The sequence below is a fragment of the Musca vetustissima genome, unplaced genomic scaffold, assembly GCF_032173495.1.
Source record: "Musca vetustissima isolate MV318-11 ecotype Yass unplaced genomic scaffold, APGP_CSIRO_Mvet_v1 utg37077, whole genome shotgun sequence".
Taxonomy (NCBI): Eukaryota; Metazoa; Arthropoda; class Insecta; order Diptera; family Muscidae; genus Musca; species Musca vetustissima.
This window is the reverse complement of record NW_026887277.1, coordinates 726-72,814: the sequence shown is the minus strand read 5'-3', so window position 1 is coordinate 72,814 and position 72,089 is coordinate 726. Positions and strand designations below refer to the sequence as shown.

The 72,089-nt window shown below is 34.1% G+C and overlaps 1 protein-coding gene across 1 annotated transcript; it reads right to left on the bottom strand.

Annotated features, from left to right (window-relative positions):
• Positions 1-19,087: 19,087 nt before the first annotated feature.
• Positions 19,088-38,256, bottom strand: LOC133334840 (putative cyclin-dependent serine/threonine-protein kinase DDB_G0272797/DDB_G0274007). Its single transcript, XM_061543153.1, has 5 exons — positions 38,161-38,256; positions 29,278-29,375; positions 28,799-29,200; positions 25,052-25,281; positions 19,088-19,160 (listed from the first exon to the last, which is right to left on the bottom strand). The coding sequence occupies exons 1-5, from the start codon at positions 38,234-38,236 to the stop codon at positions 19,088-19,090; spliced, it is 879 nt and encodes a 292-aa protein (XP_061399137.1). The 5' UTR covers positions 38,237-38,256.
• Between the last annotated feature and the right edge of the window lie 33,833 nt (positions 38,257-72,089).

The following is a 72,089-nucleotide window of genomic DNA, read 5'->3' as shown; positions in this document are numbered from 1 at the left end:
TTCCTTGAAACTGAGGTTTTCAAGGTTATAACTCGCGAAATATGAACATATTGCATATAATTTAAATTCATTTCTATAAAAGGAAGTGTTCTTGTCAAAATCTTAAAATATTGATAAAAAACTAAGTTGCGTGGAAGCTGTGATGGTGGTAATGTAAAAAAAAAAATGGGTGAAAATGTGTTGAAGCCAACGAGTTTTGTGTTCCTTCCTGATTTGTGGCTAAATTACACAACGCACGCACATGTAATCAGTGACTAAGTTACAGAATACTCCATGGACAATATGGTTCTAATGTATGATTTTTCGATATAATCACTGCATCCACCCAAAATGGATGCTGACATTATGAAGCCGGAGTTTCAGTGTTTTTTGAATTTTTCTTATAATTAGGACGCGCATCCAGATAATGAACTAAACTAATTATAGGATTGTAGAACTCGTGATTTTGCTTCGTTTAGTGTATATCTCATGAATGTGCTCACCGTAGCATCTTTGCAATTGGGTTCCAAAGACGAAAATTTGGTGCGTAAATTTTTATAAAAAACATATATTTTGAGTCTAAAATTAAGAAAGTCTATTCAAATTCCGTGGAACCCAGCTTAATTTAATTTTTTTTACGAGCCGGATCTAATGAGTCCTTCCATGTTCAATTCCTATGTGCTCGCCAAAAAATATTTTCCAAAATTTTTTATGGAATTTTAAAGAAATTTTGTAATTTCCCACATATAAATTCTTGATCAGAATAAAATTCGATGTCGATATATTCATGGCCGTCTGTTGAAATCACGATATAGACCGCAATATTTATGATAGAGCTCTGAAATTTTGTACAGACATGCTAGTACACATAAGATGTTTGGTATTGCAAATGGGATATACTGGTTCAGGGTTTGGTGTTGCCCCTATATAACGGTACCCCCAATATTCGGTTTTTGTGAATTGTTTATATTGACTTAGGTTTCAGGTTAGTCCCCATATAACGGGTATTTAGAGGTATTTTGGACACGTTTTTCACGCGAATTGGCTGTAATTTGATATTTTTTATTCTCATTGGCTGTCAGATCTTACTACCAAAAAATATCAATATTAATCTCCGTTTTAATATGTGAAGGTAGCCCCACTATTAATATTTTTCTCTCGTATTTTTCGGTATGTTCAAGGTCCTATCATAACATGAGTTTTCTTTTGGGAGCCCCCATTAATTTTAGATATTTTGATTGTCATTCATAGGAGGAGGAGTTCGGCCGGGCCGAACTTAAAATCGTTTTTACTTGTTTTTATTTAATTCGAACCTACACTAATTCCAGAATGTCCCTTTAAAATTTCAAGTGAAAATGTCAACAACTCTTGAAGATATAGCCGATTTATTGTATTCTCGGGCACGATAACTCAATAACTAATAATCCAATCCACTCCAAATTTTTACACCATATTATGTAAATACATAGCTATCGTATGGACGAGGACAAATGTAACCAGTTAGGATCTTAATTATTTTCCAGCTTAGTTCAATCAAATTTATATGTCCTCCATTTTGTCAATTTTTGTGCAATGTTTATAAAGCTAGTTCATACCAGAGCCAAACATGTTTTCGGAAATCATGTCCGCCGTCAACAACAGGGACGTTTCTTTAGTTACAAAAACAACTACAAACAACAAAATTATTTTAATTGACAATTATATGGATGGTAATTTATTCAAGTCGTCAGGTCAGATGCCATTCATCAAAGCTAATATGAATTTCCGAGACATAGCAGCATTCTAGACTTCATCACGAAGTGAACAAGAAATAACAGAGAATTTTAAACAAACTATTCCAGAGTGTTGCTGCAAGACATGCACAACTCAAAAAAGACGATTTAGCAGAAAATGCGTTTTAAGTATTCAATTTACACATAGAACAGAGGAAATTCTACAGTGTCTCAATCAGAGTGTGTAAGAGATATTCATATGGATTACACAACATGAGGTCTATTACAGCGAACAATCATGCAACATTAACTCGGAAATCAGGTTTTTTGAGTTATGCCTGCCTTGCAGCAAATGAGCGATATGTCGGATGATGTTGGAGGAAATTTCCATTTTTTCGTGGTTAATTTCTTGTGTCGATTTGTGACAGCTAAACCCCGCTCCAAGGTGTAAAAAGGACCAGCAGTCGTCGGGAGCTTGAATTTGTGTAATGACTTTAATATCTGTATTAAAAAAGGCGCAAGGGCTATATATTTTCAATTTTCAAAACTGAGGAGAATGCTCGTTGAGCAAAACCTTTGTTGAATGAAATTGTGACCACAAAATCAGACGTGAATCTTCAATTTCACTTGTTATTATTTTGGAATTTTATGAATGATTATGTATTTCTTTACACTTGTTAGCAATATTCTGTGCCTATGAATTATGACGTAATAAATTTGATATTTCATAAAGTCAAAAAAGAAAACCTAGTTGACCAAAGAAATAATGAAATTTTACGGAATATCCTTTGCAAAAACTTTGTCACTGCAGACAAGCCATTCCGATTCTTTGTAGTTGAAACTTTTTTTATGCAGTCCTAAGAAAATATGACTTAAAGTGTCATAGTCATCAATCAAATTTTCTTTACTCGTTGTATATTGTTGGCAATTATGTCTAAGTGTGTCTGTACCAAAAGATTACAGTTTTAAAAGTTTTATTTTTCTTAAAGAAGTTTGTAAAAGAATATTTCATTAGAGAAATGAGTAATACTGGTAATTAAATAATTTCCAGAATGAGTTGGTAACTTTTAAAGAAATATGTAAAAAAAAAACATTTTTTCGGATGCTATACTCTGTGCAACGATGATGAAATATATTTCACCGAAATTTGATTATTTTGAGAATATTTTTTCGAAGAACTATTTTGTAAATTTATTCTAAAAATAGTTTTCCTTATAAATGAAATCTTAAAATAAATCAACAATTTCATTTAAAATTGCAATTTATTTGAATGTCTTCCATATAATCAGTGGCAAAAGTGGTTCACAAACCTACTTTGTCTAATTGCATGCATTCCATTATCTGCAGCTGCCCATACTCGAAACCTCATATTTATTATTACTATAGACTAGGAAAATTTACAACTCTGTAATAGTCATATTTCTGCATACCACCATCGCCATCACACAATTGATTTTTAGGTAAATATTATAAATTTGCAAATGGCCTTCCTTCCTCCCCTCCACTACACACAAGATGTGTGCTGCAGGGTAGCACAGAATAATTTTTTGCCACCATGTCTGGTCCATTCTTCATTTATCATTCATTCGAGAATTTATAATGAATGGTCACATGCATTATGTTCCACTTGAATGGTGATGAGAATGATGATGATGTTGCAAACAGAAGCTGCTGCAGTTGTTGCTGCTGCTACTTCTACTTCATTGTCCCATCTCTTGTATCTCCTTGGGGGGATTTAAAATGCATTCTAAGTAATGACTTCATTTTTAGCTATCAATAATTCATTTATGCTAATTTTACCACTCACTCCACACATACATACACTATCAGAAAAAAGAGAGAGATTGCTGAATTTGATTTAAATTTTGCCGAGGTTAATTTATGTATTTCGGCATATATTTTTTTGTTTGTTAAAAGTGAAAAGTTTAATTGATTTAAATGGCTAATAAATTTCTAAATATATAGATAGAAGACCTTTAAAGTCTTCTATAGACAGAAGACCTTTAAAGTCTTCTATAGACAGAAGACCTTTAAGGTCTTCTATAGACAGAAGACCTTTAAGGTCTTCTATACACAGAAGACCTTTAAGGAAGGTCTTCTATAGACAGAAGACCTTTAAGGAAGGTCTTCTATAGACAGAAGACCTTTAAGGTCTTCTATAGACAGAAGACCTTTAAGGTCTTCTATAGACAGAAGACCTTTAAGGTCTTCTACAGAAGACCTTTAAGGTCTTCTATAGACAGAAGACCTTTAAGGTCTTCTATAGACAGAAGACCTTTAAGGTCTTCTGTTTATAGAAAGACCTTTAACCTTTTTAAGGTCTTCTATATAGACAGAAGACCTTTAAGGTCTTCTATAGACAGAAGACCTTTAAGGTCTTCTATAGACAGAAGACCTTTAAGGTCTTCTATAGACAGAAGACCTTTAAGGTCTTCTATAGACAGAAGACCTTTAAGGTCTTCTATAGACAGAAGACCTTTAAGGTCTTCTATAGACAGAAGACCTTTAAGGTCTTCTATATAAGACCTTTAAGACCTTTAAGGTCTTCTAAGACCTTTAAGGTCTTCTATAGACAGAAGACCTTTAAGGTCTTCTATAGACAGAAGACCTTTAAGGTCTTCTATAGACAGAAGACCTTTAAGGTCTTCTATTTACCCTTTAAGGTCTTCTATAGACAGAAGACCTTTAAGGTCTTCTATAGACCTTTAGGTCTTCTATAAGACCTTTAAGGTCTTCTATAGACAGAAGACCTTTAAGGTCTTCTATATAGACAGAAGACCTTTAAGGTCTTCTATAAGACCTTTAGGTCTTCTAAGACCTTTAAGGTCTTCTATAGACAGAAGACCTTTAAGGTCTTCTTTAAGGTCTATAGACAGAAGACCTTTAAGGTCTTCTATAGACAGAAGACCTTTAAGGTCTTCTATAGACAGAAGACCTTTAAGGTCTTCTATAGACAGAAGACCTTTAAGGTCTTCTATAGACAGAAGACCTTTAAGGTCTTCTATAGACAGAAGACCTTTAAGGTCTTCTATTTAAGGTCTTCTACCTTTAGAAGACCTTCTTCTAAGGACCTTTAAGGTCTTCTATTTAGACAGAAGACCTTTAAGGTCTTCTATAGACAGAAGACCTTTAAGGTCTTCTATAGACAGAAGACCTTTAAGGTCTTCTATAGACAGAAGACCTTTAAGGTCTTCTATAGACAGAAGACCTTTAAGGTCTTCTATAGACAGAAGACCTTTAAGGTCTTCTATCGCCAAAGAAGACCTTTAAGGTCTTCTATAGACAGAAGACCTTTAAGGTCTTCTATAGACAGAAGACCTTTAAGGTCTTCTATAGACAGAAGACCTTTAAGGTCTTCTATAGACAGAAGACCTTTAAGGTCTTCTAAGACCTTTAAGGTCTTCTATAGACAGAAGACCTTTAAGGTCTTATATAGACAGAACACCTTTAAGGTCTTCTATAGACAGAAGACCTTTAAGGTCTTCTATAGACAGAAGACCTTTAAGACCTTTAAGGTCTTCTATTTAAGGTCTTCTATAGAGACAGAAGACCTTTGTAAGGTCTTCTATTAATTCCTTGAAAATTATAATGTTAGTCTGTTTGTTCATGTGTAGAGTTCATACAGAAATGAAAAATAAACACACACATCGACACAAATCATTGATATCAGATAGAGAGAGAGAGAGAGAGAAAAAAAACACAAACTTTTTTGTGCGAAGATATGAAATCAAACATTTCAATAAACATCAAATGAAACAAAAACATGTTCAGTCGTTGTTGTTTTATGTTGTGTTATCCATGTTTTCGTTCAATACATGCTATTGTTGTAGTTTTTATTTTGCATAATTGGTTCATATTTTCCTTTTTGTGAACACTTGTTTCTCAGTTAGAACATGAAAGTACGACTTAACAGCAACTACTTTCATAATTGTTGTAGCTATGTTTGTTCTTTCAGACCATGCTCGACACCAATGGACTATAAGAGCAGACATTAAAGTTTCGAAAAAAGAAATAAACTTTTGCGGCCTCTTGTAACCATTAAGTGATTATTTGCAAAAAGAAATTTTTTTTATCAAAAATTAATATCAATTGGAACGGAAAGATTTTCATGATTCAATATTTACTATTACGGAATGTGTCTAAAATTAAACAAATTAGGCAGATAGATAGATTGAATTGATATTTAGTTGGGCATTAGGGTTTGATTGGCAAATATATTAATATCTAAATTAAAAATGAAATACTTCGTTGAAACTTTGTATAGATGAGCTGTATAGAGTCTTTATAAAATAATCAGTTTTTGTATACTAAAGAATGGTGTCTTTGCAGATTTAAATACTGAAGGGATATTTGCAGACCAGCAGATGAGTTCAACTCGTACTTGAGATAATTCTATTTATAGAGGTCCCCATGGGTATTTTACTCAAAGAAGACCTCATGGGCTTTCTATTTATATAATACATTATGGGTCCTCTTGAAGACTTCGGGGGGTATTCTGGGTATAAACAACACCATACATATTGTATACAGTTTATATAGATAAACTATATGAAGTATATTGCATCAAATATTCTTTGTCAAATACTGGCACTATCAATTTACTTTCCACAACATTTTACTTCTCAGAAGAACTCAACAAAACCTACACATAACTTAAATAAGATATATGAAATATTATACTGGTTTCAGATCTGAATACAAAGCATCGGTTACACCTTGAAAGATTAGTTTCATTTGCGGGTATTTACAAATATCAACAACTCTCCCAGTAGATTGGATCTTGAATTATTCCTACATCCTTGTTAGTATTCAAGGAAGAAATACATTTTCCCTAATACAAAGCGAAATTATTTTAAGTTGTTGTTGGTTAAGGCCAGGGCAATGGTGTTGAATTACCAAAAAGTCGATACTTCTTCCAATGGAAAGTGTTTGATTATCTCGGAAAATTGTAATGCAGTACTACATTTACTGTGTAGAGTATAATTTGAAAGTTGAAAGTTGAATACTGGAGAATGTCTCTGACCAATAAATATGACAATGATCGAAATCATGGAGTGTCATCATTAATGATAATTTCGATTTCTGTCGACATTTGAACTAATTGGATTTAAGTCATATGAGTTAAATTTTGTACACCCGTCGTATTACTTATACGATGAGGATTGCCTTCAAATGGTAACCTATAATTCGCTCTATCACTACATTTTTACCTTGGGTCTTCGGATAATATAACATCAGCTCAAATGCAAAAAGAATGGCATTTAAACCTTTTGACATCGTGGATTATGTATATGAAATTATCAGACAATCCGAATATGTTTTGATTTAGCAAAATTCGTTCTACAGGATTGATGTCATTTTGAACTTCGAGGGCAAGAGCTAATTTGTGTAGAATGTAGAAATAATAATTTGAAATTCGGAGAAGGATAGTGATGGCCAACCGATGCTACTATGGTCTGAGCAAACAACTCAAAAGCAAGGGTACTTACGAAAGATCTATGGGCCGATCTGCGTTGACGGTGAATATCACCGTCGAATGAACCATGAGTTGTACCAGCTATTCTCGGACATCGACATTGTTAGACGTATTGACCTGCAGCGACTACGTTGGCTAGGTCATGTTGTGAGAAAGGATGAAGATGCCCCAGTCCAGAAGACATATAAAAGCGAACCAGCTAATGGCTCACTCAGAATGGGAAGGCTACGAAAAACTGCGCAAAAGACCGACGCGCCTGGAAATCTTTTCTAAGTTCGGCTTATGGAACGAAAGTTCTGTCACAAGCCAGCTAACAACGTAGAAATAATTCATGGCTTATTACCATGGATTATGATCCCTTGAAAATATCTTAATCAACATAATAAAAGGTGGTGGGACTATGTTAAGTTGACTAGTGGGTCTCTTTAGACCATGATCTCATTTCTGGACGTACTTCGCTAAATGCTTTGTCGTTGTTTACAACTATAGTGTGTAGGTCAGTAGCACTTCTACTGGCTAGGTTGGATATTTATTTGCCTATGATTCCTGTGTGGCCGGTATCCATATGATTCGGATTTAATGCATCCCATTACAGTTTTGGATTTAAAAAAAAAAAAAATAGAGCGATGATTATTGGTTAATTTTATTTGGTTTTTCTCATTCGAATTGAACTAACTGATCGTTGTTTTGCAATTTTTCTTTCGGAAATTGCAAAAATACCAACGGCATTCAAAATAATACATGGCTTTGGTATGAAATAAGATTATTAACATCACACAAAAATTAAAATAAAAATGGCGGACATATGAAATTAAATTTTTGAAAAATACCCTAATATTGACCACAAACCGAGTTACTAAATAATCTTGACCGATTTTGACCGCCTTTTGTAAAAACACTGTTTCCAGAAAAACGCGTTTTTTAAGTTTGAGAGTAAGTTTGACGTTGAAATTAAATTTTTGAAAAATACCCTAATATTGACCACAAACCGAGTTACTAAATAATCTTGACCGATTTTGACCGCCTTTTGTAAAAACACTGTTTCCAGAAAAACGCGTTTTTTAAGTTTGAGAGTAAGTTTGACGTTTTTTATGAAACGAGAATGGGGTGGGAAAACCAATATATCGTGGTCTTGGGGCCATCTGAACTCATAAAATGTCCCTTTATCTGTCATCCAAAATTTACACATCGAAATATTTCTTCTAAACATACCAATGAAGTTCGAATATAGGGTTATCATTTTACTACTTTCGTTAGATTTGAAATGTTCACTGTGACGTTTAGAGAAAGCATGGATTAACGTCCAAAAAAGGTTAATGACGACCAATAAAATCACAATGCACAATAGAAAATGAGTATGGATAAACGACAGATCAATTTGGAGAGATTTTTACTAATGTTTTAGGTAAGAATGATACTAACTTTTGAGGAAAAACAAAGTCTAATGGACATTGCTCAGGATATGTAAAACATCGTCGACGATGATCCAGATTATCTCCAAGTTTTTGGTTTTTATTTGTTGGCAAATCTTTTTACAACCAGTGAGCGGTAGCAGTATAGTCGGACGGGGCCGACCATATGACACCCTACACAACTACCACTACCACCCTCTTGGCCGATTAGAGATCAACAGCACATCTTCCTTACATTGACATATTTTCCGAATATCCCAATAATCAGTACAGCCCTTCTAATTACTTGTCCAAATTCCCTTCATCGTGGGTTGTGTTGTGATTTTCAGCTTGTGGCCTATATATTAAATTTAACTTCCACATTCGAGTACATACACCAATATATTTGGATATATTATCAATTTCTCGGGTCTATGTGCTTCAGGAGTAAATATATATGCCATAGAATACAAATTTTGTAAATTTTCACACAAAAGTATAGGTCCATTTGACCCGCTAAAGATTGGCTGATCTTTATCAAAACAGGCATGCTTATTCTTTGGCCCGATCCCGTTCTCCATGCAAAAATTCGCGATGTCTAGGCCATAAGGTTGAGTGTATATAAAATTTTTCATTCTAAAATTTGTTTGCAACACCTCGAAATATTTACCGTAGACCCTACAAAGTATTACGCATGTTTCGGTCCGTCTGTTTAAATCACGTTAGAGATCGCAATATTTAAGATAGAGCTCTTAAGATTTTTGATATTGCAAATGTGATATACCGGTCCACGTTTCAATATTCGGTATTGGTTTTCCAACCGAATTTGCTGTAATTTTTCGGGTTCTCATTGAATAACATATATACGTACCAAAATAATATTAATATTTACCCAAGTTTCAGGGTAGCCCATATAACGATACTCCCCAATACTCGGTATTTTGGAGACGTTTTACAACCGAATTGGCTGTAATTTGGTATATTGGGTTCTCATAACGGTATCACTACATATCCGCCCTAGAAATGATTAGTATTGACCCAAGTCGATATTTTTGAGAATTTTGGTCACGTTTTTTGACCGAATTTTGTAATTTAATAATGAGAAATATTAAATTACAAAATTCGGTCAAATAACGTGACCAAATCACATATGTATTTTTCGGTATATTAAACGTTGTATCATATCATGAGTTGTCATTATTAATTTTAAAATATTTTGATTGTCATCCTCACTATTAACATCGTTACCTCCGAACTTAACATCGTTTTTACTTCTACAAACTTATATTCTTTAGCATGATATTTCGCTTTCTCCTGACTGTAGTTTACCATGACATATCCGCTATATTTAAATTTCAGTCGATTTTAGGTATTCAACGATCGGTTGAGACCAAAAAACAACTCATATATTTTAAATGTTGAAATCCGAATCATAAACAATTTAATTTCCTAATCTCAACATATGTGTACCTCATTTTGTGCCTTAAATCGTGCTGCCCAAAATGTTAATGTGTGTGCAAATATTATAAAAAGTAGTTGCCCATAGCCTCACGATTATCTTTTTTGTTGACCCAAGTAACTACCAACGGTCACGAATTAGTCTTATGTCATTTGATGTCACCTTATGTTGAATTAACACTCTGTTTGGTAACAAATTTCTAAGTAAACGCCTTTTCATTGATACACCTTTTTTTAAAAAAAAAACACCTTCTGCCACAATTTTTTCATTTCGAATAGCATTAATAAATTGTTTGTAATTTTTTTTGTCGGTTAGTAAAGAATATTAATTACCTGAAAAACTGCCAGTTGAGGCTTAAAACACACACACACACACAAACGGAAGGATTCTTAATTAGTTTTCCTTCTCGTCAGTGAGAACTTCTCATTACGTTTACTTTGTTGTTCGTTCTTCTTCAGCGAGCAATTGAAGTTTTTCGATACTGGGGGATTTTCTGCACCACTACTTCGTTTTGTTCTTCTCGTCTTTACACAACCCAAATATCTATAGAGAGTTGACCGACAAGTAATTTGAAGGCCAACATTAATTTGTCAACATAAAACAACGGTAAGAACGGCAACAACACCAACAACGAAAAACACTATAACGGCCATCAAGTGTTGAGGCACCGCCCGCACAACCGGTTCATTTGCAATTGGTCGGCCTATAATTGTGTCGTCGAGCTAACAGAGAGCTATTGGCGACGAGGGCCATCCATCGAGAGGAGCCTATAATCGAAAGTGTCCTTTTTTCAAAGTACCGACCAACAAAAATTGGTTGACAAAATACAGGGCACACTGCTTTTGGCAAGCACCAAAAACTGAAACACGGCAGTGAGTTACACGAAACAGTTGTTGGTTGTCAATACGCCAATGAAAAGATGCTGTAGAACATCTCTTACACTTTTCCGAAAGGAGTAGGCAGGATTTTGTGATTTTTTTTCTTATATGGGCTTGTGTAAATATTTGTTTTATTTTTTTCGTAATGCACAATTTTTAGTATTTAATTTTTAAAAGTAAATACTGTGTATAATTCTTTAAGCTAACACATACGCTTGTAATTATTTTTTATTATATTTATTTTTGTATTATTGCTTTGTTTGTTTTTCTTTTTTCACTTCATTGCTTCCATATATTTTTTGTGTTTCACTTTTTTTGGTAATTTTTTCTAATCACATTTTCACGCTCTTGAATTTTTATATTTATTATTATTTTTTTCCTTATTTTTCGGTTGTTGCTGTGTTTTCTTTCCCGAGTTACGTTGTTGAATGTTGATGCGGACCACATGGTTCTTGATTTTATATATATTATATATGTGTGTGTTTTTCATGTTTTGTTTTGTTTCTTCTGTTTTTGTATCATACAAATGTAGCTGTTTCATTTAAGGCCGAAATGTTGTGCGAGGATAACAGTTTTATGTCCTGCTGCATGTTGTTGAACATACTGTTAAGGACTAAGAGCTTTTTTTAACATAGTGAATAAAGAAATTTGAAAATATTTAAGGCTTCATGTTAGTCCTTATAGAACTTTGGAAGTTATATGTTAAATTTGAACATTGGGACGTATGATGGATTTTATGAACTCGTCACTATACGCCATCCTGGACATTGAATGCAATATAACGTAAACAAATTCAATTAACTGGTCATAATTTTTATACCATTTTGATGATAAAACCAGTGAGCGGAGCAGTATAGTCGGACGGGGCCGACCATATGATACCCTACACAAATTCCACGAAAATATAACATTCTGTGGTTCTATATTCTGAGCTTGGACACTATTTCGCGATATTTGCACCCTCTTGACCGTCTAGAGGTCAACAAATATTACTAATATTCAGTACAGCCCTTCTAATTACTTGTGCAGATTCCCTTCACCGTGGGTTGTTTTGTGACGTTCAGCTTTCAATTGTGCCTATAGATCGACTTGAAAAACACAAAAAATTAAGTTTTCGGTCCACTTCATCCCAAAATTATTATCAGATTATCATCGAAAATTATAGGCGTTGTCCTTGACCATACCTGGATCCTCATGGAAAATTTCAGAGCGATCAGCGCTATATTTACGCCCTCTAGTGTGGTAATGGGTAACTAAATAATATACGTAAGCACCTGTAAATATTTAAGTGCAACTACGACAATATAATTGATATCAATTTAAAGGTCAACCACTCCTCTTGGATATACTATCAACTTCTCGGTTCAATGTCCTTCAGGATTAAATATATACGCCATAGAATACAAATTTTGTCATTTTTCACACAAAAGTCAGGGTCCATTTGACTCGCTAAGTATTGACCGATCTTTATCAAAACAGGCATGCTTATTCTTTGGCCTCACTGGAACATCGGAATCTGAGAATTCCAACGGCGTTAGAAAAGGTACATATCTGGCTCTCTTACAAACTAGGATTATTGACTTCGCTCAATAATCAACAAAATGGCGGACCTTTGAAAACATATTTTTGGAAAATCGAATATTAAAGGTAATGCGCCAAGTTAAAAAATAAGGAAGATCTTGTCCGATTGGATTAATCTTAGTTCATACGATAGCTATACACTCACAACGAAACGTTCCAAAATTTGGAATCGATCGGATTAAACCGATAAAGGAGGGGGAGGGGGGGGGGGGGGGGTCCCATAGAGAAGATCATGGTTTACATAATCGTTCATATTCGCAAGTTGACGAATTTATGAAGAAATTTAAAGAGACTGAATCGGTTAGAAATATTGTAAGGCCTGTGTTTGTTCTGCTAAAATACATTGTTGCCGATTCGATTCCTCGTCCTTCTCACGAATTAGATCTACGCTTTATATTCATGCCTAGTCCATTTCATGCAAAAAATTAAGCCAGCTGCCCATTCACAACGTCCTAGATACGTGGAATGAGTGCTTGAACAACAGGCGGTGGACAGCAATTCTTCGAACAAAAATTTCTGCAGCTATGAAACACATTTCTCACATAAAAAAATCTCATATTTTGGGGGTCCAGAAAAAGTCAGTCTTTGTTGCGCTCTTGGGTCAGTAGGTGTGATTAGACCTTAATTTTACACAGAAGAACGATGAAACGTTATGGTCCTACGATGCTGTTGAAGAATACGACATATGTGGTTTCATCATGACAGTGCCACACAACTCGAGCGAGTAAGGATTTATTGCAAGAGACATTTCCTGACCACGTAATTTGTTGTCGTGGCGATGTCAAAAGCACGACAAGATCGATCAAATCTGAAGGTTTTTGTCACTGGCTCCTTTCGCTGCAGTGGCGTACATCATGAATTCTTGCCTCAAGGTCGTTTGTTTCATAAGCGAGTTAAGTGGCGTTGTCTCAAAGCAAACGGACAGAATAGGGAAAAAAAGAAACATGTTATTAAGAAATTTAAATTAAATAACATGCGACAGATTTGACCTAAACTTTGCCCAGACTAATACATTTGTCAAACCTATGTCCGATCCCATCATATTGGTATCTCCAACACAAAGTGTAAACATTTTGAAGATTTGTTTATCTACTACAAGCGAATGGAATTTTCTATGTGATCTTAACATTAGAAATTGTAATCTTTTTCCAAGGCATAGATCAAGTCCGCATATTGTATTTTACATATTCTTCCAAACGTAGATTATATCCCTTGGAACCTCTTGGGTGGCCCTTATAAAAAAGGTTATAAATGTTCACACCTATAGTTCGAGCTTTGTAAATATTATTAAAAAAATCCGCGCCTATATACGACGTCAATATTGGGACCCAGGCGTATTGGTAAACCTTGGAAACTATTAAAATCAGTGGGCACTTCAAATAGTCGACGATAATTTTCTATATTTTTGGATTTTAAAAACATAGTTTTCATAGGTCCAACATTGAGGTTGATATTTTAAATCATGAATTTTTCACTAGGTCACACATCGATGCTTTTGTGTGAGTTCTTAGACTCATTGACTTTTTCCTCTCCTCAAAATAAGATATTAACAGTTCTTTTTAGCAGACCTTATTTTTCATTTTTTTCATTCATACTTTTTTTTTATTTTCCAATATACTATATTCATATTTTCCATCAATTGAATTGTTTTGCCATTGATGTAAACAATAGAAAGCTATATTATATACATCTGTTTTTAATATTACAACTAAATATATATCGCTATTACAATATGTTTGCAGACGTAACAATAGACTCGAACATAGAATACGTATAATGCACATAATTTTCTATTCTTAATAGAAAATTATGTGCATGTGTTTGTAATTAACTATAAGTTGTATACACAATTGTAAACTGACGACAGGGCAGAGACATTGACAATTCAATCTATGCTAATAAAAGAGTAAGGTGACTGACTGACTTAACGATTCAGACCAAACGGCTGAAGCTAGAATCTTGAAATTTGGGATAAGGGTCTCTCTTGATCCAAAGGTTTTTTTTGGACATTCGAAAAGTACTAAGTACTGTATTTGGCGAAACGGTAGAGCTGAAACTCAAATTTAAAATTACTGTCACTGATGGAGTGTAGAATACATGTAGCAAATTGTTTTTTGGACATTCGAACTATAAGTATCCGCACTACATTTGGTACAATTTCGTAGCATGTCAACGGATAGACCTGTAAGTTTGAAATTTGGAGTGTAAATCAAGGTTGAGAAGTAAGGTCTATATAACGAGGTGGTTGTGGAAGTATATACTCAGTTCTAAATTTGGTATAAATTAGAAATTAATATTACAGTCGGAGTGTAGGATTGGAATATGTATGTAGTTTTTGATATTTGTATGAGTATGAGTGTTATATGAGTACGAAAAATACTACACGGTACTGTATTAGGTACAATTTGAATTTGGGGGAACTGAAAGAGCTTAAACACTGAAATTTAGAAATAAGGTTACTACTGCATTTTGGTACTCTTCTCTATTATATCCACGGGACTATCTGTGACTTATGCTTAGGATCATTATACTGATAAAATCTAAAATGTGGTTTGTTGTCCCCGATGAACCCAACGTTCATATGGTAATACTAAACAGTATTGGAATACGTAGACCCCTGTAAATATTTATGTATATATCCTACATCCGGGCTCTGTCCTTCTGGAATAAATGTTTACGGCATATAATGCAACATTTTGTAATTTTTCACACAAAAGTATTGATCGATTTGACCTGCTCAATATTCTTATTATTTAGCGTATACTCTATGTAAAATTTTGAGACCTATAGATCGACCAGAAAAAAAAACATATAAAAATGTTGACCGATTTTGCCAAACACCATAAATATCTTCTTTAGCCGGAACCAGAACAGCTGTGAACGTTACATTGTTTAAGTGTTAACAAACAGATGGGCGGACACACACATCTAAATTACCTCAGCTAGTCGATATATTAGGTTGGGGGGAAATAAATCCATTATTTTTATATGAACTATAGAACTTTATTTAACATGTTTCGGAATGACCGATTTGGGCCAAATATGCACCGTTTTGTTGTATGATTTGTTGCAATTTTAAAGGTAACTTCACAATGCCTCTCTCATAGAAGTCCTGCTCTTTATTTGCAAAAAACTCTAATAGTCGATTTTCACAATCCTCCCTATATACTGTAAGGCGGATACATTAAAGCTTTCAACCAAGTTCCCGAAGTTTCTGACGAATCACTGTAGGTGTGTGTGGCCTAGCGTTGTCCTTGTGGAACACGACACCTCTCCTTTAGGCCAATTGTGACCGTTTCTGGTCAATTGTAAACGGTTTAAAACGGTTTTATGGTCGAGTTTTAGCTCCTGAGCGATGTTACGACTGCTAACATGCCGGTCAATTTCAATCATTTCTTCGATTTTATCGAAATTTTCGACGACCAGCCTACGTGTGCGAGGTGCATCTTTAACATAAAAAAATTCTGAACGGAATCTACGAAACCAAAATTGCACATAATTGGCTGTTACATTATCGGAACAAAAAACTGCAAAATAATTTTTTTACTGCGAAATTTCACCCTTCAAACGTGCATAAATCTGAAGTTGTTTGATCGATACCTTACGGGAAGTCTATCAGTAAAGCCATCTGCCGAAAAAATAAGAGAGGGATCTGTAATTTTATAAAAATTGAATTCTAATATAAACAAAAATTATTTGAAGATTTTTTTTAAAACATCATTGGTGATAGATTTCAGGCCGCAAATCATCGGTCATTCAGAGGTAATGAATATTGTTCGCTTCATTCATAATTTTTTATTCAAACATGTATTGTATTTGTATTTGGATACTGTTTTGAATACTTTATATATTCTAATTTATTTTTACAACTAATACCAATTTCTCTTTTCTTTTTTGAATTTCTCTTCAGAATATTCGATTTAAACATTTCCCTTAAAATAACATCCTGCTCTTTTGTTCGCCTTATTTTACATCAGAGTTGAACAAAACTAAATTGAGAGTAAGTATGTGAGAGCGTAACTGAGAGATAATCAACAAAATTGACTGACGAAAAGAGACAAAAAGAGAATAAGTGTTTAGCAATCACCGCTATCGTACTATTTTGTGCATTAGTGTTTTACATCAATTTCTCTTTTAAAATTTAAAATTCTCTTTACAAATATGCAAAGCTTTTTTCATTAAGCTCTAAACCTGTCAACATAACAATAAGCTTTTGCCCTTGTCAAGCGTCCGAAACAAGAGCCTGTGACAACATCTTCTTCATTGAGGTCCTTTTGGTCAAATTATGCTTTGCAGAATGTCCAAGCATGCGCAAATCAATTGTTTATTTTTTGGCTGTTATTTTTTCCTGCATCTCTTCTTCTTCTTGTTTCTCTTTTAAATAACATTTGTCAGTGAACAAGAATAAAAACCGACAGAACATAGAGTGAAAACAAAAAAAGAAAATAACCATGAAATGAATGCTAAACGGAAAACAGGAAATGACTGAAGAGACAAAAAGGGGGAAAACAGAAGCTGACAATATTTGTTTTAGTTTTTCCCTGTTTTTCCGTCTTTGTCGGATTTCGTATCACGGCGGATATCGGCTATAAAAGGTGACCTGAAAAACAGACCTAGAGTATGATGACGTTAACGTTGTTGTAATTGTTTATTTTGTTGTTGTTGTTGGAATTTATGTTGCTGTTTTCTGTTGTAGAGCAGGCTATGCTGTGTTTTTCAGACAATTTCCGTTGTTGTGAGCATAGTTGCTGTTGTTTCCCCCTTTGGCGTCATGTGGGGGTGCTGTCTTGTGACGTAGTTAAACTAACAACTATACACACACACAAACTTTTAACACACTTTTTTAGTTCTGTTGTTTGGCCACACATTCAAAATGCATATAATCATCATTAGTACTTGCATTAGAATCATTATCATGATTTTTTATCATCACCGACAACAACAATAAACAATATCATCATGATATGACAGTATCCTTGTTGTTATCAGCAACATTCGTCGCAACATCACCAATGTCATTATAATCCATTTACAATGATGTGCTATGGATACCATATTCTCCATAGTCTGTTTGTCGTAGCACCACAAGTGCATTTAATATTAAATCCTTTTGTGAAGCTACTTAAACATGTTTTTTATTTTATTTTGTTTCTTTAAAGGCCAAAAAGAGGAGTCTTTGAGCATACCTGATACTTTGATACTTTTCTTGTGAATATTCATTGACAAAATAAATTAATTAAATGATCAACTATGGCGTTCACCTAAAAAGGATCAAATGAACAAATTGTCGGTATAGAATATTTTTAATGCAATTTCATGTACATGTTAGAATAAAAATTCTGCATATAACACTGTGTGATAAGTTTTTGGGTTAAAAATGCCTATTTTTTCGAATATTCAACAGTCCTTCTAATTACTTGTCAGGAAACCTTCACGGTGGGTTTGTTGTGATTTTCGGATTGCACTTAACATAAGCAAACACACAAAAAATTAATGTTTTAGAGACGATTTCACTAAAATTTTAATCTGATCATCAGGAAAATTAATAGGCGTTGTTCTTGAATAACTGGAACTTCATGAAAAATTTCAAAGCCATCAGCGCGATTCTCCCTGTGGTAACGGGTTACTAAATAATATCTGCCATACATAAGCACCTGTAAATATTTGACTGTAACTCCCACATCTGAGTAAATACATAAATATTTGTTATCAATTTAAAGGCCAACACATCTATGACAGCTCTTGGACAGGAATGCAACAATTTAACAGACATAATGGTAAAGTCTTTCATCCTCCAGGAGTAAATATATATGGCATAGAATACAAATTTTGTCATTTTTCACACAAAAGTCAGGGTCGATTTGAACAAAAGTGAAGATCTTTATCAAAACATTATACAGATCTCTGGCCTCCAGAAGTCTTCTTCTCCATGCAAAAATTCGCAAAATGTTTGGGAACCGGTACACGCGACACTCTGGACGTCTCAGAAAAACCGACAAAAATGATAGATGTAGGTTTACATCCCCTAAATATTAACCAATCTTTTCCAAAATCATAGCCTGAATCAGCCACATGCTTAGGAATAGGTGGATAAACTGTAGCCTACAAGACATAAATATCAAACAAATAAAGTAGGATAAGGGACACCGCAGAGAGAGAGAGGGAGAGAGATTTTTTCGACATCACAACTGTCAATAGTATCTTAACCCTTTGTGGCCCAATGTTGCCCACAGGCAAGAAAATGTTTTAGAGCTAATATTTAATATACTGCTAGTAATTATATATTAATTAAATGATCAACTTTGCATACGTTCAAGGCCTGATTATGGAAAGGACAAGGAAATTTTTGGTAAAGAAAAACTTATGACTTTTTAATATCGGAACAAAAGAGAAGAATGTGTACAGTACTAATTTGAGCTACGTCCAAGATTATTCTAAAAGGAAAGAATACAACAAATACACGCAATACCTGACGTCTCAAATATAAAGATGTTTCTATCAAAAACCGATACTCAAACCGAAACCATGATCGATGTAGGTTTACTTTAGCTGTATGCATAGATATCGAGGGAGTTTTCAATAATGTCGGCACTGCAACATTTATTCAAACCCTAGAGACCTTTCGAGTTCACCAGGTAATCATAGCCTGAATCAGCTACATGAGTAGGAATAGGTGGATAAACTCTACAAGACATAAATATCAAACAAATAAAGTTGGATAAGAGAGACTTATCACCATCACAACTGTCAATAGTCTCTTAATGACCTCATCTGAGGAGAAATTTAAACTCGTCTGTTATGCACACGACATTATAATACTTCTGACGGGAAATAATCCAAACTTATTGTGTAGGAAGGCTGAAACGGTGTTAAACATCACCAATAATAGGGCGAGGCGGAAGAGCCTTTACGTAAATCCGGCCCAGACGAGACATATCTCCGATTTTATCACCATCACAACTGTGAATAGTCTCTTAAGGACCTCATCTGAGGAGAAATTTAAACTCGTCTGTTATGCACACGACATTATAATACTTCTGGCTGGAAATAATCCAAGCTTTTTGTGTAGGAAGACTGAAACGGTGTTAAACATCACCAATAATAGGGCGAGGCAGAATAGCCTTTACGTAAATCCGGCCTAGACGCAGATATGTCTCTTCACTAGAAAGAGAAAAATATGACAGTATAAAAAACCCCTCTTTCAGAACAAAGTGATAACCATATCAAATAAAGTTAAATATTTGGGGGTCATCCTAGACCGAAAACTTAAACAAAAATACCACATGCTGGAATGGGTAGACAAAATATAGTACATACAACAATCGGATCCCCAATTAGTAGTTTTGTGTCGGACAGAATACCTGAAATAGAATACCTGCATAGAATAGTCACATCATGTGAAACGTGGATACCAGACATGGACTCGCGGGATAGCGGAACACAATAAAATAATACCCCTGGTAATTCTTGTTACACAGCAGAAAGTTGGACTGTAATTTGTCATTGAATAATCTAAAACCGAAGTTTCACTTCACCTTCCAGATCACAATAGTTTTTAGTACAAACTCTGGTCAGGATGAACTAGAATGTATAAACGCCATAAATAATTTTTCGCGGCATGGTCTCGTACGAATCATATGGTTACCAAGTCACGTAGAAATAGTAAGAAACGAGATAGTAAAAAATAATCGCCGACCGAACTGCAATAGATGTAGATAATGCCAAACCTTTGAAGGGAACCCCCCCATTCTCGATTTTAATTTTTCAAGATTTGCAATGGGCTGGTAAATGAATACAAATGCTTGTTAAGGTTTGTAGCTTTGTACATATATATTTGAAGATTAAAAGAGAAGAAAAATAATTTACAAAAAAATTTTGTTATTGTTTTGTTGTTGTTTTTTGTAATTAAAGAAAAGTCCTTATTTTTGATGGCGGGCATGATAACTCCTCACTGGAACATCGGAATCCGAAAATTCCAACGGTGTTAGAAAGAGTACATGTCTGGCTCTCGAATGAACTAGGATTATTGACTTCGCTCTAAAATTAAAAAAATGGTGAACCTTTGAAAAAATATTTTTTGGAAATCGCCGATTTTTTTACCAAAAACCAAGTTAAAAAATAAGGAAGATCTTCACCGATTGGCTTTATCCTAGTTCATACGAGAGTTATACACTCCCAGAGAAACGTTGCAAAATTTGGAACCGATTGGATTATTAGTTTTTTAGTTATCGTGCCCGCCATTCGCAAAAAGATGTTTAGAGAAAAACGCGTTTAAAGTTTGAGAAGCCCTGCAGCCGCCACTTGATGCTGACACAATAAATCGACTGTATCTTCAAGAGTTCTTGAAATTTTCACTTGAAATTTTGTAGAGACATTCTTTAATCAGTGTAGATTCCAATTATATCAACAAACATTTTGACCCCGTGAATGGGGGGGAGTCCCCTTAATGCATCCCGTCTACAACTGAGGTCATGGGCAGTGTAAACCCACGAAATTCTTTGGAAAAAATAAATTCTTGGGGGAAAAAATATTAGGTTGGGGAAAAATAAATCCATTTTTCTTTCGGCAGATGGCTCTACTGATAGATTTCTCGTAAAGTATCGATCAAACAATTTCAGATTCACGCTCGTTGGAAGTTCGAAATTTCACAGTAAACAAAATATTTGGTGCATTCAGTTGTGAGTTACAAGGTTTTTAAAAATGGAAGTGAACAAAGAGGAAATTCGGTACAGTTTCCAGTTGACAAAGGCGATTTTGGTTTCGTAGATTCCGTTCAAAATTTTTTTATGTTAAACATGCACCTCGCACAGGTAGGCCTGTCGTCGAAAATGTCAATAAAATCGGAGAAATGATTGAAGTTGACAGGCATGTTAGCAGTCGTAACATCGCCCAGGAGCTAAAAATCGACCATAAAACTGTTTTAAACCATTTACAATTGACCAGAAACGGTCATAATTGGCCAACAGAAGAGGTGTCGTGTTTTACCAGGACAACGCTAGGCCACACAAATCTACAGTGACTCGTCAGAAACTTGAAAAGCTTGTTTGAGAAGTTTTAATGCATCATCATCTTTTTCTTGCATTGCAAAATTTCTTTAATGATAAACCAGTGAGCGGAGCAGTATAGTCGGACGGGGCCGACCATATGATACCCTACACAACTTCCACGAAAATCTAACTTTCTGGTGTTATATATTCTGATCTTGGCAACATTTCGCGATAATTGCATCCTCTTGACCGACTAGAGGTTAACAAATATTACTAATATTCAGTACAGATTCCCTTCACGGTGGGTTGTGTTGTTATGTTTGGCTTTCAATTGTGGCCTACAGATCGACCCGAAAAAAACAAAAATTAAGTTTTCGGTCCAATTCATCCCAAAATTATTATCTGATCATCACCGAAAATAATAGCCGTTGTAGTTGACCATACCTGGATCCTCATGGAAAGCTTCAAAGCGATCAGCGCTATATATCCGCCCTCTAGTGTGGTAATGGATTACTCAATAATATATGATGATGTGATATGTAAGCACCTGTAAATATTTCAGTGTAACTCCCACATCTGAGTACACACGACCATATAATTGGTATCAATTTAAAGTCAACCACTGCCCTTGAATATACCAACAACTTTTCCGGTCTATGTCCTTCAGGGGTAAATCTATACGCTATAGAATACAAATTTTGTAATTTTTCACACAAAAGTCAGGGTCAATTTGACCCGCTAAATGTTGACCGATCCTTATCAAAACAGGCATCCTTATTCGTTGGCCGGATTCCCTTCTCTATGTAAAAATTAGCGATGTTTGGGTCATAATTGCGGCCTCTAGAGCGACCAGAAAAACCGATAAAAATTAAGTATTTGGTCCATTTCATCCCCTAGATATTAACCGATCTTTACCAAAAACAATAGGGGTCTTCATTGGCCAGAACGCATCCTACATGTAAAATTTCGTGAAGATTGGTCCATAACTGTGGCCTGTATCAACTCAGATAGTCGAGATATGACAACGTGACGTTACAAACTTTTGGGGCTGCATAAAGCTATAATACCCTGACAACATAGTTGTGTAGGGTATAAAAACGAATTAAACGAGGTATCCACATGCATCAGTATAATTGATTTAATAGTCAAAAAATGCAACTTTTCCGAATGATGTCTACCCGCCTAGATCGATCGGTATACCTCCTCGCTTAGATCTGGTCCATACGCACTTGCTCTGCTGAATTCATAATGCAATGATTCAGTAAGTAATTCTGACATGGATTTTCGGACATTCAAAAACAAACGTATTATCCGGATTGGAATGCTCTTCTAATAAAATCCATGATTACGTAATAAACAAATTTGTCATTTATTTCAAAATATGTCTTAGGTTCGGCTATATAGTGGGATTTAAAGCTATACAATGGAATGTAGGACTTTACAAGCATAAGTGTGGTTTGAATTTGGATATCGATGATTGGGCTCATGGGTTGTTTCATCTATGGATTTCCACTAAGTTCTCTGAGGATGTTGGTGTTTGGGTCGTGTTATCTTTTGCCGAGAAATTGATATTGGGAAAAATCGGTTCAGATTTAGATATAGCTGACATATATATCCCTATATATCTTTCGATTTGCACGAAATTTTGTACAGTGTACTGAATTAGGTCTAGAATGATGTGTGTTAAGTTTCGTGAAAATCGTTTCAGATTTAGATATAGCTCCCATATATATTTTCATCCGATTTTATGTAAATGTGGTACCAAAGTCCCTATATATCTTTCGATTTGTACGAAATTTGGCACAACGTACTGAATTAGGTCTAGAATGATGTGTGTTAAGTTTCGTGAAAATCGGTCCAGATTTAGATATGGCTACTATATTTTTTTCTTTCGGTTATATGTAAATTCTGCACTAAAGACCCGCAGTTTGTCCGATTGCCGCACAATTTTGTACAATGAACTGTAGTTAATATAAGTTAATCTCCGCCAAGTAGCATTGAAATCGGTTCAGATTTTTGATATAGCTTAGATATATATTCTTTAAATTGAAGCAACCCTATATCTGACCAAATGAAAAAATTAGTATAGGTTGCAGAATGTCATGTTTATGGATCCATTTCGTGTTAATGGTCCTTCAGTCTGTTAGGATTCATCTGTTGAATATACCCAAAGTGGTGAAGGATATCATATAGTTGGCCCCGCCCGACTTTACTTCTTTCCTTACTGTTTTTTTTTATTGTATGTAGGTGTACGAGTAGATTTTCCCTACTGCATACTCTTAATATATCCCTGAAATTGGGTTTGTTTTTTCGTCCCTTGTCAGGGGGGTGATGGTGCCTTCTGCAATTGGTACAGCACTACGGTTGTTGGTACATTTGGCGCTAATACATTTGAGGATTTCTGTTAATTTGATCATATGGTATCTATTTTACAATTTCTAAACTTGAAATGCCAATTATCTGGGACAGTTTCTGAAAACTATTCCATATTTTACCATCAACTGTATTTTTGTCCTTCAATATTTATTCAGATGAGGCAATCTGCAAATCATATGAATTTTCGAGCCATTTATTATATATGTTGGCCTTGGATATATAAATGGGTTTCTATGAAATTATATGAAAGGATTTTTCAATAACATTACTCCTCTTTTTCAAATAAAATATTTCTGTGGACAGACTCTCTTCCTGTTTCAAACAAAACACTAAAAATACATTTCCACGTAAAAAATTCACTTGAAATCGAAGCCAATTAAACAACGATTTTTTCCCTCAAAAATAATTTCAATGAAATTTTCGATTTTCTGCGCAATAGTTTTGGCTCTTCATCAAATGTTGGACTAATTAAATAACGATGTTAAATGTTTTGTTGTTGCTGTTGTTTTGCTATATATTTTTTGTTTTAATCCCTCTTTTTTCCGCCCGGCTCTTCTATTGCTGCATGTTAGATCAATAAAGTCCATGGACTTGTTAAAAAGCTTTTCAACCTGATTTAATTAAAAAATAAAATAATCCTTGAAGCGTACGAATTCCTGCGAAGGCAAAAAACAAAAACAAAGTACCAGCCGAGCAGCTAGTGAGCCACTAAAACATAGTTACAAACAATGAGAAACATGTTTTAAGCTGGTTGGCTGGCTGATGCTAATGAAGATGACTGGAATGTGTTGTTGTTGCAGCACCACAACAACAGTACTTGCATGGTGTTGTAAGCGGGGGGTTTACAGCCACTGATGCCTTGATAAAAGTGGAAATACTTGCAGAGCGTTATACACCTTGGTTAAATTTTCTATTGTTGTTTAGCACACTCTACCCCGCATTCACTCTCTTTTCCTCTCTCCATGCACTTAAGTTGTGGTAAGGGTTTTTACCTTGATGTTGTTAACTTAAAAAGCAACTGCATTCTTTACCATGTAAATCCTCTAATGAGGTCATCACAGTAATCAAGTTATCGATGCGTAAATTACACAATAGACCTGGCCAGTTAATATTTCCGGAATTATTGCTAAACATTGTTTTTCTTTTTGAAATAGAACCCCTTTTGTATGGCCTTAAATCTATTTCGGAATAACTTAAATTTTAAGTACTCACATAATGCGATGACATGACTCCGCATGCCCATGAGTACATGTCATGGACTGTTCTTCTGATTCGGTGGAGTCATCACGTAATGTGGCAACCCCTAATGGTAGAATAGGGATTATAGCAGCTGTGGCAGCTGCAGCTGTTGCCGGTGGGCCCGCCACCACCGCTGCTGATGGTGTAGGAGGCGGTGGTGGTCCAGTTATTGCCTGTGGCGATGGTGTCGTACTTAGCGGCTTCTGTAAAAAAAACAACAACGCGCACACACATACACTCAATATAATTAAAATTCAATTAACCACGTTTGATTAATTACAATATTCAAAAATAACGTTTAAAAAAGTATGTAATGAGCTTTTTTGAACCTGACATGATTTACAAATACTAATTTACATAATTATACCCTGCAACCCTACTTTGAGTGGGTGAAATCGAAAGGGTGGTAGAGGTTTATTTTTTTATACACAGGGAAATTTATTTCTTCCTCTTCCTTTTTTTATATTCATTCCCCTCTCTAACAATCTTAGGATTTTTCAAAGAATTTTAGGATATTAGGTTGGGGTTTTTTAAGAATTTTTAAGGATAAAGGGCGTAGATTTTTTATAGTATTTTTAAGGATAAACGATAGGGATTTTTAAGGATATATGTCTGTGATTTTTAAAGGATATAAGGCGTGGATTTTTTAAAGGATATAAGGCGTGGATTTTTTAAAGGATATAAGGCGTGGATTTTTAAAGGATATAAGGCGTGGATTTTTTAAAGGATATAAGGCGTGGATTTTTAAAGGATATAAGGCGTGGATTTTTTAAAGGATATAAGGCGTGGATTTTTAAAGGATATAAGGCGTGGATTTTTTAAAGGATATGAGGCGCGGACATTCTTAAATTTTTAAAGGATATAATATAAGGCGCGGATATTCTTAAAGGATATAATATAAGGCGTGGATTTTTAAAGGATATGAGGCGCGGACATTCTTAAATTTTTAAAGGATATAATATAAGGCGCGGATATTCTTAAAGGATATAATATAAGGCGTGGATTTTTAAAGGATATGAGGCGCGGACATTCTTAAATTTTTAAAGGATATAATATAAGGCGCGGATATTCTTAAAGGATATAATATAAGGCGTGGATTTTTAAAGGATATAAGGCGCGGATATTTTTAAAGGATATAATATAAGGCGTGGATTTTTAAAGGATATAAGGCGCGGATATTTTTAAAGGATATAATATAAGGCGTGGATTTTTAAAGGATATAAGGCGCAGATATTTTTAAAGGATATAAGACGCGGATATTTTTAAAGGATATAAGGCGCGGATATTTTTAAAGGATATAAGACGCGGATATTTTTAAAGGATATAAGGCGCGGATATTTTTAAAGGATATAATATAAGGCGCGGATTTTTAAAGGATATAATATAAGGCGCGGATTTTTAAAGGATATAAGGCGCGGATATTTTTAAAGGATATAATATAAGGCGCGGATATTTTTAAAGGATATAATATAAGGCGCGGATATTTTTAAAGGATATAAGGCGTGGATATTTTTAAAGGATATAAGGTGCGGATATTTTTAAAGGATATAAGGCGCGGATATTTTTAAAGGATATAATATAAGGCGCGGATATTTTTAAAGGATATAATATAAGGCGTGGATTTTTAAAGGATATAAGGCGTGGATTTTTAAAGGATATAAGGCGTGGATTTTTAAAGGATATAAGGCGTGAATATTTTAAAGGATGTAAGGCGTGGATTTTTTAAAGGATACAACGCGTGGATTTTTTAAAGGATATAAGGCGTGGATTTTTTAAAGGATATAAGGCGTGGATTTTTTAAAGGATATAAGGCGTGGATTTTTTTAAAGGATATAAGGCGCGGATATTTTTAAAGGATATAATATAAGGCGTGGATTTTTAAAGGATATATGGCGCGGATATTTTTAAAGTATATAAGGCGTGGATTTTTAAAGAATATAAGGCGCGGATATTTTTAAAGGATATAAGGCGCGGATATTTTTAAAGGATATAAGGCGCGGATATTTTTAAAGGATATAAGGCGCAGATATTTTTAAAGGATATAAGGCGCGGATATTTTTAAAGGATATAAGGCGCGGATATTTTTAAAGGATATAAGGCGCGGATATTTTTAAAGGATATAAGTCGCGGATATTTTTAAAGGATATAAGGCGCGGATATTTTTAAAGGATATAAGGCGCGGATATTTTTAAAGGATATAATATAAGGCGTGGATTTTTAAAGGATATAAGGCGCGGATACTTTTAAAGGATATAAGGCGCGGATATTTTTAAAGGATATAAGGCGCGGATATTTTTAAAGGATATAAGGCGCGGATATTTTTAAAGGATATAAGGCGCGGATATTTTTAAAGGATATAAGGCGCAGATATTTTTAAAGGATATAAGGCGTGGATTTTTTTAAAGGATATAAGGCTTGGATTTTTTTAAAGGATATAAGGCGTGGATTTTTTAAAGGATACAACGCGTGGATTTTTTTAAAGGATATAAGGCGTGGATTTTTTTAAAGGATATAACGAGTGGATTGTTTTTAAAGGATATAAGGCGTGGATTTTTTTAAAGGATATAAGGCGTGGATTTTTGTAAAGGATATAAGGCGTGGATTTTTTTAAAGGATATAAGGCGTGGATTTTTTTAAAGGATATAAGGCGTGGATTTTTTTAAAGGATATAAGGCGTGGATTTTTTTAAAGGATATAAGGCGTGGATTTTTTTAAAGGATATAAGGCGTGGATTTTTTAAAGGATCTTTCTAATGGGCTTTTGGATGCTTTAAAGAGGTTTTTAAGGATCTTTTAAATGGAATTTAAGGATTTCAAGGCGTAGGTTTGTTAAAGACATTTTAAGGATCTTTTAAATGGACTTTTAAGGATTTTAAGGCGTGTATTCCTTAAAGAAATTTTAAGGATCTTTTAAGGATTTAAAGGCGTGGATTCCTTAAAGAAATTTTAAGGATCTTTTAAGAAATTTTAAGGATCTTTTAAGGATTCCTTAAAGAAATTTTAAGGATCTTCTAAGGGTTTAAAGGCGTGGATTGCTTAAAAAAATGTTAAGTATCTTTTTAGGATTTAAAGGCGTGTATTCCTTAAAGAAATTTTAATGATTTAAAGGCGTGATTCCTCAAAAAAATTTTAAGGATCTATTAAGGATTTAAAGGCGTGGATTTCTTAAAGAAATTTTAAGGATCTTTTAAGGATTTAAAGTTTTGGATTCCTTAAAGAAATTTTAAGGATCTTTTAAGGATTTAAAGGCGTGGATTCCTTAAAGAAATTTTAAGGATCTTTTAAGGATTTAAAGGCGCGGATTCCTTAAAGAAATTTTAAGGATCTTTTAAGGATTTAAAGGCGTGGATTCCTTAAGAAAATTTAAGGATCTTTTAAGGATTTAAAGGCTTGGATTCCTTAAAGAAATTTTAGGGATCTTTTAAAGGGACTTTTAAGGATTTTAAAGAGTCGATTTGTTAAAGAAATTTTAAGAATCTTTTAAATGGACTTTTAAGGATTTTAAGGCGTGGATTTCTAAACGAAGTTGAAGAGGATTTAAGGATTTATTAGAGAAATGTTAAGAATCTTTTAAATGGACTTTAAAGGATTATAAGGCGTGGGTTTTTTTATGTGTATGGAGGTATATCCTGGATTTTTTTTTTTTTTTTTTGAATTTATATGGACGTAGGTCCTGGATTTTTTAAAGAATGTGTATATGTTATTTCCTATTATTACTCACTTTATAGTCGTGTGTATCGGCCGTGGACAATTGCCGCTTCCTTTCGTAAAGATGTTCACGTTCTATGGAACGACTGCGAAAAGCTGGCGGTAGACCACGTTCTGGTGGTGTGGGTATGATCGGTGTTGGAGCACTGCTACTACCACCGATAAGATGTTGCTTTTCCGGATCTTGTTCCTCCTGCTGTTCTTGTTGATGCTGTTGCTGCTGCTGAGCTAGACTCGAGGTTGTGGGTGGACTTTCACCGCTTTGCTGCTGTTGTTGTTGCTGCTGATGTTGTTGGTCACGCAACTGCTGATGCTGTTGATGTATAATTTTCTGCTCTTCTTTTTTCTTTTCACGTTCCTGCTGCCGTCGTATTTCAAAATCCAATAAACGGGCTTCACGGGCGTCTTTGTCTCTCTGCAAGGAATACAAAATATAATTTTTTTTATAATTGAAGTAGTTGATATTAATTTTATTTTTGTATTGTGATTTACCTTGTAATTTATCGCGTCCTGTTCTTCTTTTTTAGCTTCCCTTTCGCTGCGCTGACGATCGCGCTGTTTCTCTTCGTCCGTTTGCGATGTCTTGCTGTCTGCAAAAATGTAAGTCGAACATTAGTTGATTTTATAAAAACTTATCACGATTTTAAAGTAATTTAGAATTTTTAGTAGAATAAAAAAATGTTAGAAAAAGGCATTACATTTAAATTAATTTCCGATTGTTTTTGTAATTAAAATGTTTATCATGCCATACGAACTCTGGATTAAATATATTTTAGCATTCATTTAGAAAAGGAAAACTATATTTAATTTTGTATTCTATATATTTAAATAATTTTTAGGATGCATAAAATAAATCTTATTTGTATTGCCCTAACCTGAGATGTCATGGTAATATTGAACTTAGTATTAACGAATATAATTCAGAATGACCTTTAGCAAGTGGAGACGCCCAAAAATTGGCCTCTAATGATACACATTTCAGAACTCAACGAAATTGTCACACATAAATCTTTTTATCTTGATGGCGGCATGATAATATATTTTGTGGAATCCGGATAATTCCTGAGAACCTAGCCATGTATGGCATCCCGACTATTGCCTGAAAACATGTAGCTATGCGGTAAAAAATATATTAAAGACCTAGGTATGATTTACATGTCCATAGCGAATTATTTTATTTTTATATCCTTTTTTTTCTTTAAAAAATCTATTAAAATTAAAACCACTTGACATGTCTCATATACAACCAAACCGACTAATTTTTAACTAAATTTACCATTTCCGACATATATATACCCCAAGCATACTCGTATGACAATTATAGTCATTACGCAAAATATTGCATGTCAAATGCATTTGATTGAGTTTAGCAACAATTTATTCACGCATTACCGGTGTGTTGGCATGAAGGCAATCTGCCAGTTTGCCTGGCTGTCCATGTCAAAAGGCACTCACCATTGTGACCTTCCAATTAATCGGTTTTTACAAATGTAGAACACTTATTCTCTTTTATGTCGAACATTAAGTCTAATGCGATAATCCCCTAATTCCCTTTGGAACAAAAAAAACCGAAACAAAAATGTCATACGTAAAATGTTTGTTGTTACTATCATATGCTAGCTGCATTTTATGGCCAAAGGGCATCTGCATTGTGATACCCTACAAAGGGTAGGTCAGTTAGTTTTTTTTTTTACTAAATTTTGGAAGAATGAAATAAAATATATCATAACATCGTTCAATTTTTCAAGGTATAAAATTAATTAGTAAATCACTATTTTAGAAAATTATTTCAAAAATCCAAACAAGCGTCAGTTCAGATTTGAACAATACAGGCTAGGTATTGCAGATAATCGATTTCTCCTTGTTATTGAGCTTTCTTCAAGTTCCCATTTACATAGTCTATTTAACATTTGATGTGCATTTGTAAAATATATATAGTCAAAGTCATTCATATCACAATTTATTCGAGTCTGAAAGTAAGGTATAACCCTAATATAGATTATAATCATTGCCGATCATTTTTAATTATATAAAAACAGTAGTGATGGCGGGTTATTTGGGATATCATTTGTATTTTGTTTTTGCAAAATAGTCAGACTGAATCCCATTATGTTGCTTTATAAAAAACAACTATTTATTAGTGGGGAAAGTCCGCCGAGGGCTATGGCAGGGAAGTCTATAGTTTCGGATCTCGCCACTGATCCTCTTCAGTTTCCTTAGTTTTCTTAATTTCGGTATAATTGAAATATAATTAAACTCAAATATTTAAAATAAACATTCCAATAGCAGTGAAATAGTGTTAGGTTTCGACCAAGAAGAAAATATTATTTTCGAAAGGGAAAAGTATTTGTTAAAACCCAATACTACGATTTTGCGGAATGTCAAATGTACTTCTAAACTTCTAATGGAAAAAGTCTATTTTACTAAAATAATATATTTAAGATGATGGTGGGTACGTAGGTTCTTCTCCTGACTTTCCTTTTCATTGCAAAACATAGATCATCAAGCTCGACTCGAAAGAGTATAAATAACCACTTAAAATTAGTTTCAAATGATCACTGCCCTTACAAGGCAAAATTCAAATAACACAAAATTAATTTCAGCCAAGCACGGCTAGGGCTCGAACCTAGAGAGCAACACAAATGTTAAGACCGCTTAACGTTCTGAGCCATCAACACTTCCAAAATGGTTGCGCAAAAACATGTGTATACCAGGAAGCAATTGTAGGTGTGTGGATTAATTATATCGCTACAACAAAAATCTGCTTTGAAAAGGACTGTTCCTAGAATGAAGACAAATGTCGAACTTTGACAAATTTGAATTTAATTCGCATATGCAAGTTTCGCATCAGGGCGGAATAAATACAAGTTATCAACGTACGACATTTGTAAAGCCACATAGCCCAATATGCCTGATGAGCCGCTTAACCAACGGCGAAACGCGTCGCATAATGGTGGGTACGTAGGTTCTTCTCCTGGCTTTCCTTTTCATTGCAAAACATAGATCATCAAGCTCGACTCGAAAGAGTATAAATAACCACTTAATATTTAAGATGATTTTATATTTTTTCGAAAAAAAGTGTCCATATGGGTATATATTCCTTTCATCCTGAACCTTTGAGAAAAGGTTATATCCGTTTGTTTGTGAAACTTTTTTAATATTGCTATCTACTTACTCCAAAGATTTTTAAAGATCTGATGATTTTGTTGGCCATTATAAAATCCTGATTTTGATTTCCTCCAACCAATCTTTGACATGTTTGTTGTATGTTTGGAGGTTTTTGTCAAGCTGAAACACCCAAATAAGCGGTATATTTTCTTCAGCGGAGGTAACCATTGCGTTTTCCAACACATTTATGTAAACAATCCGATCCATTACTTTGTAAATCTCATAAATATATCGAACTCCATACAAAGAAAAATAGTCCAATACCATAATTGACCATCCCCCATGTTTCCCAGCACCCTTGCAATACTGTGGCAGGAGCTTTTGCTTTTTGGACACTCTCACGGTAATGTTCTTTTGTCTAAGTCTTTAATATTTAACTTTAATTCATCCGAGAGCATAACATTTATCCACTGATCGAATTCCATTTAATATTGCAAAAGGCAATCTGGCTTTCCGATTTTTTCAGAAATAAAAAGGATTTCTAGATAGCTTCTGGGCATTTATGGCGGCTACCATATCTCGTCATCACGCTCGTTTCTAGAGGTTATATCCAACGATAAGCAGTTCACAAATTCCATTGAATCACAGGCAATTGCTGTTTTATCGTAGTACTGTATCAGTTTCTATCTACTTTTATATTTCATCTTGTCAAAGTAAGTCAAAATCGAATTGAATTATAAACCTTGCAATTTTAGTTGCTTTAGTTCTGGCCACCAGTGTATGTCCACATTTTTGATATAACTTCCGAATTTTCCAACCTATTTTTTCGAAATAGGTTGCTGTGTTGGCATAAACTCCATGTAAAGGTTCCGGTATTTTGAAGGTTTTAGTTGAATTTGCAACTGGAGTTTTTGTAATTTGACAATATTATGGGATCTTGTAGAGCGAACATCTCTTAAGGAATTTTATGTTTCACCGATGTTCAACTAATCGATTTTTTGTATTAAAAAGTCTAAAAGCCGAAGTCGACTTCGAGGAAATCACAAAGTCGACTTTTCAAGATAGACTATAAATTTTCTTCATATATACTTGGTTTATTAGAAAAAAGTCAAAATTGCCCTAAAATTACACATTTCAGGTTTTTTTTATTTTAATTGTTCACAACAATTCATATAAAAAAATTAATTTTTAGTCGATGTTGCCATTAATCGGTAAAAGTCAAAAATCTTCCATTTTTAACAGGTTTTACAAAATTGAAAGATCAAAAAATTTACTTTTTAGTCAAAGACAAAAATCGAAAAGCCTAAAAACCAAACACACACAAAATCATCTCGAAACCTAAATGGGTAATATCTCACCCATTTTCATTGACATTGATGAAAACTGCAGCAAAGGCTTTCCAAATTCCGAAAATCGGGTGATACCATTGTGCCGGCAATAAATGTAGTTGTTATACCCTTCACCACACTATGGTACAGGGTATTATGTCTTTGTGCATATGTTTGTAACAGGCAAAAGGAAACGAGATAGACCCATGGTTCCTTTTGAGATTATGCATAGAATCACTTTCTGAGTCGATTTATGCATGTCCGTCAGTCCGTCCATGTATTTTTGTGAACAAAGTACAGGTCGCATTTATGATCCGATTTGGATGAAATTTGACATAGGTCACTTATTTGGCCCAAGGACGAACCCTATTGAAATTGGGAAAAATCGGTTCAGATTTAGATATAGTTCCCATATATATTTTCGTCGTATTAAAGGTAAATGGTGCACCAAAGTCCCTATATATTATTCGATTTGCACGATTTGGCACAGCGTAATGAATAAGGTCTAGAATGATGTGTGCAAAGTTTTGCAAAAATCGGTTCAGATTTAGATATAGCTCCCATATATAGCTTCGCCCTATTTTAGGTAAATAGTCCACTAAAGTCCCTGGAAATCTTTTGATTTGCACGAATTTTGTCATAGCGTACTGAATTAATTATAGAATGGTGTGTGAAAAGTTTTGAGAAAATCGGTCCAGATTTAGATATAGCTTCCATATATAGCTTCGCCCGATTCTAGGTAAATAGTCCAACTAAAGTCCTTGGAAATCTATTGGCATGCACGAAATTTTGCTAGCGTAATGAATAGGGTCTAGAATGATGACTGCCAAGTTTCGTGAAAATCGGTTCAGATTTAGATATGGCTCCCATATATATCTTCGTCCGATTTAAGGTAAATTGTGTACCAAAGTCCCTATATATCTTTCGAGTTGCACGAAATTTGGCACAGCTTACTTAATTAAGTCTAGAATGATGTGTGCAAAGTTTCGTGAAAATCCAATTTTAGGTAATTGGTGCACCATAGTCTCTGAAAATTATTCGATTTGCACAAAATTTTTCATAGCGTACTGAATTAAGCCTAGAATGACGTATATATCTTGAAAACTTAAAAGGTAAGAAAATAAATTGACATAATGTTGTTGTTATTTGTAATTAACGAAAAGTTCTTCTTTTCGACGACGGGCACAATTTCCGATCACTGGAACGTAAGATTCCAATGACATTCGAAAGAGTACATGTCTGGCTCTGGTATGCATTAGGTTTATTAGCATCGCATAAAATTGATTGAACATTTTTCGACCTAAATCGAGTTAGACAATTAAGAAGATCTTCATTGATTACATTTATACCATTTCATATGAGAATTGTACGTAGAGAATGCTCGCCATTCGTGAAAACAGGGTTTCGAGAAGTCGGTATACGTTGGTCTTTCTCACTGAGCTGTTCGTGAAAAAACAGCAATTCAAACCCGTCTTAAAATTTTCTAATACGAATTTGGTCAGATTTTTGAACGTTTTCACTTATTAGCCTTAAATTTGTCATAAGATTTATAGAAATTTCATATATCCCGACCATATGAAACCCTACACAACTACCTGTGCCATATTTCGCGATTTTTAACCTTTTAGAGGTTCTAAAAAACCAGACAGGAAACGAATGGTTCATCTCACGCCTTAAATTTCAAATAATCATTACCGAAAGTTATTGCCGTCGTTCTTGACTATAACCGGAACTTCATGTACAATTTCAAAGCAATAAGAGGACCGCTACCGCGCCCGTTTGAATGTTTATTTGAATATCTAGATCCCTGTATATAATAACGTATAAGTGTTTGCTTCAAAACAATAATTTTTCGGAATTACATCTTTATAAAATAGATGCATGACTTAAAGGAAAAGTAGTCATAGCTGCTACTTTTCCTTTAGGTCATGTATCTATTTTATAAATATGTAATTCCTAGCAAAACCGCTCCCAATGTGAAAGAATATTGAAATTTGTATTATTTCGTTAATTTATTATTTTATTTTCAGTTTGATTTTGTGCATTAATCACACATAAAGATGAATGATGGATAATCTAGAATTTTAAATTAATGCTGTCATCTATCTTAGGCTATAACTTTGATCACAAAAAACAACAACAAAAATTGTTTGTATATTATTTCTCTTCCTTATCCCACATCGGCTACATACATCATGATGAACCCAAACTTCGTAGCACTCGTTACCAAATGTTTCTTTAAGAGGATGTTCTCGGTAAAAACAAAAATATATAATTTTGTTGTTTTTTTATTTAATTCGAATCTACATTAATTCAAGAATGTCCCTAAAAAATTCAAGTGATTCATTGTGTTAGCATCACATGACGGCAAGAGTGCTTCTCAAACTCCATACCAGTTTTCTCCCTACAGTGTTTTTGCGAATGGCGGTCACGATAACTCAAAAACTAATAACCCAAATGTTGATAAGTTTTTCTGTGACTATATAGCTATCGTATCGTTGAAGATCTACCTTATTTATTAACATAGTTTGTGATCAAAAATAGGCGATTTTCCAAAAATATTTTTTGAAAGGTCCGCCATTTTTTTAATTTTTGAGCGAAGTCAATAATCCTAATTCATACTGCGTTGGAATTTTCGAATTCCGATGTTTCAGTTCAGTGACCACCATTAAAAATAAGGACAACAACAAAACAATAACAAAAACATTTTGTAAATTACTTTTCTTCTCTTCTAAGTCTTCAAACTTCAAATCTTGAAAATTTTAAATCGAGACTGTTGTGCTTCTATCTTATTTGCTATAAAAGCTAAGTCTCCACGTCTGTGCTTGATCGTGCTTTTAAAGGCTTGTGCCAAAAAATCATTTTTAATTTCATCGCAAAATATAACGTCGTCCCAATATAAAACCTGGTATGAAACTTTCAAACAATAAAGCGGTTTTGCGTGCTGCTCTTGATGAGTATTTGTTTTTTTAATATAGTCTGTCGAATTATTTCGTGACAAACTTTAACGCCACACTATTTCTTGACCTCCTCGCAGGCGTCCTTTTGAACATTTACGGGCAGTACGTATACTGAATTAAGTCTAGAATGACGTGTGCTAAGTTTAGTGAAAATCAGTTCAGATTTAGATATAGCTCCCATATATAGATTCGCCCGATTTAATGTAAATGGTGTACCAAAGTTCCCATATGTCCTTCGATTTGCACGAAATTTGGCATTGTGTACTGGATTTAGTCTAGAATGATGTGTGTAAAAATTCTTGAAAATCGGTTCAGATTTAGATATAGCTCCCATATATAGTTTCGCCCGATTTTAGGTAAATAGTGCACCAAAGTCCCTAAAAATCATTCGATTTGCACGAATTTTTGCATAGCGAACTGAATTAAGTCTAGAATGACGTGTGCTAAGTTTAGTGAAAATCAGTTCAGATTTCGATATAGCTCCCATATATATTTTCGCCCGATTTTAGGTAAATGGTATGCAAAGTACCTATATATCTTCCGATTTGCACGAAATTTGGCATAGCGTACTGGATTGAGACTAGAATGATGTGTGTAAAATTTCTTGAATATCGGTTCAGATTTATATGTAGCTCTCATATATATATATATATATATATATGTTCGTCTGATTTTCAGTAGGACCCAAAATATGGCCATTAGGAACAATCTAACCTGTGACAAGTTTCGTTGAAATCGGTTGTAACAGACGAATGGGTTGATCTAAGTCGGTTCACATTTAGATAAAGGTCACATATTTTAGTTCATCCAATTTCATGTTAATGGCCCTTCTGTTAGGATGCATTCGTTTAATATACCCATAGTGGTGAAGGGTATCATATAGTCCGACTTTACTACTTCCCTTACTGGTTTTGCTCGTTTTAATACATTGTAAATTATCTTTTGTGTAACATTTCCGATAATTGGATCACACTTTTCTCCAACTACATCGACTGAATTAAATATCAAAAATTATGCAATTAGTGTTTTTTCGAGATTTCACATTTGAAAATGTTTAATAATTATCCATTAAACTCATTGGTGACATATTGTATAATGAACAATTTTAATCCCACTCAGACTTAGTTGTAGATCTACAGAAATTTAAAATTCTGTAGGGTACCACAGCGTCGGCCCAGCTTGACTATACTACCTTGCTTACAGGATTATTTACTGTCACTAGCATTGTTGCCCTCTATACTGATGTGTACCTTTAAATGACACGTTGTACGGTGTAGAGTAACAAAATGTCGGCAATCATTTCTACATCTGTTAAACACAAAATAACCATTTGATATTTGCCGCTAGTATCGGAATTGTTGTTTATAATAAATTAGAAATCGAATACGCTAAATATTTCCTTGTTGTAAACGTTAGGGGAAATAAATTATCGGGAGTTTTTTGTTCATGTAATTTATGTTGTAGCGTAAACATACAATTTTTATACGATTTTGTTGGTTAATAATTTGTATTCATAATTTATGAACTCCAATTCATATATTTGTTATTGGAAAAAAGGGACAGAGGATTGTAGCTTCAAACTTGTTTAGAAATGTTCAAGTTTTTCCCCTTTTTGTTATGGAAAATCATTAAATATTTAGCTAATGTCACAAAAAAAAAAAAATGTCCGAGTGTGTGTGCGAGTAGAATAGGGATTAGAAAATGAAAATTTCCCCCTTCGTTCGATAATTGCCTTTGAACTTATGTGTGACGTAGATGGCCTCCGCGTGGTCGTATTTTTAGCATTTATGTTTACAACAACGACAACAAACAAAAATAGAAAAAACCGCAATAGGCATAACATATCGCATGACACAGTGTTTTTTTTTTTTTTTTTTTGCTTTCTGCTGTTATTAATAAAAATGCGAAGTTCTGTTATGGGACTGGTAAGGGTTCCTTTGTTATTTTTAGTTTTTTCTTTCTTAAATTCCACAACTTACTTGTCTCCTTTCTTTTATTATCATAATTTGGACGGACCATCATTAAATATTTGGATAAATTCCTTGGCGCTGTCATGTTGATCAAATTTTGTTTTTGTTGTTGTAGTTATTCTTTGTTGTTACAAGTTTACGAAAATGGAAAACAAAATCAAATTGCAAACTCTCACGTAAACGACGCACAATTTATAAACAATTTTTTCCAGACGTTTTTTTTTCTAATCAAATTTGTTTTTAATGTAATAGACAATTTGTTATTTTTGTTGTTGTTGTTTTTTTTTCTATGCTACTGTTGTTTTGTTTTGCTTCATCTATTTCTTTTTTTTTTACTTTTTTTGTTAACCAACCAACCGTCTGTCTATTCTGTGGCGTTCTCTAAATACTACTGACCATCTGTTCATTTGCTGTCCATGATAAACATTCCGTTTATATTGGTTGCATACACCCAAGGAAAAATCACTGTCCTATTATGATTACTACTATTTTCATTAGTATTTTTTTGTGAGTTAAATTTTCATTAAACAAATTATTTGAAATAAAAATATGAATATTAGTTGATTGATATGCCCACCCACCCAGATGTCAATAGAAAAATATTAATTCATTTCAACATTATTTTGTTAAATTTAAATTTGATCAGACAGTAAAACAGCAGGAGGAGCAGGAAGACATCGAAAATTTCCGCTAATATCCATACCATATGTTTAAATGTAAACAACTGAATATGCAAATGGGGTTTGCTGTGTTTCTTTAATGTTGAAACATCATGATTTTTGTTTATTTAAAATTTTAATCAAATAATTGTTGACATTTATAATGAATAGGTGTATACGAGCGTGTTTGTGTGTGAATTTGTTATGATTGTACAGTTGAATCCAAATAATGTATATCAATCTAATACCATTGCAAATTTGGAAAATATATATATCCCTACGAACATTCTTGGGGGACAGTGGTAACTTTATGAAATAGGATTATTGACTTCGCTCTAAAATTAACAAAATGGCGGACCTTTGAAAAAATATTTTTCGAAAATCGCCGATTTTTTACCAAAAACCGATTGGCTTTATCCTAGTTCATACGAGAGCTATACACTCACAGGGAAACGTGTACAAATTTGGAATCGATTGGGTCATTAGTTTTTGAGTTATCGTGCCCGCCATTCACAAAAGAAAAAACGCGTTTAAAGTTTGAGAAGCCCTTTAGCCGTCACTTGATGCTGACACAATAAATCGGCTATATCTTCAAGAGTTCTTGAGTTTTTCTCTTGAAATTTGTGGGGACATTCTTGAGTTAGTGTAGATTTGAATTAAATCAAAAAAAATTCTGACCCCGAGAATGGGGGGGGGGGGGTCCCCTTAAGAGAATTTTAATCTAATTATGAGCTCAGCCTTAGGACAAAAATCTGTCTGATCGAAATATTTGTTTTAGACCTTCGGACCAAATCCGTTTCAGACAAATTAGGGTCGATTTGTCTATCTGCCTGACCGGCTGATGCGTCAGCTAGCTTTCGAAGAGAGTAACCGATTGCGAAGACAAATCGTAATATTTCTTCCAATGTTAGTTCAAGTTCAAAGATTAGTCTACTCCTTCTGTTGCCTCCCCCACAAAAGGGGCAAAAATTTGCTGAAAATTTATTTTATAATATCTTTCCGATTTATACCATACTTTGTACAAACTATTATCATTACCAAGCCTAGATCAATTCTGCAAATCAAACTTTTCAATAATTATAAATTTCAATATTAGGCGAAAGGAATGCCTGACTTGTACCAAACCTTGCACAACCTATATATCCGTCGGCCCTCTCCTTTAGAAATCATAGCCTGTGTTTTATTAGAACTTTATTATACCATCCGCTGTAAGATGTTATTCCAATTTGAAAAATTCTATCTCGATTTAGCCTTGACCTTCATATATGTCTATCTCTTGAAATCATGATAGAATTCGCAATATTTCTGTATTTCGAAGATTTTGTTCACGGTTCTCAATCGAATTGGCTGTAAATTTCAATATTAGGCGAAAGTAATGTTCTCAATCGAATTGGCTGTAATTTTGTATTTTGAGTTCGCATTGGGTAACAAACCTTCCTACTAAAAATCATCAATATTGTTTTCATATATTAGGGTAGTTCCATAAAAATGTTGGTATTGTGGGCAGTTTGGACTCGTTATTCAACCAAATTGGCTGCAATTCCATTCTCCATATAAAAATTATCATTTTTTTTTGTCTCAGTCTTCGGTTTTTGTGGGTTTTTGATTTTCCCACATTTATTTCTTACTTATTTACCTACAAGTTCTTGATTTTCTTTATTTGAACAATCATATAGATATTTAAATATTCGGTTGGACTTGTTTTGCAGTAACAACACTTGTTTGATATATTCTATTTGGTATTTATATCGAAATAATTTGGAAAATGCATATGCGAATTATCGAGTAAGTGCAGAGACGACTGTTCTTAGCAAGAGAAACGGAGGCGGAGGACGATACCAAAAGAAAACACAGCCGAACAACGAATAGTGGTGGTGTTGTTTTCCACCACTTTTGTTACTTAAAAGAGAGATGAAAAAATGAGCGCAAATAGTGGTAAAGTAGAGCGAAGTAAAGAAAATAGTTTTTTTTAGTTTTAATGAAAAGTGTACATTTTATGGAAGAAAATAGTGGGTTTCTCATGATTACAAACATTTTTATTTTGTATTCTAAGCGAGTTACTTGTACAATTTGGAAAAAATGAACTATGAATGAAATTATGAAAATATTCATTAAATATTTTTTCTTTGTAGGGCCCAGGATTGAACCTATATTTACCATTTTCTGAGAGAAAGTTTGTCTGTTTATTTTCTTTAAGACCGTTACCCAAAATAGTGTCATCGGTTTGAAAATGTGGCTAGAGCCTTGGAATTACTTAATATATAGCATGGCCTATATATCAAAAATATCGACCCATATTAAAAATTGTCTGACAGAAGCTTTTTTATATCTTGGGGAAATCAAAATACTGAAGCATTGCAACATATGAAAAATCGAACTGGGGCCCTAAAAATTAAAAAAAAAATCGTGGAGAATTTTATTTTATTGAAACCTCCAAAAGCAAAATTACGAATATTCCAGAACCATTACGGATACGAATATTAGAAACGTATAAGAGACACGATAACTCAAAAGGTAATAATCCAATCCGCTCCAAACTTTAACACATTATTCTGCTATATGCCTATCGTATGAACTAGGATAAATGCAATCAGTCAAGATCTTCCTTATTTGAGATCAAAAATAGGGAATTTTTCCAAAATCTAATTTTATATATTCTTAATTTTTGTATGCTATTACAATGCTTTTCACTTGCTTAGGCTTTGAATGCATGATTGTATGCCCTTATGCTATTATGTGTAATTTCATTATTTTGTTAATTGTAATTATACGAATTCATCTGTGAAATGTTACATTCAAAGGTCAAGTTTATGGCTACTGTTGGTTTGCGTGGAAATTGAAAGTTGTTCATTAGTTTTCTTGGAACATAAATAATGAGCATTGATTTTATAATTTATAATTTTGCTAACCTTTTGCGCGGGCAGATTTTTCAGCATATTTTTTTTTTTTAAACCTATACAATTGAGAAAATACCTAGTATGGGATAAATTATATTAAAATATCAATTATGAAATACATACATTTTATTAATGGTTAGATTTCACGGTATAAACTAGGTGGAAATGTATAAAGACATAACATTTTCACTCGTAGGAATATAGGATCGATTGATTTGTTCAAAGCTCTATGCTAAGTGCGTAACCAGTTTGATCTGGCGGGGAATATTTTAAAGGATTTAAAGACCAAACACGCGACTTATTTGGGATTATTACTACGAATTATGTTTAATGGGTATTTAAAAAAATACCCAAATAATCTTTTCTATGCGATTTTTTCACAAATTTCAAGAGTTTGAACTTACGTTTTTAATTTTCAAGATTTTGAAGGCTGACCCGGGCAAACCTTGCATTGCCTTCAAGTGTTATTTTCACTGCAAGTCTGAATATTACGCCATCTGTCGGATTAACTTCAAACTACACAGAAGCACTCCTCATAGGTGCAGTAGTTTTTGAGTTTAGCAATCAATCTAAAACAATTCTAATGGGGTTTTTAAAGAATTTTTCTAAGGACACGGGAATATTTTGCAGTTTTTTTTAAGTCATACTTCCACGTATAATTTCCAGTACGAGTTAAAGAAACATTTGGTCACCATGTTAAAGAGATGTTCCCGTTTTGGCATAAGTTAATTAAATACGATATTAAAACGGGGAAAACGAAACTCATGTACCATAGGTGGTATACGTTGTGACAGTAGTTATACGCACCATTGTATCATTATCAGCTTAATAGGCCAAAAGGCCATTTTCGGGATTTTATTCCATGTACATATTTTTTTATTTACGATATGTAAAAAATGTAAAGTGTCATTTAGCATTTAAATATTTCGACGCCTCCGAAGAATAGTATGCTAAGTCTGAAAAGTAAGTTTTTCAGTAGAAGCTCTCAAAGTATGGAAGTTTCTTATATCTTACGTGCCATGCTAAGTACATTTTTGCTTATAACTTTGGTTTGGATTGGCCGATGATTACCAAAATTTCAGAGAATTTAAATTAAGGACCGTAGTATCTAAAAACGTAAAGAACTTTAGAACATGCTAAGTCGACTTAGCATACTATGGTTCGGAGGAGTCGATTTGAACTTAACGGTTACATATGTAAACACTTAGTAAATAGTACAATAATATTACATATTGGATCACAGTACATTTTTTATACAACTAATACAAGATACGATTCTTGCTTCTCATATTTAGTACCTAAACAGAGCCAAATTTCAATAAAGTCACTCCGAATCGGATTCTCCTTCGTTTAGCGTACATTGAAAGCTTAAGATCAATAATCACGCTTGCCCAAGGTAATGAACTCAGATCTTAAGCTGGAAATATCTACAACAACAGTTCTGCTCACGAGCTGCCCTTCAATACCAAACGAGGATTCAGAAAATGTGACCATTTTAACATCCTGCTGGAAAAGGTCATGTGAAATGCAAATGTGAACAGAAATGGCACTCTGAACATCAAACAGCAATGGGTCGAACATTGTGAACGGTAACAGTCACGAATTGAGAAGATGTCGGCCAAAGTGGAACTGGCAGTAAATAGCGAGAAGACCAAGCTGATGGTACCAAAGTGCAAGACGTTCTGAAGACTCTTACTAACTATGGAACTTGAAAACTACAGCTTCGAGGTGGTGAACGATTTTATATATCTCGGTACCGCCATACATAAAGCTAATGACATCAGTTCTGAAATTCGAGAAGAATAGAATAGAATTGTTTGATCTGGCGAGAGGTGGCCTTGTTTCTAAACTGCTTACTTAGACCATAGTAGCATCTGCTGGTCTAAATAAGCAGTTTAGAAACAAGGCCACCTTTCGCCAGATCAAACTCACACTCTACAAGACGCTGATACTACCCGTGCTGGTGCATGGATCAGAAGTATGGGTACTTGAGCAAGCATATGAGCAGTTCTTGGAGTATTTGAGAGAAATATTCTCCGAAAGATCTACGGGCCGATCTGAGTCGACGGTGAATATCGCCGTCGAATGAACTATAAGCTGTACCATCTATTCTCGGAAATCGACATAGTCAGACGTATCGAGCTGCACCGACTACGTTGCCAAGGTTATGTTGTGAAAAAGCGAGGCAATTTATGTCTCAGGCAGAAGGGGAAGGCCACGAATTAGATGGAAATATCAAGTGGAAGACTGGACTTTCAAATTGAATGAGCTGTGCATAAGAACAAATGTTCTGTTACAAGCCAGCTAAGTCTGGCGGAGCCGACCATATGATACCCAACCCAACTATAACATTAAGCGCTCAGTTTTTGCGGATCAATATCCCGTGCCTGGGTAATATTTCACAATATTTACACTCTCTTAGCCGATTAGATGTCAACAGCTCTTCTCTGGCATCATTTGACCCGATAAATATTGAACTTCATTGTCATGACAGACATTCGAATTATTTGGCCAGATCGTCTTCTCCATGAAAAATGTGATGTGATGTTTGGCCTATAATCGTGACATCTCTGAAATATCATCTGATCATAATCGAAAAAATAAGTGTCACCTTGACCATAACACTACATTTCCACCCTCTTGTGTCGTAAAAGTGGTGTAAAGTTTAAGTATAACCCGGATGCGAGGGTACGTACATCAATATTATGGCTAGTAATTAAAAGGTCAACCATCCTCTTAAATATACTTTCCTACCATATGATACCTTACCCAACTATAGCACTAAGCGCTCAGTTTCTGCGGATCAATATCCCGTGCCTGTGTAATATTTCGCAATATTTAACTCCCTTAGCCGATTAGATGTCCACAGCTCTTCTCTGGCATCATTTGAAAAATGTGTGATGTTTGGCTTATAATTGTGGCATCTCTGAAATATCATCTGTTCATAATCGAAAAAATAAGTGTCGCCTTGACCATAACATTACATTTCTACCCTCTTGTGTCATAAAAGTGGTGTAAAGTTGAAGTATAACCCGGATGCGAGGGTACGTACATCAATATTATGGGTGTTAATTAAAAGGTCAATCATCCTCTTAAATATACTTTCAACTTCTTGGATATATGTCTTCAGGCCTAAATATGTACGCGATAGTAATAATCAAGACCACTATTGTCAGAACCGGGTTTGGCCAGGTCTTACATGCAAAATTTCTAGACGATTGGTGCATAACTGCGACCTGCATCGTGTTTAACAATTACAAGGAACAGACGGATCGATATACTAGGAGGACCAATAGTTCGTCACGTTACAAACAAACTTAGTGCTGCAGGGTACACATATTACCAAGATTTTGTGTTAAATTTTAGGGAATTCCTCTGTTAAGGTGTTCATATTAAATTTTTTGACGTAATACCCATATAACAACATCGCAAAACAATCGGAACTGGAAAGTTGTTAGCACCAATTTTTCATAACGAATTGAAGATCACCTGACTTTAACACTCAGATATAGATAAGTTGAAGAATTGAAAACGTATAGGTATTATATGTGCTATCATCTGAATATTAGTATTTTGCCTCCCGTTGTGAAGGGTATAAATGTTAGTCCTGTTTAAACATCCACTCATCTCGATTTCAAAATGTGAGGTCAATATAGTTACATATTTTATTACTATTCTCCATATATTGTTATGGTTTAAGTTCTGGCTCAAATTATACTTGTTCTATTATAGACCTAATCTTACATCATTTTGAAAATGTTAAGGCAATTATGGGAACATTTTCAATTTTATTACTGTAGAATATTATTCTTGCCTCATTTGCTCTTCCTTTGACATTTCTATCCACCCATCCACCATTCAATATTTCCATTTCACTAATATTATTTTTCGAGTGTAATTTGTTGTCACTTTTCCACACATAGCCACAAAGTAATGTATGGCATTGTAAATTGGTGGTATTGCTGGTAACTGTGCGAGTGACAGTGACATTAGTCATTAAAAAATAGCTTTTCCTAAAACCCCGCTTGTTGTGTGAATGTGTTGAGCATATTTATTGTCTGTGCTGTTGTTGTTGTTTTTCTCCTTTTTTTGGTAAATATAAAATGTTATTTGAAATATGCATAGACAAGACATTTGATTGAGTCCTTACCAAATAGATGAATGGTCTGCATACGACTGTGTGTGAGTGAGTTCGGACACTGTAAATTGGTAAATCTAGGTTGTTATTGTTGTCCATTCGAAAAGTTAATGATGTTTAATTTATGACTAATTTTCGGTTCGGGTGCTGAGATTTACATTTGTAAATACAAAATTCAATGGCTTTTGATAATTGCAATTAATGCCTTCGAAGAGGAACGTAGAAGGCGTAAAGGGAGGAATGTAAAGGGGGAATAGCATAATGAAATTCTAATTGGGTATTGGGTAAAATCACAATTTCTGAAATAGAGTTAATTAACCCCCCTTCCCCCCATTAATATCTAACTACGCCTCTGCTTTAGCCACCTTCAATACCAAATAACATTCGTCTAGGTGTCCCAATGCATATCGTTGTTGTGAGGGTGACACCTCATGTCAAATAGTCATTGGCCCATTGACCATTTAAATAATGCACTTGCATTCACACTTTACGTGAACGGGGCACCTACCACCATAGTTCCTGTTGTTGTCTTCTCCGTGCAACAAAATTCTAATTTGTTTCGGTAGTGTGGCTTTTTCGTTGAACTGAACTTCGGTGTCAAGCGTGAAATTGTTATGGTCAGATGATGGAAAACCAATGACAAAACTAAAAGAGATGGCTGGCTGGCAACACACAAAATGTCACACGGAAAAATAACGAATGTCAATGAGAAATGCGTCTTATGTTTGGTTATTTTTTTGGTTTTGTTATTTTTGTTGTTGTTGTTGCTGGGTGCCGGCTACCACCGACTGTTGTGATATTAATGGGAATTATATGTAAATTGTTTAACCCATTCGAAACCCTGGGGACCTAGAAGATCGTACAAGTGGGAAAGGTGTTTTTTGAACATTTAGTTCATGACTAATCCGCCAGTAATTTTATCTGCAAAAGATACATAGTACACTATATACATACTACAAAAAATATGTTACTTTGAAATTTTACAGAAGAAATATAGGCCCACAATATAAAAGTCAGAAAACTCTTTTTCCTGGAACTTTCATTATTCCGGGACTTATATCATGGTGCGACACGATTTTGGGCAGTAGAAAATTCCTTATGGGAATGAAAGCCTTTGGCGAGTAGCAAATAGCTTCAAAATACCTCAAAACGAGCGATATAGACATATAAGGGCCTATGCTTAATAATATAAGTAAAGGTCTTTGAGTCCCAAAAGTATTGAATTACAAACATATCTGTTGGAAAATGAAGCTAATAACTTCAAGGATTTTGCAGGGAGACCTTCACCAAGAGTCCAACTATAACCACGTTCGGAAAATTCTGCCTGAAACTTCTAATTCGGTCATTATGTGAAGACATGAACCTATATTTCCATTCCTTGGCAGAGACATATTTTGCCAATTAAGAATCCATTAAAAATCAAAAAGGAGGGTCTGTATATAATCTATTGAGCTAGTCTAAGAACTTTCCAAATTGCCCCCGTACTGACATATATGGACCTGTGTTGAGGTGTTGAGTTACAGCCAGGCTAGGCTTCAGAATCCCATATGGCCAACTGTAGCCACTTCTTTCGGAAAATTCTGTCAGGACCTTTCAATTCGTTTGTTACTGTAATTGACTCTTTCAATCCTTGCAATTGACTCCTTCAAAGCACTTTTTATTTAGGTGGCTTTTGACAGAACGGTTGTTCCATAAGCCGAGCTTAAAAAAGAAAGATTTCCACGCGTGTCGGTCTTGTGCGCATCTCATATAATTTGAAAGATTGATGTTCCGAGATGTTGTCTTCTACTTGATCTTTCCATCTGATCTTTCCTTCTGTGTGAACCATCACATGGCTCGATTTTAAGTGCCTTTTGAATGGGGGATTCCTCATCCATTCTCACAACATAACTTAGCCAACTAGTCGTTGCAGCTCGATCCGTCTGAATGTGTCGATGTGCGAGAATATATGGTATAGACGACGCAGATCAACCCATAGATCTTCAGAAGGAAAAATTTTCTCTCAAACACTCCAAGAGCTGCCTCATCTGCTTGCGCAAGTACCCTTGCTTCAGATCCATATAAGAGCACGGGTAGTATCAGCGTCTTGTAGAGTGTGTTTTTAGTCTGGCGATAGGTGGCCTTGCTTTTGAGTTACTTACTCACCCATAGTAGCATCTGTTGGCCAACACTATCCTTCGCCGAATTTCAAAGCTGATGTCATTAGTTATATTCATGGCGGTACCAAGGTGTATAATATCGTTGACTACCTCGAAGCTGTAGTTCTCAAGTCCTACAATGGATCAGAATTTACTGGACCTCTTGCGCTTTGTTACCATCAGCTTGGTCTTCTCGCCATTTACTGCCACAACCACTTTGGTAGACTCCTTTGGGTCAAATGTGTTGTTTGGTGTACAGAGTGTAATTTCTGTTCACATTTGCCTCTCGTATGACCTTTTCCAGCAGTATGTTAAAAAGGTCACACGACAAACTGAGACCTTGCCTGAATCCTCGTTCGGTATTAAAGGGCTCCGAGAGGTCCTTTCCAACATTAACTTGTGCCAGTTAAAGTTATCCTGCATAGCCGTATTAATTTTGCAGGAATGCCAAAAGGCCTCTGTACGGATAGGGCTGTCGAATGCAGCTTTATAGTCGACGAAAAGGTGGAATGTTTCGATGTGTTTTTCGTGGGCCTTTTCAGGATTTGGTGCAGCGTGAAAATCTGGTCAATGGTGGATTTGGTAGGTCTGAAGCCGCATTGGTATGGTCCAGTAATGTCATTGTCCCTTGGTTTCAGTCGTTCACACAGCACGCTGGATAGCATTTTATATGCGATGGGAAGGAGATTTATTCCTCTATAATGTGGTCAATGGTAAATTTGCCAGGTCTGAAGCCGCATTAGTATGGTCCAGTAATGTCATTGTCCCTTGGTTTCAGCCGTTCACACAGTACGCTGGATAGCATTTTATATGCGATGGGAAGGAGATTTATTCCTCTATAATTGGCACAATTGTCTTGTCTCATTTTTGTGCACGGAACACAGGATGCTGAGGTTCCAATCGTTGGGCATGCATTCATCTAGCCAAATTGTACTAATCAGCTAGTGCATGCTCCTTACCAGCATCTGACCACCGGTCTTGAATAGCGTTACGACACTAGTGGATTTATAATTGAAAAATCGGATTCAAATATTCCCTACGAAAAAAATATAATTTTCTGATTTTTTCCCAAGTTCCACAATGGGTTACTTTTGTTGTAAATTGGTTTATGTGTCTGAGTTGTTTGCTGTTATTTTTGCCATAATATATTACAATATTAATATTCACATGACACTAACGCATTGACATATCGTACATGTATTTACAGGTTAAATGTTGCGTTTCGCAACGCGAACAAAAACACGCAAATACCACAACAATGTGGTGTAAAAAATTACCAGTTTTTTTTTTCTTCTTCGGAACTCGTTAAATGAGATATTTGTCAAACTAATTACTTGAAAATGTGTGTTTGTAATTTTTCACTAGAATGCATTAATGAAAGTAGTATTTATGTATTAATTTACAGCAACCACCAGCTTATGGAGGTGTAAATTCCGTGAGAAATTATAATTATGTTGAATATTAAATATTTGGAAATAATTAAAATTATTGTTAACAAAATGAAGAAATTTAGCTAAATAAACAAAAAGAAATAATAAATAAATAAAATCTGGAGGATATCCTCACACAAACATGTCTATAAAGCAAAGATATAATGTTATATAGGTTGCATATGTATCATATCAGCCCAATGTTTGGTATAGCCCTCTGATAACGGTGGTATATCCCTTACATAACGGTGCCGCCCATTGTCGTTTTTTAGTCATATTTAATAGTCGAAGTGGCTGCAATTCCGAACACAATTTTTAATAAGGTAACCCGTTGTCAATTTCGCCGGTTCCTTGGCAGCCGGTACAAGTTATTTCGACTGTGTGTCCATATTTTTACATTGACCCCGAATAAGGGCTCGCCGCATTTTAGATATTCTAATTACCCTGACCGCATATTCGAACCGATATGGCTATTTGTAGTTTTTAGCCGCAATATCCAAATAAACATTTCCGACTCATAGTAGGCATTTCGGATTAGCAGATAACTCCTGGTAAAAATTTTCAATATTGGTCGATTTTCGGCTGAACTATAAATATTTTTCAAACTTAGTGGGTGATGGGTATAACATTTCGAAATTGCTGAAAATTTGATTGTTCTAAGTTAACTCCTAACTTGTTATATGATTCAGTGCAATCCTCGTTCGGAAATGTCTGTAAAATGATTCAGGCACATATATTGACTGTTTTAACCAGATCGGTCTCAAAGGACAAAAACGGGAGTGCGGATCTCCTTTGCACCGGAAACATCAATTTTACTCCGTATACCAAATCACGTACTTCTAGAACTCTTTACACTTACAGTCATCAAAGTTGCGAGGGGTGCAAATAATTAAGAATGAATAATACGAGAAGTAGTTATGAGTTTGAGTCTTGTTGACTGTATGGGGTTAAGTGGCCCGGTGTGAATGCATCAAGCCGATCAAATATTAGGATGAGTGGTAAAAGTGTCATCATAAGTACGCAATCACGAAAACGGATGATCCTGCAACAATCAATGGCAATGTTGAAACTACCAAATGAACCAGGAGTAAAGTACCTGGTAAAGACTTCAATTTGTCTTCAACCAATAATTGATTGCGCCAAGCTTTTGAGAGCGTCGAAGAATAAGTCCGCTAATTTTGAAACTAGAAGTACCGATGCCAGTTCGTGAATATGGAGTGATATAGGGACTCCCAAAGGTGGATTGATATATGTGTACTTTTTTAAATCTACCTTTCTTGTATGTGTGGCCATAAAGTGTGTGATTGAATTAATGCTCATGGTGTCTACGTCTCCATTCTTCTAGAGAATTTTGATTTTCAGATTGTCTTGCGCGGGTTTTATTTTTCACATTAAAGGCATTTCCCAACATTTTATTATTTCACCAATTATCGTATTTCGGTACGACGACACTGAAAAGCTTTTGTTTTGCGAATTGTGACTGAAGGTATATTCTATTTTTGTATGACTTTAATCGTTTAAATGGATTGTTGAATTATTTATCGTTCTAGTTTGATACCCTTCACTACAGAGTATTATGTCTCTTTGCATGTGCAGAGATGCTTGGAGTGCGTGGGTACCAACATTGTTATCTTATCCCACGGTGCTGTAAACACCAGTTATAGAAATCGTCAACCAAAATGCAGGTACCAATCGATCACACGTATTTTGACGTGATCACTTGGATGAGGAAAGGAGCCCATCTAAAACTCCTACTTTCCCTCAGACCTAGAGGCCATGATACCCGTGCTACCGAAACCTTCTATCAGGTTCATAGGTGCTGTTCAAGTATTACATAAGCAGATTTATTGCAATTATTTAAAGGACCTCTCGGAGACCTCTCAATATCGAACCAGGATTCAGACATGCTGACAGTTTGTCGGTGACCTGTTTAACATCCAACTGGAAAAAGTCATACGAGATGTAAATGGTAACAAAAATGGCACTCTGTACACCAAACAGCATATGTTACTCACCTACATTGCGGGCGGTAACAGCCACCTTTGAACGAATTGAGGAGGAGTCGGCCAAAGTGGGTCTGACAGTAAATGGCGATAAGACCAAGCTGATGGTATCAACGCGCAAGACATCCAGAAGACTCGGACCAACTGTGGAACTTGAAAACTACAGCTTCGAGTTAGTCCAAGATTTTATATACCTCGGTACCACTATAAATAAAATTAATAACATCAGCTTTGAAATCCGGAAAAGAATAGTATTGGCCAACAGATGCTACTGTGGTCTAAGTAAGCAATTTAGATACAAGGCCACCTCTCGCCAGACCAAAGTCATACTCTACAAGAGGCTGGTGTATGGATCAGAAGCATGGATACTTGCATTAGCATATAAGGCAATTTTGTATAACCTACGGGCCGATCTGCGTCGTCGGTAGATACCGGCGTTGAATGAACCACCAGTTGTACCATTTATTTTTTGGTCATCGGCATGGTCAGACTTATCGAGCTGCAGCGACTACGTTGGTTAGGCTATGCTGTGCGAATGTATGAGGATGCCTCAGCTCAAAAGGCATTTAAAAGCGAGACTACTTCACGCCGAAGGGAAGGCCACGAATTCGATGAAAAGATGAAATAGCTGATGACATATAAAATCATGGTCTTCCAAATTGGAAAAACTGCGCCTAGAAATCTTTTTTTAAATGTTCGGTCTCGAGCCAGCTAAGTATGTTTAATGGAAATCGGTTACGATTCGTCCGATTTCATTTTAAATATAAATCGGTACACATAGAACTGTTGGTTTCCAAAATAATCGTAGAAGCGTCTCTTGTGTATATCCAAAGTGGTGAAGGGGTGTATCATATAGTCGATCCGAGATAATTACCCTATTGCAAGTCATAGTTATCCGATAGCAAGTCAAGGGAATTAATAACTGACGGGAATGAATTTTTTATTCCCTCCACCATACTTAAGGGAACACTGATTCGCGAAAAATGCGTTTAAAGTTTGAGAATCACTCTTGCCATCACTTGATGCTTACACAATAAATCGGCTATATCTTAAACATTTCTTGAGATTTTCACTTCAAATTTATAAGGACATTATTGAATTAGAGTAGATTCGTAGTAAATCAAAAAAAAAAAAAAAATGGCACCGAGAATGGGGGACCCTTAAACTAAATATTAGAAAATTTGGCTAGGACTTTTTACATCCAGAGAATGACTAACGACTTTTTATGGAGGCTATAAAAATGTACCTGTATTGAAATTTGTCCGCTAATATGTAGCCTCTATTTACTGCCAGCACACAGTAAGTTTCAAGGTCCCAGCTCTGCAAACCACATTCCTACCAACGAAACTAAAAACAAACAAAGCCCAAAATTTTAACCCACAACATTTACACGATGAGTAGTCTTAGCGAAGCTAAGGTCGAGATGGTGCAATCGACTCGTGCCCAATAGAAAACGAATTGATGACACACAATCTAACGATATCTCGTCAAATATCTAAAACTGTTATTTGTAGGCTATTCTATACAGTCGGATTCAATAGCAAATACCCAAAAAATGATCTGATTTCAAACGCACATTTAATTTTCAGTGTCGTTTGTAAATGAAACCCCTCCAAATCGGTATCGCATCGCTTATGCGCATCATAATTAGAACCCACATATGAGGCATCACGTAAATTTTTAATAAGACACAATTCCTATGATCTCAGCTCTTGCTCTGATTTTTTATCCTTTGATATCCTAAAATATTCATTTCTTCAGCATCCGGGCAATTTTAAAATTTTAAAATTCTGTTATATATTTAATATATAATTTATGTTTTTATTTTTGTATTTATATATATTTTTAATTTAATATTATTACTAATTTATTTTATTTACTAATTATAATAAATAATATCTAGATATGTATTTAAAAACTATTAAATCTAATAATAAAATATCATGCTCTAACTTATTAAAAAACTATTTATATATTGAAATCATGCATAAATATATTAAAAAAAAACTATGTATATCGTATGTATAAATAATATTCTGTATTAAGCGATCATACTTAACTTTAGACAATAGTTTGTTTAGTTTATTCTAGGTAAGCTATATTCATAAAGTATGGATAAATGTTAACAATGAAATACCAACACATACATACGTACACGTAAACAACAGCACACACACAACAATAGAATAAAGTTTCTATTCAAAACTTTTTTGGGTTTTCCAAATTTTTAATCAAAAAACGCAGTAACAAACGAAAATTATGATAGAAATAATTTCGAAAATTAATTTAATTTTTTTTTTTAAATTGCTAAGAAGAAGAACGAAACCAAATTAAAGATTTTTACGAATTTTTTTGATTTGCTACATTTTAGTTTCAAGCCTTACCTCTGTCTAAATGTTTTTAATGTGTTTTTTCTTTTGTTTTTTTAGTTGTTAACAAAAAGTTTCATTAAAAGTTACTCTTTTTTGGTATAGATATAATTGTGTTGGTGTTTAAACTTTTCATTACGGTTTTACTATGCAACACGGTTTTGATACGCACACACACACACAGAGATACAAAGGATACGGGAAAGATAAGTTTTTTGGTTTTGGTTTTTTTTTAGTTATTTGATATGTAGAGGACTACAGCTAATGTAAATGTTATGTTAATAGTCTGGGTTAATGTAATTGTTGTTGCTGTTTTTGGTTGATAGTATTAGTTTACAGTTAGTAATTGTTGTGTAAGTATCTGTAGTAGTATTAGTAGTCGTAATTGCAGTCAACACTTTCTTTCTACATTTGTTGTGGAGATGCTAAATCCCCTGGGTGGTGGTGGAGGTTGAGGTTTTTGTGGTTTGATTTTTCAGATTTTCAGATTGTCATGTGAGGTGGTTTTGAAATGCAAAAGAAAAATGGAAAGAAAGGTTTTAATTAATTACTTTTCTGTTTCAAACGACATAATAATAGTTCATAGTAGTAGTAGAAGGTAGTAGTGGTATTAGAATTAGTATTAGTAAGTTATAATATACTTAATTACTTGATGATGAGATAATATTAGTAGTAGTAGTAAGTCAATCAATTATAATTCTAATTTAATTTAATTTTTCTTCAAATTTTCAATTCAAAAAAGCATTCAAAAAGAAACAACTTGTTTTTAAAAATATTTGTTTAATTTTTTTCGTAAATACTATATTTAGAGAAAATGACTACTACACAACATTTGTTATCGGGTAAGGATTGAATTTTAATTGTATGCAAATGAAATGAACAAAAACAACGGAACATAAAGCAAACTTATTTCAAAACCTGTGTGTAAGTCGTTTAGGAAGACCACCGATGAAGGGATTTAGTTTTTAAATTGTGGTGCAGGGTATTAATTCTTTGCAAATATATTTGTAACATATAAGAATATCAAGATAGGTCCACAGATACATTTGAGGATGGCGTAGTGCAGTGAATGGTATACCAGAATATGAACATACTGCCCCCCTCCAGATGAAATTCACCCAGAGCCAACCTCGGCATCCGGGCTTTAGCGCCAGAATGAGGAAAAAAATGCAACATTAGCTGGTTTAAGGGAACCCCACCCATTCTCGATTTTAATTTTTCAAGATTTTCAATGGGCTGGTAAATGAATACAAATGCTTGTTAAGGTTTGTAACTTTGCACATATATAATTGAAGATTTAAAAGAGAAGAAAAATAATTTACAAAAAATGTTTGTCATTGTTTTGTTGTTGTTTTTTTTTGTTTGTAATTAAAGAAAAGTCCTTATTTTTGATGGCGGGCATGATAATTCCTCACTGGAACATCGGAATCCGAAAATTCCAACGGTGTTAGAAAGAGTACATGTCTGGCTCTCGTATGAACTAGGATTATTGACTTCGCTCTAAAATTAACAAAATGGCGGATCTTTGAAAAAATATTTTTGGAAAATCGATTTTTTACCAAAAACCTAGTTAAAAATAAGGAAGATCTTCACCGATTGGCTTTATCCTAGTTCATACGATTGCTATACACTCACAGAGAAATTGTGAATTTTTTTAGAAACATTCTTGAATTAGTGTAGATTTGAATTAAATCAAAAAAATTTTTGACATCGAGAATGGGGGGTCCCTTTAAATGAATTTTGCCACATCTCTTATATTTAGGCCAAGGACGAATCCTATTGAAATTAGTGATAATCGATTCAGATTTAGATACATTTTCATCGGAGTCGATGTATTAAAATTTCAATTTTAAATCTCTATAACTTCCACAAAAATGGTCCAATTTGAACCAAACGACATTTATTTGAAACATAATTTTGTTGTGTTTAAGTGACATTTCATTACAACCCATTGCAATTGGATTTATAACGACTATAGGTGTCCAGAGAGACCATATATCTTTATAAAGGCCAATTGATCTGTATAGAGGCCGATTTAAATAGATATTCGGTCCCATTGTGAAAACGGGTTGGTCGAAATACCGAAAAATTATTGCGAATTTTGCATACATTATAAAGCTGATCCTGGAATTCAAACCGATTGGCCATTTGTCAGTTTTTTTTTGAGATGGAAAATATTTTATAAGAATACCTTCTGGTGTTCTGAATGAAGACTTTTAAGAAAATACCTTCTTGTCTTTTAGGATAAATGCATCTGGTTAAAAAAAACTCTTTTTCAGGTTTTCTGGAAGTAGAAGATCTTTTAATATTTTAGAAAAAGATTTGGAGATCTGGACGAAAAGACCATCCGACCTATCCTTAGAAAAAAAACGTTGTTTTCTTTTTGACTATATTTAAATTGGTGATATTCTATTAGGAGATCTACTGGTCTTCCCGAAAAGCACTTTCTGGTCATCTAGTTGAAGAACTTATGCTCTTCTACAAAATGCCTTCTGATATTTCAAAAGAAGATATTGTGGTATTTATCTGGTATGTTATGATAATACATTCTGTTTTACTAGAAGTTTTCTTCTAGTTTTCTAGATAAATACCTTCTGGGATTTCAGTAGGTTCTCCAAGAGAACATTTTTTGATTTTTTAGAAAGAATATATAGAAAAAGTTCTTGTGGTAGTTTTGAATAAACCCTTATTATCTTCTGGTCTTCAGGAAATATCATTCTGGTCTCTTAAGAGAAGATATTCTACATTCTACTGTTAGGTAAAGACCTTCTGCCCCTCTAGGGGCATGTTCTGCTAGTCTTTTCGGAAAAATCTTTCTATGTAAGGATATTTCTATGATATTAATTAGAGCTATTAAATAAGACCTTTTGTTTCAGAAAAACACCTTCTAATCCTTTAAGATATGGCCTATTATAAGACTTTCTAGACTTCTAGAATGCGAATTTCGTGATTTCTAGAACAATACATTCATATCTTCCTGGAGACGATATGAAAAAGGAAACTCTTTAAATACAAATGTTGTTAATTTTTTCTATTAAAAAAAATATAATATTTTTCTACTTCAATTAAAAAGGAAAATATGTTAATCGGTTTCTCAGTCGAAATATACCCTCAGCCAATGACATATCTAGTATAAACTTATTCTGACTTTTGAGCTATTTTGGCTTGGGGGATCCACTGAATCGCTGTTTGAATAGTGGCAGTTTTTGGGGAAGAACCTAGTTAGTCGATCGTTACTCTTAATAAAACTTAAGAATTTGGAGCAAAAGGAGAAGAGGGCCGATATATGGGCAAACTCTAAATTTTGATCTCTATTGTCAACAACTGGGCCGTTTGAAGTTAGCAATTGACCGGAAATGGTCAGAATTGGCCAACAGGAGAGGTGTAGTGTTCTACCAGGACAACGATAGGCCACACACATCTACTGTGACTCGCCAATGATGATAAAAAATTGGTATCTAGGCAGGATTGTGAAAATCGACTACCACAGATTTTTTTTTGCAACAAAAAATACAACAAAACGGTGAATAAAAAATGGGTATCTAGGCAGGATTGTGAAAATCGACTACTACATTTTTTTTGGCAACAAAAAATACAACAAAACGTTTCCACGACAGAGGGGTCTACGATCCGAAACGACCCGAGTCTTACTCGGCCAACGTCTGTCACCTCAGCCCATTGTGAAAAAGCAATAGGGCTGCTACAACAACAACAACAACAAAACGGTGAATAAAAAATTGGTATCTATGCATTATTGTGAAAGTCGACTACTACATGTTAAAAAAAGTTATATATTTCATTTAAAAATAATAGATTTCCCCAACGTAATACTAAACAATATCATAACACATAGACACCTTTAAATATTTACCTATAACTCCCACATCTGAATTTTGTATTTTTTTACATGAAAGTCTGGATACCTATTTGACCCACTAAATATTAACCGATCTTCATCAAAATTGTCATGATTATTATATGGACAATAAAATTTCGTGACGTTCGGGTCATAATTGTGGTCCCTAGAGCGACCAGAAAAAAATACAAAAATAAAGTTTTTCGTCCATTTCATGGCCTAAATATTAACGGATCTTCGCAAAAACAATAGGCATCTTCTTTGGCCAGAACAGGGTTCTACATTAAACATGGCAGTTAATCGAGATATGACGATCGGTATACTTAAAGCTGCGACTATAATACCCTGACAACATAGTTGTGTAGGGTATAAAACGTGGCAAATTTGAAAAGGCGCGACGAAATTTAAACCGTTCCAAATTATCACGAAGGTAATGTTCATATCTTTCACATTGATCCTTGTGTAGGTGGCGTGTAGCTGGCTGTAAGATTGAAACGGGACTTTGGAATTCGCGTTACATCTCAAACAGTGTGAAATTACATAAGAAAAATTGGATTTAAAGTCGGTATGCTGTCAGAACAAATGAGATTATCTCGTTATAATCTCATTCCCACATTTAAGCTTGGTGGCAGGTCAGGAATGGTATGGAGGTGTTTTTCTGCAGTTGAAACCTCAATTTTGTTTATGGATTCGTGGCAGAAAAGGACTGTATAAACATATTAAAGCAAAATTTAAAGCAAAGTTCAGCTAAAGTTGGGGATCTCGCGAGTATTTAATTTTCAAGAGGATAATGGCCGCAAAAATATTCTGCGCTAGATCCCAGGCTTTGGATTTTGTACTACCGTTTCAAATACCTCAAACACTCCATCAAATCCTATAGAAAATTTGTCGTCAACCCTGAAGAAAAAGTTGAAAGAAATTGAGATCCATAATATGAAAACTCCGCCATCTAGGGGCAGAGTAATGAATTTGTTATACAAAAGTTTGTTTATTCCATAAAAATTAATAATTCTATATAAAAATTTAAAAAAAAAATCTGCATATTGGATTGGATACCTCAAAAATCCTTTATTTTTGGTTGCTGTATGAATATGAATTTTGCATACTGTAACTATTTTTCAATTTGATTTACAGCCTGTTTTTGTAAAATTCTAAACGAACGAATTCGAGTGACTTACGACCAAACTCCTTGGTTTTGAAAAATATGTCATTTATTTTTGTTTTGAATCAAAAAATATTTGTTTACATCAGGGATGGTCCGTGTGACGAATTTTTAGGTTTTCGACTGTCAAAAAGGTGTAAACGTCGAAAACGTCGTATACCTGTATGAAATGTAATAAACGTAGTAAACGTCATTTATATCAATATTATCAGCATACACAGTTATTTTCAAGAATATATATTATTTTAAAATATATCTGACTATTCCTTACTAAAACTGATACACATTTTTAAATTTTTTCGAGAAAAAAATTTTGAAATTTTATATGGATTTGAGTAAAGCATGCGTAATTTCCAAATTGATTAATGGAAATAGCTATTTTGTAAAAAACCTAATGGATTTGGGTAGGTTTCCGACGTTTCTGACGTATGTAATATACGTCGGAAATGTATGTCATTTACGTCACTGTTTCTGACAGGCCATCTCTGGTTTACATAAACAAAGGTTTGGTCGTAAGTCACTCGAATTCGTTCGTTTGGAATTTTACAAAAACAGGCTGTTAAAGGACAAATAATGTTTATTGAAGTAACTTCTTCATCGAGGTCTTCCAAACTTTCCATAACAAATAAAAACACCTAACTGTTGTGTAGTGTAACAAAAAAACACAAGAACACAATTCAAACTATAACCAACAAACGGATAAAAAAGAAAACTTTCAACAAAGCTAGCCAAACCAAAAACAACACATAAAATAAGAGAAACCAAACTTAGAAATTATTTTGAATTTGCAATGGGTTCTTGTTTTCTAGTCGAAAGAAAATTTGCACAATGATTATGATCAGTTCGAATAGAAACTTATAGAGTTTAAGTAGAATTAGTTAGTAAGGAGAGTAGTAGTAGTTAAAGTTAGGAAATTTCAATATCACAAAAAAATCAAATAATCCAACATTAAACACTTTTCTCAGTTCCTTCATATTCGTTAATAATTATTCTCAGACTAATTTTCAAAAATTAAAAAAGAAAAATAATTAAACGAAACATACAACAAATATTTAGTTGGACAAAAAATACATCAACATTTTTTTTTCATTTATAGAAAAACATCAATTTAAATTTTATTTAATTTGTATTTTCATTTCTTAGTTTTTGGTTTTTGTTTTTTTTTTCAGTAAATTAAAAATCATAACATTTCTAAATTTAGTTCCGAAACACATAGGGTGTGAGTGAGAAGGGGGTGGAAATATATAGAGGTGACAAAAATTGGGGGGTTAACACTTACTTGAAGAGCCTCCGCCAGCGCCCGGTGGCGGATATGAAAACCAAAATTGATGTGCCAGTTTGGTAGGCCCTGTTGGGCTTTCTGTAGAAGAGAGAAAAATCACATAAATAAGAAAAATTGTATTAGAAATTTTTATTTAATAAACATATTTAAAGTTTTTTTATATCATAATTAATTAATATTTAATAATTTATATAATAAATTGATGGTTAAAATTTATTGTCTAATATTTAATATATAATAATATAGGAACATATAATCTATACTAATAAAAGAGTAAAGTGATTGACTGACTGGCTGATTTAACGATTCATCAACGCCGAGACGAAACGGCTGAGGCTAGAATCTTGCAATTTTGGGTGAGGGTCACTCTTGGTCCAAATGTGACAGATAAGGCTGGGGTTTTTGGAAATTTGTACTAGATCGGTACGTAAAGTACTAAAAAGTACTAATAAAAGAGTAAAGTGATTGATGATCGACTGATTTAACGATTCATCAACGCCCAGACGAAACGGTTGAAGCTAGAATCTTGAAATTTTAGGTGAGTGTCACTCTTGGTCCAAAGGTGACAGATAAGGCTGGGTTTTTGGAAATTCGTACTAGAACCGTACCAAAAGTACTAAATATGGTATCATTTGTATTTGGCGAACCTGTACAGCTAGAACTCTGAAATTTGGATTGAGGTTCACTGATGGAGTGTAGAATAGATGTAGAAAAGGACTTTTTGGAAATTCGAACCATAAGTATTCGAAAAGTACTGAAATGTACTAAATTTGGTACAATTTCGTAGCATATGAGTGGATTGAGCTAAAAACTTGAAATTTGGAATGCAAATTAAGGTTGAGAATTAGGGTCGATATGAGGAGAGTTTGGAAAGCGTGTACTCATGTGTACGAAAAGTACTATATGGTACTATATTTGGTACAAATTTGATTTGGATGTTCAAATCGAGCTGGAATCCTGAAAATTGAAAAGTAACATTACCGTCGGAGTGTAGGATTGCGATATGTACGCAGTTTTGGAAATTTTTACTTATGTCTACGAAAAGTACTAAATCTTACTATAATTGATACTATTTGGATTTGGGTGAACCGATAGAGCTGGAACAATGAAGTTTGAGGTTAGGATCATTGTAGGGATGTAGGTTTAGGGTCAGGATTCAGTTTAACAAATTAATATATATGGGTACTAAATTTGGTACATTTTTATTTTAGGTGAACCAATAGAGCTAGAATCATGAAATTTGGAGTCAGGATCACTGTTGAGCTGTAAGATTGAAATTTGTAGGAAGTTTTAGATATTTGTACTAATATGTTCCAAATTTGGTACAATTTAAATTGTGGGTGAAGCGACAGAGTTGAAATCATTAACTTTTGATTTAGGATCACTGTGGAGGTGTAGGATTGGGGTATGTAGGAAGATTTGGAAATTGGTACTACTATGTACTAAATTTAGTACAATTGAATTGTGGGTGAACCGATAGAGTTGGAATCCTAAAACTTGAATTTAGGATCAGAGGGGGTGTGTAGGATTGGGGTATGTAGGAAGTTTTTGGAAATTGGTAATACTTTGTACTAAATTTAGTACAATTTTAATTGTGAGTGATTGTGAAAGAGTTGGAATCTTGAAATTTTGATTTAGGATCACTGTGGAGGTGTAGAATTGGGGTATGTAGGATGTTTTGGAAATTCGTACTACTGTGTACTTAATTTGGTACAATTTGAATTGTGAGTTATGGCAATATATATTAATATTTACTAACTGGTACTTAATTTGGATGTGGGTGAAGTTATATTTGCAATTTGGAAATTTTACAAGAGTACAAAAGGGTAAAAAATGACACCAAATTTTGTTAGAGCTTGATTTCTTTTGCGGTCAAAATTTATGTGTAGGGTTAAGTACTATAAGAGAACATAGGTACTAAACGGTTATAAAAGTGTTAATATTGGCTGTTATTGGGTTTTAAATATTTCCCAAATTCGCTAACGAAGTTGCGGGTATATGCTAGTATATAATATTTGTATGTTCCAACTGATATTAATGTATCTATAAAAAAGTATTTTAAAAATAATATTTTTTTCAATTAAGCTTCAACATCCATTTCTTAAGACCCGAGCACGTTGTACATTTTCCAAACAATTAAACAAAGCAATTATTTTTATTTGTTTATTTTTGCTTGTTTTGTTTTGGCATTCTAAACACTTTTCATGATATCTCGTTGTTGTTGTTCATTTTTTGTTGTTGTCGGTATTTTCTTTTATTTTGTTTTTTTTTCTGTTGTGTTCGGCATCTCTCTGTATTATGCTGTTGTCTTGTTTCTTCTAAAATATTATCGTTCAGAATGCGAGTGGTATTTTTGGACCACTGCCAAATGATGTGAAAATGCTTTAAAGTGAAATAAATACAATTCAATTTAAATACTTTTCTGCTAGGTAACTACATGCCACCGCACAGTGGTTCAGTATATATAAAAAAACACAAATCTATAAAATATTTTTTTAAAGGGGTCAAAAACTTTTTAAAAAATTATTTACTTGTTCTATTGGGCAAAAAAATCCGAATTAAAAAAAAAAATAATAAAAAAATATAGAAAATGTTGAGGTATAAATATCTCTATTTCTTAGTTTGTCATTATACCCTACACAACTATGTTGTCAAGATGTTATAGCTTTGTGCAGCCCCAAAAAATATTGGTCCTAAACCCATCTTTAAGAATACCGATCATATATCGACTATCTGAGTCTATCTAGGCATGTGTGTCCTCCGTCCGTCCGTCTGTCCATTATAATTTATAATCACGATATAGGCCACAGTTATGGACCAATCTTCACGAAATTAATAGGATGGGTTCTGCCCAATGAAGACCCCTATTGCTTTTGGTAAAGATGGTTTAATATATAGGGGATGAAATGGACCAAATACTTAATTTTTGTCGGTTTTTCTGATCGATCTAGAGGCCGCAATTATGGCCCAAACATCGCGAATTTTTACATGGAGAAGGGGATCGGGCCAAAGAATAAGTATGCCTGTATTGATAAAGATCGGGCAATATTTAGCGGGTCAAATGGGCCTTGACTTGCGTATATATTTACTCCCGAAGGTGGTAGACCCGAGAAGTTGATAGTATATCTATGAGTAGTGGTTGGCCTTTAAATTTATACCAATTATATTGTTGAAGATACTAGGATGTGCATTTTATACCTAAATATTTACAGGGGTCTTCGTATTCTAATGTTGTTTATTATAACTGTAACCTACCTATAGGGCGGAAATATCGCGCTCATCGCTTTGAAATTTTAGATGATGTTCCGAGTTTGGTCAATGACGACGCCTATAATTTTCGGTGATGTTGAGATGATATTTAGAGAGTGCCATGAACCGACCAAATACTTAGTACTACCAAAACCTAAATTGACTAAATTTTTTTAATGGCGTAAATATTCACTTCGGGGAAATAAGAGGGTTAGAATGTCAAGCTGTTGACCTATAATCGGTCAAGAGGGTACAAATATCACAAAATATTTTCCTGGCTCAGAATATATTTTGGTTTCAATACACTGTGCATTGTCTGTTTAACGATATGTTAGATATTGATGCTCTTATAATTGTTTCTTGTTTAAGGTTGTTTTATTTTGTTTATTTTAGCTTTTAACTGTTGGATATACATTACGATGGAAAACTATTTTTAAGAGATAGAAAATGTATTATTTAAGTGCTTTCCCCAAAATACATCAAATATTTGATAGATGAACATTGCAAATGTGTAATAACAGCATCGAATCGAAATGGTAAAGTATTAAATTACATTTTGGATATGTTTTGGCTTTTGTCTCCTACATCATAACCCAGTGCTCGATATATTGCGATATGCCAATTATTCTAAAATTCTGAAATGTTGTTAAATATATTCTACAGATTCTGATATAAGTACAAAAAAACCCACACACAGTGAACGGACCAGTATATTCGAACGGGGCCGACCATGTATCACCTTACACAACCATTTCCACACATTCGTTTTCAGTTGATTTCAATTTCCATTCTGTGCAGATTTTCTCGACATTATTCCAAAATTTGCAACTCTATTATTAGAATATATCCCTTATTTGCTTAATTTTTCTCTCTATCAGACTTGTGTAAAAAATCAGATGAACAACTCTTATACACTCTGATTAAGAGGCTATAGAAGTTCCTCTGCTCCTTGTAAGGTGTGAGTCAATAGAAAACTTAAAAAACTTCCTGCAGAATCAATTATTATACCCTCCACCATAGTATGGAGGGTTTGTTTGTAAGGTATCGAAATAATCATTTACGACCCTATAAAGTATATATATTCTTGATCTTGATCAGTGCAAAATTCTATTACGATCTAAGCATGTCCGTCTTTCTGTTGTAATCACTCTAGCGTCTAAACGAATTGAGATAGAACGCCAAAATTTTGCATAGAGTCGTCTTTTGTCTGGTCTAAGTTTAGGCATAGCTCCCATATAAGGGTACCCCCCCCAATTTTCAGTATTTTGGGGTCATTGAGCGCGTTTTACAACCGAATTTACTGAAATTTGTTACAAGGGCTTATTATTGTATACCAAATTTCTCCACTAAAAATTATAAATATAGGTCCCCATTCTATTCTGCCATAATATGGGGGTAGTCGTTACTGGGAATAGTCAGTGTTTACCCTACAAAGACGATTTAGCCATCTGTTTTAATCATTTCTCTTTCTAAAAATATAAAGACATAAAAAACTCAAACCTGACAATAATGAAATATATCTGCAGAAATTTAGGCCTGTCCTCCATATAGTGATACCTCCTGAAGGAAAGAATTGAGATAAAAATTAAAATATTTGGTTCAAAATTTTCATATACCGGTCATTTATTTGGCATAGCCCTCATATAATGATATCCCCAAATATTCGCTTCTTTCTACACTATCAATATTGGTCCCCCTTTAGGCATAACCTATGTTAATATTAGTCAAGAATACCCTGTAAGGTATAACTGTAAAGGTCAACTACTCCTCCAAGATATACTGCCAACTTATCTGTTCTATGTCTTTCCGATATAAATGTATACCCTATAGAATGCAAATTCTGATATTTTCCTCACACAGTAAAACTGTTTTTTTTTACCCGATAAATATTGAACAATCTTCATCAAAACAGGCATCCACTTCTCCCTCCATGGTAAATGCTGCCGTGCATGACAGGTGAAAATTACGATTATAGGGAGAGAGTAAAAAGTCGTCATTACAAGAAAAACATTTTCTGTAAAAGCGATGTTCTGGTTTGAGTATAATTATCGAACATTAATGCTTTTGAATTTGCTTGGCAGATGTAATTTCGTACCTACTTCTGTATAAATATTCATATCAACGTATAGACCTTTAAGTCCGAATATGTCACTAATTGGTCTTAAATTGTTCAATGTATATAAATTAAATATTAGGCGAAAGGAATGACCGATTGACCACAATGGACCAATATTTTAAAAACTTTTAAATTTAATTCGAAGCGAATTGAATAACCTATTTGATAGACACTAAATCCGAAACCTCTTTGATAAAAACACATACTTTATAATAAGCAAATTATAAAACATGTGTGTAATTCCGAAGACCTCCGAAAATCATATGCTGAGGTTCACCTAAAATTTAAATTGTACCAAATTTATTACCATTTAGTACCCATAAGTAATAATTTGTTAAACTGAATCCTGACCCTAATCCTACATCCCTACAATGATTCTAACTCCAAATTTCATTGTTCCAGCTCTATCGGTTCACCTAAATCCAAATTTTACCAAATATAGTACGATTTAGTACTATTCGTACACATAAGTAAAAAAATGTCCAAAACTACGTACATATCCCAAGCCTACACTCCAGCAACATTTCAGTATTTTTCGAATACTTACAGTTCGAATTTCCAAAAACCCAGCCTTATTTGGCACCTTTGGACCAAGAGTGATCCTCACCTAAAATTTCTAAATTCTAGCTTTCAGCGTTTCATCTGGGCGTTGCGGAATCGTTAAATCAGTCAGACAGTCAATCACTTTACTCTTTTATTAATACATATATAGATGATAATGGACGGACTGGCACTTATAACTGGGTCAACTCACGTATTAGGTAGCACTTTTTTATAAACAAAATATTCTTTAAAAATTTACGGGAATTGCCCGTATATATTACTACAGACAATATTATCTAAAATCCAGTTATGTTACTCAGGTAGTGCTGGAAACATTTAAACATCCCCGTTTCTAGCTTCAGTAGTTCTTTATACATGAAAATTACTTGCTATGACAGTCCTTAAAAATATTCGTTAAAAAACAAATGTTCTTGCTGCTTAATTGTTTAAATACATTCCTTAAAAATCAAAAATAATACTTAATAAATTCAGGCTAGTCCTTTGAAAAAATATTCAATAAAACATCCAGGCTAGTCCCTCAAAAAATATTCTACAAAAAGTCCACGCTTATAGCTCTCATTTTCCTTGAAAAAATATTCTTAACTTAAAGTCCGCGCTTGAATTATATTCTTTAAAAATCTGAATGTCCTTGAAAAATGTTCCTTAAAAATCCACGTTTAGAGCTCTGAATGTCTGTGAAAAATATTCTTTATGAAATCTACAGTTCCATGTCTGATAGTCCTTAAAAATATTTTTTTAAAAATCCACGCATATTGGTCATATATTTCTTAAAAAAAATATTCTTTAAGAAATCCACAGTTCATGGTCTGATAGTCCTTTAAAGATATTCTTTAAAAAATGCACGCTTATTGGACTGAGAGTTCTTGAAAAAATATTCTTTAATAAATCCAAACTAGACCTTAAAAATGTATCCTTTATTAATTGTGGGCTAATGCCTAAAAATGTACTCTTTAAAAATCCACGCTCATTGGTCTGATAGTCCTTGAAAAATTATTAAAAATCTACGCTTTTTGGTGGAATAATCCTTGGAAAAATATTCTTTAAAAAATCCACGTTGAATGACCTTGACATAATATGGTTAGAAAATCCATGCTGAATGTCCTCGAGCAAATATTCTTAAAAAAAATTACGATTATAACTCTGAATGTCCTTCAAAAATATTCGTTGAAACTCCACGCTGATAGTCACTGAAAAATATTCTATACAAAATCCACGCTTATAGCTCTGTTAGTCCTAGAAGATTTTTGGTACACATATAGAGAAAAATGTTCTGACTCCGAAACCGTTCGCGATCAAATTTTTGGTTGATGCGCGCAAAAGTTATCGAGGTTTTAATTTTGGGCATAAGAAAAAAATCTTAAAATTACGCCGTTTATTATATTGACCAAAAACGTTGATATATATCTTCCTCCGTAAAATAAGAATATGAATATATTATAAAAATCAGTAGTGTTTGGCGGGTTATTTGGGATACCATTTGTATTTTGTTTTTGCAAAATAGTCAGGCTTAATCCCAGTTTGTTGTTTTTATAAAAAACAACTATTTATTAGTGGGGAATGTATGGCATTGTCCGCCGAGGGGTAAGGCAGGGAAGACTATAGTTTCGGATCTCGCCACTGATCCTCATCAGTTCCCTTAGTTTTTTGTTGGGATATTCTCCCCAGAAGCTATTAATAGCTTCTTTACAAAAAACCTTTCAAACCCAAATGTCTCTTGTGACAATTCGAAGTTCTTACGTTACCAGCGATACGACCCCAATGAGAAGTTCGTTTCGTTGGCGCCTGACTTCGTGGTCAACAAGGCATTTACAGACAACTACAATACATTTCCCACTGCTATGTGTCGTCACTTTGTGACGAATGCACATAACGTTGTTGTTGGCATTGCTAGTTAAAGCAATAAACCAAACAGTATGACCGTGCCTCGTCTACAACTTCAGTAGTGTTTGGCGGGTTATTTGGGATACCATTTGTATTTTGTTTTTGCAAAATAGTCAGGCTTAATCCCAGTTTGTTGTTTTTATAAAAAACAACTATTTATTAGTGGGTAATGTATGGCATTGTCCGCCGAGGGGTAAGGCAGGGAAGACTATAGTTTCGGATCTCGCCACTGATCCTCATCAGTTCCCTTAGTTTTTTGTTGGGATATTCTCCCCAGAAGCTATTAATAGCTTCTTTACAAAAAACCTTTCAAACCCAAATGTCTCTTGTGACAATTCGAAGTTCTTACGTTACCAGCGATACGACCCCAATGAGAAGTTCGTTTCGTTGGCGCCTGACTTCGTGGTCAACAAGGCATTTACAGACAACTACAATACATTTCCCACTGCTATGTGTCGTCACTTTGTGACGAATGCACATAACGTTGTTGTTGGCATTGCTAGTTAAAGCAATAAACCAAACAGTATGACCGTGCCTCGTCTACAACTTCAGTAGTGTTTGGCGGGTTATTTGGGATACCATTTGTATTTTGTTTTTGCAAAATAGTCAGGCTTAATCCCAGTTTGTTGTTTTTATAAAAAACAACTATTTATTAGTGGGGAATAAAAATCGCGAAAAAGTTGCACATCTTCGCGAAATATGAGAAAAATAATGAAAATATAGGAGATTACGTAAATATTTTCATTATATTAATGGCATACACCCCTAAAAATTAATTTAAAAATATCTACATAATCTAAACACCATGGTGAATCAAATGATATCAAAATCACACAAGTCCGTGTAGCTGTTTGTAAATCACAGCGACAACAAAACAAGATATTGAGGAAAATTATTTGTTTTTGGTTCGAAAAAATAATGTCATCACATTTATTTTTTTAATTGTATACAAGAAATTTCAGAAAAACATGTTGGGGTTATTCTGCTATTTTGCCCGAATTTCGCTGAAAAATTGACATATATAATAATAAACACTTTTTGTGTATAAGTATACGCCTTGCGGATTATATCAAGACCCTTCCGATAAATCTTAGGGTTCTATAAATAGGAATAAATCTTAAAATAAAATAATATTATGAAATATACATTTTAAATTGCGTCTAAGTCGCGTAATTCTCAAAATCATTTGATGCGCATGCGGTTTCCAGGAAGTACTGAAGTTTGTCTTCCAATCCATATATATTTTGCGAAATTTCATTTGACGGCTAAGATGTGCCGCACGTTACATTGAAGTACCCAAAAAACCGTAAAACGCGAATAATTTCCGAAAACTCCATATGTCATTAACGCGCATCCGATTTCGGTGTGCACCCTATAAAAATACATCGATCTATACCGATTTCAATGTGGTCCATTAAGAACCATGGATGTGCCATCACAATCTATTTTTGAGATAAATTGCGTACATCTCTCTTTCGGCTGAAGTTTTTAAAGTTCTCTTTTCGAAAAAGATCAAAATCCGTATGAGGTCATTTATTGAAGCGGAAATGATACACAGAAAACGCAAATAAATCCGCGATATTTTCAAAAACATTTTTTGCCAAATTTCGTGTTTTTGGAAGGCCAGTTCCCGCCTTTCTAGTAGATGGATTTTCACGAAGAAGATTTTATATCATCCGAAACGGAAAAAACCTTATTGATCGCGGGTACCCATATCATTCAGTTGACAGATCTAAAAATTTGGCCCGAAAAATAGGTTTTTTAGAAATTTGATCGCACAAAATTTGCACCTTCGGATGAGTATTACTCTGAAGCTGTGCATGCTACATACACAAAATACATATCAAATTACGCAGATTCGCGACTATAATAATCGTATAATCGATTTTTAGAAATTCCTGTTCGCGTATTAATGCTAGAACTAAAATTCAAAAAACACTCAAAATCGAGCTTCAAAATGTCAGCATCATTTAAAGGTAGATGCAGTTAACATTTTGAAAAATGATACATAAGGGGCGTAGTCCCCATTTTGTTGGCTTCTAGTTTTATTTTGACACGAAGGCCGTGCAATGAGTGGCTTAGTCACAAATCGATAGGGAACATAAAAAAACTGGTTCGCCTCAACCTGTTTTTACACATTTTTTTACATTAAAGTAGACACAGCTTCCGCTAAAATAAAGTTTGGAGGTCAATATCATGAGCAGTTTGCAACGACAGATCAATTAACCCAAAACTATTCACTTTTTTTCATATACTTAAGTAGTTCCCGAGTTATAAAGGTGTGAACCTCCGCTTCAGCTATGTTAAAAAATTGGCAATATTGCCCATATATGTGTTCCTCGATAAACCTATAAAATTCCTCATCAACTCTAATAGTCCGTAAAATACATAATTTTGTATACGATTATCCTTTAAAAAATTCACGCCTAATGCTGTTATGGTCTGATAGTCTTTAACAAAATGTTAAAAATCATCGCATTAGCCTGAAATTCTTTGCCCTGATATATGTAATATTGGTTGAAACATATTATTATAACACCATATTTCAGTTCAGTTCCAATGTTAAGAATATTCTAATATCTTTAATGCCTTTTTGGCATATCCATTTATTAAAATTCTATTTTTTTTTTCATTGTATCCTAAATAAAATCAGCTATTTTTTATATCACTTACTTGAACTGAAAGGGTGGCAACAAAACGAAATGTTATAAATGTGAATAAATATTTTTTCTTTTAACTTCACACTGATTAATATTTCTTAATTTTATTGTGATTTTATCCACTTCAATCACTAGACAATTTAAATCATTAATAATTTATTGACTTTACGAAAAAAAGCACAAATCAAACTATAGACCATTAATATCTGGTCGAATAAACCGCAGTAATTCTTTTTCTTCTTGACCTTTTCAATCTCGGTGAACGCTGATAGGGGCACACAAGAACACTGACTGACAACATACGAGCCAGCCAACAGTCAAAATTCACAAAATGAATGAATTGTTTGTTCAATTGTTCAATGTTCAATGTTTTTCAAATGTTTCATCAAAAATGTTGAGGTTTTTCTTTCGACGCATAAAACAAACAGAAACATTTTTTTTCTGTTTGATACATAAAACAATTGGTCTAAGGTAAAATGTTTATTTTTCATTTTTTCAGTTTGCAATGTTATTGTATATGGTGAATACCCTCCCCAGTCTATTGTTCTTTAGCCTCGACGAAACCGCCAGACAAATACATCAATGTGTGATACGCACGTTTTCATCTGCATGCTTAAAGGGACACCCCATCATAAAGAAGTAATATTAAAAATTGTTTTGGAAAAAGATACCTTGGAAATCAAAACACACAACACCTGTGTTGATGTAGAGTGGATAAATTTTGGAATTGTTATGTGCGTATATGCTTGCACACAAGGTAAGCTAAAATATTTTTTATTTATATTTAACACAAAGATGTGGTAGTCTCTGAAAAAATATTCTTTAAAAAATCCACGCCTATTGCTGTGGTAGTCTCTGAAAAAATATTCTTTAAAAAATCCACGCCTATTGCTGTGGTAGTCTCTGAAAAAATATTCTTTAAAAAATCCACGCCTATTGCTGTGGTAGTCTCTGAAAAAATATTCTTTAAAAAATCCACGCCTATTGCTGTGGTAGTCTCTGAAAAAATATTCTTTAAAAAATCCACGCCTATTGCTGTGGTAGTCTCTGAAAAAATATTCTTTAAAAAATCCACGCCTATTGCTGTGGTAGTCTCTGAAAAAATATTCTTTAAAAAATCCACGCCTATTGCTGTGGTAGTCTCTGAAAAAATATTCTTTAAAAAATCCACGCCTATTGCTGTGGTAGTCTCTGAAAAAATATTCTTTAAAAAATCCACGCCTATTGCTGTGGTAGTCTCTGAAAAAATATTCTTTAAAAAATCCACGCCTATTGCTGTGGTAGTCTCTGAAAAAATATTCTTTAAAAAATCCACGCCTATTGCTGTGGTAGTCTCTGAAAAAATATTCTTTAAAAAATCCACGCCTATTGCTGTGGTAGTCTCTGAAAAAATATTCTTTAAAAAATCCACGCCTATTGCTGTGGTAGTCTCTGAAAAAATATTCTTTAAAAAATCCACGCCTATTGCTGTGGTAGTCTCTGAAAAAATATTCTTTAAAAAATCCACGCCTATTGCTGTGGTAGTCTCTGAAAA

Coding starts and splice junctions, on each gene's coding strand:
- LOC133334840 (XM_061543153.1), bottom strand. CDS start 38,236: ATGACAGCGCCAAGGAATTTATCCAAATATTTAATGATGGTCCGTCCA. Junction 29,201..29,277: donor AGGACGCGATAAATTACAAG/GTAAATCACAAT, acceptor TATTCCTTGCAG/AGAGACAAAGACGCCCGTGA. Junction 19,161..25,051: donor GAGTCATGTCATCGCATTAT/GTGAGTACTTAA, acceptor TATGTCTTGTAG/AGTTTATCCACCTATTCCTA.